Raw genomic sequence first — 64346 nt, forward strand, 5'->3', positions numbered from 1 at the left:
TCAGGTACAGGGTGTCTTCCTCCACACAGGACTGCTCTCCCTCAGGATGGTCTCTGTGTCCCTGCCACCACCCCAGGTCAAGGGCACCCAGGGTGGGGCTAGCTCTTCCCTCGCCCCCTAAACATGGTGAGAGGAATTGGTCCACCTCCCTAACTAAGGTTGCATCAGCTCTACTCAGAGGCTGATGGCTCCCCTTCTCCAACGGCCAATTGATATAGGCTCTCTCTGTCACCCTGGGCCAGCCAGGTGACAGACTCAGCAGACTCTAACTCTGGACTGAACTCTTAACTCTGACACACACTTCTACTAAATAGGAAGTGCACCACTGCTCTTTATGATATTGGCAGGCACTGCCCCTGTGTCTCTGCCTACCACACAGGGTCAGGTACCAATTTCAGGAATGTCCCGTTATTAGCGTAAACACAACAGAGTTCCATGGATCTAGCATTAAGACTGTAAGCTCTGCAGGCCAGGGATTTCCTTTCCTATTGTCTGATTTTGTTTGTTGCACTTATTGTACTATAATTCTCTGTACTGTATTGCCTCTCTTATAAAGCGCTATATAAATAAATATTTACATACATAATATATCTTAAAGCATCTTAAGACACCTTAGAGTTCCCTCTATAAGACACTTTATGGTCCACTCAAGTGAATAGTCTGTAAGTAGGGTGACCATTCGTCCCGGTTTTGCCGGGACAGTCCCGTTTTTTTCTGCCCTGTCCCGATTTTAGCTCCGTCCCGGTTATGTCCCGGTTTTTGTCCCTGGTCCCGGTATTGCGGGGCAGCGGCGGTGAGGGGAATGCGGCGGCCGGTAAGTATTTTCTATGTGTGTGTGTGAATGCTGCCGGGGAGACTGAATGAAGGAGAATGCCGGGGGCGGGACTTAGAATGCCGGCCGGCCCGCATGGGATTGGATGAATGATGATGCCGGGGGCGGGATTTAGAATGCCGGCCGGCCCGCAGGGGATTGGTTGCAGGCAGGTCAGAGGAAGCCGGGGGCGGGACTTCCGCTTTGTGCAGAGCACACGTGTCTTCCCGCTCCCGGCTCCTCTGTTCACGGTGAGTGTCCCCTTTCTGTCCCGGGTCCCAGCCTGGGGGGGTAATAGGAGGTGGTAGCGGGGGTGCGCCTACCTTTGTACCACCTTGTACCTTTGCCCCCCCGGCGCTCCCACCATTGCCCCATCGGCGCTCCCACCTTTGCCCCCCGGCGCTCCCACCTTTGCCCCCCGGCGCTCCCACCTTTGCCCCCCGTCGCTCCCACCTTTGCCCCATCGGCACTCCCACCTTTGCCCCCCCCGGCGCTCCCACCTTTGCCCCCCTGGCGCTCACAGCTTTGTCCCCCCGGCGCTCACAGCTTTGCCCCCCCGGCGCTCCCACCTTTGCCCCCCCGGCGCTCCCACCTTTGCCCCCCCCGGCGCTCACAGCTTTGTCCCCCGTCGCTCACAGCTTTGCCCCCCGGCGCTCACTTCCCCACATCCCCTTGGGGCGGGCAGTGGTTGCTGCGCGGTCGCAGGCGGTGCAGGGGGAGGCGGGGTGTATCTCTGTGTGTGTGTGTGTGTGTGTGTGTGTGTGTGTTTCAGTGTGTGTGTGTGTTTCAGTGTGTGTGTGTGTTTCAGTGTGTGTGTGTGTGTGTGTGTGTGAATCAGTGTGTGTGTGAATCAGTGTGTGTGTGTGTGTGTATCAGTGTGTGTGTGTGTGTGTGTGTGTGTGTGTGTGTGTGTGTGTGTGTATCAGTGTGTGTGTGTGTGTGTGTATCAGTGTGTGTGTGTATCAGTGTGTGTGTGTATCAGTGTGTGTGTGTGTGTGTGTATCAGTGTATGTGTGTATGTGTATCAGTGTGTGTGTATGTGTATCAGTGTGTGTGTGTGTATGTGTATCAGTGTGTGTGTGTGTATGTGTATCAGTGTGTGTGTGTGTATGTGTATCTGTGTGTGTATCTGTGTGTGTATCTGTGTGTGTATCTGTGTGTGTATCTGTGTGTGTGTGTGTGTGTGTATCTCTGTGTGTTTGTGTATCTGTGTGTGTATCTGTGTGTGTGTGTGTATCTCTGTGTGTTTGTGTATCTGTGTGTGTGTGTGTGTGTGTGTGTGTGTGTGTGTGTGTGTGTGTGTGTGTGTGTGTGTGTGTGTGTGTGTGTGTGTGTGTGTGTGTGTGTGTGTGTGTGTGTGTATCAGTGGGTGTGTGTGTGTATCAGTGTGTCTGTATCTGTGTGTGTGTGTATCAGTGTGGCTTTTTTGGCGATAAGCTGGTGATAAGTGGCTTATCGCTGCTTACTGCATGAGGGCCATAGGGAGGATTTGTTCCTTTAAAGTAGACCTAGTTTGGCATAGGATTTGGATGTCAGGGTATCAATGTGCAACCCAAATGTTAAATGGGAGTTGAATGCCCAGATATTTCAAACAAGTAACAGGGGCTAGGATGGTTTTAGAGCTGGTTTTTATCTGAAGCTCTGTCATTGGTAGCTTTAGCAATTTAGCTCTGGTCCCAAATACCATTGTTACAGTCTTGTCAGTGTTTAAAATCAGTTTGTTTTGGGAAATCCAGTTTCAAGTCTCAAAAAATCAGATTGAAGTATGTGTTCAAGGTCAGAGAGGCGAGGGCTGCGTGCATATAGGATAAGATCTAAGGCCTCTCACAATAACCCGTTTGGATGGGAGCGGTCACGTGACCGCTTCTTCGCTTCCCCGAGCGGCAAATTTGAAACTTGCCTGTCTCGGCAAAGTTTCTGAGCCTCTGCACGCATGAGCACGCATGCGGAGGGGGAAACTATAGCCGCGCTGATGACAGATGCAGGGGGTTTGTGCATCTGCTCAGCGCGGCTCAGCCCACCTCAGCGAGCTTGAACTTACTAATAGGCCCAGGCCTATTAGGGGCACAAACCTCAGATCTAAGTGTGTGGGGTTCTCTGTGTCTGGAGAGACCCCTAAATGTTCTCTCTTTGTTTGGGGAGACCCCTAAATATTCCCCAGTGTAGCTCATTTCAAAATAACCCAGAAAAGTAGCCTTGAGCCCTCGGTGACCGGGCGCTATGACCAGAGGGACTAGGCTCTCCCTTACCTGTGAGTGTGGACTACGTCCCCCCTGGCCTTCCCCCCCCCCCCCTCTGGCAGTGACGTGACACAGCCGGGGGAAGGGCCAGGGAGGTTAGAATTAGACAGAGGCGCGGGGTCAGTCTACGCCCTGCCATGGGAGTCCCGCCCACCCTGCCCTTTATTGTGAATACTGGTAAATATGTTGGTTGTATGTGTTTAAAAGAAAAAAAAGAATAAATAAACAATGAAAATGAATAACAGAAATAAAATAAAAGGTGGCTGGGAGTGGCGAGTGGGCGCGGCTCATTTACACGTGCGTTCCTGGGCCCATTCTCGCCAGACAGGCGGGGCCCGGCTAGGGGGGAGTTACGGGCCATTGGATCGGGTACCTTTGGCCTTTACCCAATGAGCGAGCACTCTGGCAGGGGGTTGGCACTAATTAGGTTAATTGAAGTTTTACTAAAAGCAGCGGCCGCCAGACCTCGTGTTTGTGGTTATTTGTGTATTGGTTATGGTGGGGTTTGGGAAGCCAAGGGAAGGGGGGGAAGGAGAGGGGGTCTCACAGTCTCCGAGGTCAAGTTTCTATTTTTCAAAAATACATTGAGTTACCTCTGGTTTCCAGGCATGTCCTGGGGGAGTTATCACAGAGACACAGAAACGTCGCTGAGTTTGGTGAGTAACTCCCTTAACCTCTCAGCAGTTGAATTCCCCCTTGGCGCTAACACGTTTAAAACAAGCGTTGCTATTTCTCTGCATGAAGTTGCAGGTAATTGGAAGAGTTACACAGTGACGGCTATTTCATCACTCGAAACGGTCTTTTCGGTATTGTTCTCGGTCTTATTTCCAGCTTCACATCGGGTATCCATATCCATTCTTCGCCTCTGATCTGTATGCAGGACAATGCTTTAAAGCTGCAGTTCAGTCAATATCCTGCATGTGTGTTTTTTTTAATAAATCAGTTCTGTAGTAAGAAAAAATACTTTTAGCATTTTCTGTTTTTAAAAAAACAACTTTGAAAGACCAATTTTCTTGTATTCTATTTTAACAGCCATTTGCTAAGGCACTGCCCCTTCATGTCCTGTCACAAGCCCTGGCACACCCCTTTGTCAGCCCTGCCCTCCCTCTAGCACATGTCAATGCAGGAGTGCTCATGAATATTCATGAGCTTCCACTGAGAGACAGAAGCAGAAGAAAAACAGATCCCTTCACTAATTATGTCACCAAATTTTGCCTATCAATACATGGAGAACGAATTGACCTGCAGCTATACAGTTCTTTAGGTAATTAGAGATTGCACACATGAAACTATTGAAGTAAAAAAATAAAAATAAAATAAAAGACTGAACTGCAGCTTTAATAGGGCCTCTTTGGACTTGAATATTTTGGTTATTGAGGAGGTGGGGGAACAACTTAGCCACACAAGGAAGGATATACTCAAAGTGGAAATCCTCATTGAACAGTCTAGCCCTGGTACGGACGTTGTACAATCATTGGATAGTCTAAAGACCAAGCTGGAAAAAAATTAAAAGTGATCTTATTCACTTTAAGAAGTTGAAATTCAAAAAAGTTGTTAATGACTATAAAGATGGAAGAGTATACCCGTGGCTGAAGCAAGACCCCAAACAACGCAAGAACCAAAGAGGGAGTGCACCCCAGAGAGTCCAAGAAGTCCACACCAGTGACTCTGAAGCCCATTCCTCAACAGAACGTCAGAGAGGCCAAAGTCCGGCCCCTTTTTTAGGCCAATCCAAGGACAAGGAGAAAGGAAAAGGAAAATTAGACGCGGGGGCCAGGGGAAAAAGAAGATCACCCTATCCCCTACGTACAACGGAGCAGAAATGAGTATGGACACCTTGGTTGTTAATCTGTCTGATTACACTCTTAATCAATGTGAAATGTCTGTCTTAGCTAGGGGGCCCTCATATGTACCTACTACATTGTTTAATGATTTTGATTTGGAGGTTGACCTATTTAAATTCGAACGTGTATTAAACCTTAACAATTTTTTTCTAACAGGTCTACAGAATCGGTGCATTCCAATATCCAACCAGGGACAGGTAATCCTCCTATGAACAACAAGGGACAGTTAATTTGGCCACTGACCAGCAAGGGACAAATAATTCGGCTTCTTATCATGGTACCAAAATGTGCAAGCTCAAATCCACTTTTGTCCCGCCATTTAAAAATCAATCAGTCAGCACATATATACGACTGGTTAAGGGGGACATTGCAAGGTACAAAAAAACCAAACATAGGGCTACATACAATATGTCTGTTCAGGAAAAGGAAGCATTAAAAATGTTGACTAATAATAATGAGATTATTATTAAGCGTGCGGACAAGGGGGGTGCCCTAGTAGTGCAGAATTACTCAGATTATAAGGCTGAAACCATCAGACAACTGAGTGACATTAACTGCTACATTAAATTGGATAGGGACCCTACCTTTAACTATGCGAGAGAAATTAAGGAAATTATCCAAATGGGGGTTAATAACCGGTGGATAACAGAGCCTGAATCTGAGTTTCTAACTATGTTGTATCCTAAATGCCCTATTTTCTATACCTTGCCCAAAATACACAAGAATTTAAACAATCCCCCGGGGCGGCCTATTATAGCTGCTATTAATTCATTAAATCAACCCCTTGCAAAATTTGTAGACACATTTCTACAACCTATAGCACAGACAGCCAACTCATACATCAAAGACACGTTTGATTTCCTTGACAAATTAAAAAACTCACCTGGTGATGGGACTAATCATATTCTGGTTAGTTTAGATGTGTCTAGCCTTTATACAATAATCCCCCATGTTGAAGGTCTTGAGATAATCAAGGCCACCCTCATTCGCCATTATAGTGATACTGTTCCAATTGAATACATTATGCTCATTTTACATTTCATTCTCTATAAAAATTATTTTAGATTTGAGAGTGATTTCTTCCTGCAGATTAAGGGGACAGCAATGGGCAGTAATATGGCCCCTGCTTACGCCAACATATACATGACACATTTCGAAGAGCAGTACATCTACAAATCAGACTTTTTAGTGCATATTAAAAGCTATTACAGATATATTGATGATGTTTTTCATCTGGACAGGTACGGAGGATCAGCTGTTATCTTTTTTGAGTATCTTAATGGTCTCCATTCACCGGTCCTCCTCACTAATACATGGAGTACACAGCAACTCTCTTTTTTAGATGTCCTCATTACACAGACTAATGGGGAGTTACATACTGATCTTTTTTAGAAAGGATACAGACAGAAATGCAATTTTAAGGGCAGATAGCCATCATCCTCCTTCTCTTATTGATGCATTACCTTTTTCACAGAAAGTCCAGGTCTGCAAAATCACGAGCAGGAAGGATCATATTGAACCAGCTATTGGAGAACTACGTGGTAGATTCCTGGCTAGGGGATATCTTCCTGCGTATATCTTCCTGCTGTGTTAGACCGGGCACTGGATAAAGAGGTAACTGCTACCAAAAATAAGAAGGAGGACGGGCTTGTATTTACCACTATATACAGTCAAGCTGGTGGTTTTATTAAATCTACCATTCTTAAACACTGGCATATTCTGCAAAATGATGATATATTATCTGAAAGTTGCTGTGTACCACCAATGGTGGCATTCAAAAGAGGGAGAAATCTGGCGGATAGCCTGATACATGCAGATAATGAGGGTAACTACAGAACTCCTCATTTTCTGGAGGGTGGCAGACCGGGTAACTTTAGATGCATGAGCTGCTCGGTCTGTAACAGTCTGACTACCGGTAGTCAATTCAGTCACCCCCAAAGCGGGAGGATCATAAAAATCAAAAATAGAATCACATGTAGATCTGAATATGTAGTGTACGTAATAAAGTGTCCATGTGGTCTTCTTTATGTGGGTAAGACCATAAGAATGTTAAAAACAAGGTTCATTGAACATAAAAGTGTAATTCGGAAAGGTACGGATCCCTCTATTCTTGTGCAACACTGTGTGGAACACAATCATAATGTTGCCTCTTTACGCATCATGGGTATTGAGACAGTAGCACCTAGACAAGGCACTCCAGATAGGGAGACTTTCTTATTGAGACGTGAAGCATTCTGGATACATGCTTTAAATACCAGCAACGGTATGGGTCTTAATGAGCAACAGAATTTAAAATGCTTCCTTAATAGAAGGTAATTTTTTGTCTTTCTACAGGCATATTTGATCTTGCACCATCCATGGACTCTGCACTTACCAATTGGGAAGATTATCCTTTTTGTGTGTTTTTTTTCCCTTCTTTTTTTCCCCTCCCTCCCTCCCTCTTCCCCTCCCTCCCTCCCCCTTCCCCTCCCTCTCTCCCCTTCCCCATCCTCCCTTCCCCCCCCCCCTGGTTGTGTGTACCCATTTCTGACCTAGGTATACACACTAGTATATTCTAAATACTGATGTACTGCATATTCTTATGTGGAATTTCACTGTAACTTTGCAGGATTATACTGATGTCATCAGCAGTATAAAGTCACATGGTTTTAATAGAATATTGCTGTATTCGTTTTGTGCACATATGCTTTATTAATATTTTGGTGTGTGGTTTATTTACACTTTCAGGGTGATTTATAGGAGTGTCTCACTCCTCCCTGCTCTGACTCTGATCCCATGGCGAAGGATACATCTTTGTCCAGCCCTGTGAGTACAGTCTTGATTGGTGCACGCCCGCCCCCCCTTACCCCCCCCCCTGACTGCCGGGTCACGCTGACATCATCATGGGGGAGTGTTCAGTCTGGGGAGAGGTGTGGCTGTGGCTGCAGTCCTCCAAGACAGCTCTATGCTGTATTGCCAGGGATTTAGACCTAGACGTCTGATGTCACTAGGGGGCGCCATATGGTAGCTCTGACGTCATCAGGTGGGCGTCAACATCCTGGTTATGTGGCAGAGCGGGGAGGGGTGAGTATCAGGGGGGTGGTATATATTGTGACTGTTTCTTGTGTTTGTAGCCTTCACCTTGACTGCCGAAACGTTGGACTTTATGGCATATTAAACCTCCTTTGAGTAAGACCGTGTGCCTGCTTCTTCTTCTTTGTCCGGCTACAGGAAGGGTCAGGAGACAGGGAGGACAGAGGCAGGAGAACCCCATCTGGCTCCGGCCTTGCCTGTCCCTACAAATACAAACATACAACCCCTCACTGAATAACATAGCCCTAATCCCATGTAATAATCCTGGGTGTAAACAAAATAATGGTTTTATGAATATTGTAATGGTTTATTAGGGACCTAGGAGGTGGCCAGTGGGGCTGTTATGTGTATTTTTGTTTATTGTGGGTAGCGGGAGTGGGTGAACGGGGTATTGTCCCCAAGGATGGGTGTTTAGGCCTACCGGGTGGGGGGGTAGCGGGAGGGATTAACCCCTTCATTACCTTAGCGGTATTAACCGCTAAGTTAAAGAAGACGTTAAGTCATCCCGCAACCCCCTGGCAAGGCCTAAACACCCACCAGGGCCAAATACCACCTTCACCCACCCCCGCTACCCGCAATAAGCCTGGCACGGGTATATAACCCCTTCATTGTCTTGGCGGTAATGAAGTTGCCTGTAAATGCATTTTTTATGCATCGGATTCATGCCGGGGGTCTCTGGTGCTGATATTAATGGATATCAGCTCTGGGACACATGCATTTTATTTTCATCGCAGCTTCACCCCACCTTCTTGCCAACTTTTGTGGCTGGACAATTTGGAGAAGAAACAGCAATTTTAAAGTGGCGATCAGCCGCAATAAGCTGATCAGGGCTTATAGAATTGAGCGTGTTTGAAAAACTGGCGACCAGTGCCGAAAAGTGGCTTATCACCGCGCGTCTGCCGATTTTATTTATTTATTTTCCGGCAAAAAAACCCGGTTATTTTTGCTCTAATCGCCAGTTTCTCTGGGCTTACTGAATCGCTGTAGGCGATTACTGCATGAGGGCCTTAGGGAGGATTTGTTCCTGTAAAGTACACCTAGTTTGGCATAGGATTTGGATGTCAGGGTATCAATGTGCAACCCAAATGTTAAATGGGAGTTGAACTATATGCCCAGATATTTCAAACCAGTAACAGGGGCTAGGATGGTATTAGAGCTGGTTTTTATCTGAAGCTCTGTCATTGGCAGCTTTAGCAATTTAGCTCTGGTCCCAAATACCATTGTTACAGTCTTGTCAGTGTTTAAAATCAGTTTGTTTTAAGAAATCCAGTTTCAAGTCTCAAAAATCAGATTGAAGTATGTGTTCAAGGTCAGAGAGGCGAAGGCTGCGTGCATATAGGATAAGATCTAAGGCCTCTCACAATAACCCGTTAGGAATATTAATTCCTCATCTATCCGACATAAGTATAAAATATACTCTACCAAGACCCCTAATACAGAGTTACCCACCTTATACGGGAGCAGCTGCCAGACGAGTATAGTAAATGTATCTTATTTCTTTTGCCACTGGAGGGCAGCGTGGAGTTACATGGAGTGGCGCCCGTAAGGACGACGTGCCAGTTAGACGGAAGGAGAAGCGCACACACTTTTATGTGAAACGGATATATTTGGGGAGGGATTTAGTAGTCTGAGTAAGAAAATTAACCATTTAAATATGCACAGATTTAATCCCACTTTTGGAAATTAGGGATGTTGCCTAAAAGTTTGAGAATGCATAAAGTGCCACCCCTGGGCTTTAATGAAGCAGCATTTGTGGGCTAAAGGGAACAGCATTCTGTATAAAGGTATTTTGGACTCGATATAAATAATTGATGCCAAAAACTAATATTAAGTAAATTGAGAATGTAAAAATCTTCAACACAAACGTACAGAATGTGATATTCTGAGAGATCTTACAGATGTTATCAAATCCCACAATGAATATATAGAAAATGTTTGTATAGAACGAGTCAAACAAGAATATGCCAATAAAACGTTTAATTGGGAGATACAGGGGCCACAATTCAGGTCATTTAGCTGAAAGAAGGGAAGCCGGTCAGCCGGTAGAGCAGGTCAGCCGGTAGAGCAGGTCAGCCAGTAGAGCAGGTCAGCCGGTAGAGCAGGTCAGCAGGTCGGCCGGTACAGCAGGTCGGCCGATACAGCGGGTCAGCTCTGAGATCAGCATTACTTATATCTCCTAAACGTTGTCCCCTGCATGTAATGCGCAGAACAGCCTACACTGCATATACTGTACATGAGATACTTAACCCTTTCTTTTCGCTCGACTCTAATCTGAATGATTTGCAAATTGGTTTGTAATTAGAGAGAGATTTGTAGCAGAATCCCATGTATGTTCTTTTTACCTTTTTAGATACCGTTTTGTGTAATAAAAGATATGAGATCAGAGGGGCTTCCTGTTTGCACTTGTGTTTTGGCAGAAGTGTATATGTGACCCTATAAACCTTCTTCACACCCGGTTTGGCAGCGTGACACTAGTGCAGCGACCTGGGGAAGAATCACTGTGCTGTTAGCAATAGATACAACGGATAAAAAAGACACTACACATAGGTTGGATTAAAGAGAGTATTTTATTTAAATAATTAATCTCTTTGCTGGGAGGGGCCTGCAGCACATTGCAGAGCGATATAGTAACACGCAGAGCAATGCATTGCAGGCCCCTCCGGCAGCAAAGGGGTGAAGACCAATGCAGGGTGTATAAAGATCTCACTGATAATTCATGCACAAAGGGCAGTTTGTTGCTGTGATCCAGAGGAAGGCGAAACATAACCCCTGCTGTGCAATGGGGAAAAAAAATTCCTTCCTGACCCCATTAAATGGCGATCGGGTGGTCCCTGGATCACTGCGCAGTGAGATCAGATGGAGCAGCACAGATCAGCGTTGTTATACACAGGGGCACACTCAGTATATAGAGATGCGGGTGATGGGGCCCTTGTGCCCCTGTGTATAACTCACCTGCTCCCCCATCCCCCTGCATATCTATCCCATTCACCCCTTTTCCTCCCGCATACCTCGCAGGGCCGGCCGTCCATTAGGCGGTCGCCTAGCGCACAGAGCTCCTACGGGCGCATTAATAATCATTATTATTTTTTCCTCTTATTATTTTATTTATTTATCTTTTTTTTTAAATTATTATTCTTTTTTTTATCCAGTATTTTGGCGCCCTTTTATTTTTATTTTGCGTCGCACTGGGGTGCGGTCGCACCCCCTGCAGCCCCGATAGCTACGCCACTGTTTATTTTATTATTTTATTTATCTTATTATTTTTTATACAACTGGGGCACAAATTTTAAGTTTCGCCTCGGGCGCATGAAACCCGTGCTCCGGCCCTGCTCCTTGTTCTCTCTCACCCTCTCACGCCCAATATCCCTATCTCCCTCTAGTACCTGCCCCTCCCGCAGCCTTCCTGATCTTATCTGCCTCTCCTGCGGTCAAACCAACTTCTCAGGGCCCCTAGAATACCCCTGTATCTACGCCCTGGCTCCTCTGCTACCTGCTCCTGGCTTCTTCTCCGCCTAAAAAAGGTGAAGCAGCAGATCTGTCCGCACCTCTCGTATTCTCCTACCTGCTCCCGGGGTCTTCTCCTCCGCCTAAAAAAGGTGAAGCAGCAGATCCGGCCACACCTGTCGTATGCACCTTGGTCATCGTACACCACGTCTGCGTCATCGGCCGCCTTGTAGCCCACCTCATTGTTCCACTTGATGCCCGCTTTGTCGTATGCCTCATCGTCCGCCTCGTAGCCCGCCTCGTCGTCTGGTGGCACAAAGGGCACCACCTTCGTGCGTGTCCTGATCTGCAGGAGACATGAAGTGTTTGTAACCAGGGACAGTGATACTCTGTATCGCAAGAGCTCCTGTGCCACTTATACCCCATCCCCAATACCACGTTATACCGCCCTCCACAGGGCAAATACCCGTTATACCCACCTCCCCAGGCCCAGTACCCAGTTATACAACCCTCCCAAGGCCCAGTACCCTGTTATACGCCCCTCCCCAGGCCCAGTACTCGTTATACCCACCTCACCAGGCCCAGTACCCGTTATACCCACCTCACCAGGCCCAGTACCCATTATATACCCCTCCCCAGAAGGTCATGTTTCTATTTATCAAAAATACATTGAGTTACCTCTGGTTTTCAGGCATGTCCTGGGGGAGTTATCACAGAGACACAGAAACGTCGCTGAGTTTGGGTTAGTAACTCCCTTAACCTCTCAGCAGTTGAATTCCCCATTAGGCGCTTAGCACGTTAAAAACAAGCGTTGCTATTTCTCTGCATGAAGTTGCAGGTAATTGGAAGAGTTACACAGTGACGGCTATTTCATCACTCACCTTCTTCCCCCGAAATGGTCTTTTCTGTCTTATTTCCGGCTTCACATCGGATATCCATATCCATTCTTGGCCTCTGATCTGTATGCAGGACAATGCTTTAAGACAGGGTTGCACAACCTTTTCCCCTGCTCCCCCCTCCACCTTCCCCACCTTGTCTCCGACGTTCTGATGTAACGATGTCATGTGATATCACGTTGCTATGGCAATGCCACATCATGTGACGCCACGTTGCTGTTGCCAGAAGCCGCCGGAGACAAGGAAAGGGAACTTACAGAGTCCTTGCGCGCGATCTCCGGCATTTAATTTAAATGCTGTGGGGAAGAGCGAGGGGCCTCTGTAAGCGCCGACCCCTCCTCCCAATAAAATGTCGTGCCCCTCGATTTGCGCACCCCTGCTTTAAGAGATATTCTGGGACCTTCCAACTCCTCCATCGGACCCTTCCTCATATTGACTGACCTTACAGTGCTCTGCACTGACTTGCACTGACCTGCTATGGTGCCTCTCAAAATACCATGCTAACTCATTCTGAACATACATGTGTCCTTTCTACATGTTACTCAGCTTGTATGGGCCACAGACAGCTTTCCCGGGGTCCAGGACTAGTTTCCACCGGAGACACTCACCCATGGGTCGGCGACTTTGCGAGAACCCACCCCCCCCAACCTGTTTTCTCTTGCACTGCCATAGATAACAACATTTCGGCCTGCTGGTCTTTCTCAGGTAAAGTGGCTAAACCCACTAAATCCAGCAAAGAAAGGCCAGCAGCCGAAACATTGTAGTCTGTGGCACAATAAATTATCTTTTTTTATTCAAATCCGTGTGCCCTTTCCCATCAATCATATTGTATCCATTGGACGAAATGCCGGTCTTCCCTGAGACTAAGGGGCACCGGTAAAAGTATCACTACTTATTGTTTTTTTTTGGTGTGCAGCAAATCCCCATCATTTTTGCGTTCTCTTGCTCTGCCCCAATCTGACACACCACCTTGCTCTCTCACCCCCTTCTTAGACTCCCCCGTCACCCTTTCCTTCCTCAAAGGTTGTCCTTTAATCAGATCTTACCCAAATTGTCTCCATCTCCCTTGGAAATGTTCTGTCTTTAAGCTGTGCGGCTCCTCTTGATCCGAACTTTCTTAGCTGACCCCTTTAGGTTTCGGCTCCGAGGGTCTAAAAAATAAGCGACTCCGAAAAGATGTGAAATATGCGCACGGGTCCTAATGGGGCACTGAGGGGGAGACTTAAATACTAGTAAATATAATCTACTGTGCTAACAAATATAATCTATTAACTAACAAATATAACTTATTAAACTAAGAAATATAATTTATTAAACTAAGCAATATAACTTATTAAACTAAGAAATATAATTTATTAAACTAAGAAATATAACTTATTAAACTAAGAAATATAATTTATTAAACTTAGAAATATAATCTATTAAACTAAATAAATATCTATTAAACTAAATAAATATCTATTCAACTAAATAAATATAATCTATTTTAAAACAATACAATAAAAAGCTGGAGAAATGATACGTCAACCAAGCCACAGATGTGATGCCAATGAGCGTTGAACTCCTTGCAGATCCACCGTCAGCTGGTTGTGGCAGAAAGTGGTGACATACAGTAGAACAGAGTGGTTGAGCTGTAACCACGGCAGTCAGGTCAGAAATCAACACAATATTTTTTGAAATTTAGAATGAGAATGTTCAGTATGTCACATACTGGGCTCAGACTCTGAGCCCTGTCACATGTTAGCAGCTTGTGATAATAGAAAGTATCCATATACTGGGATGTGATAAGAAACATGAAGGTCATTTTATACTGGGTCCCATAACCTGCTTTATATGAAGTATCATTTTACACTAATTAGTAGAGATGTTACATTTTGAAAAATAGCACTTCTGGCGGCATTGTTCATTTTCTCTACAAATGATAAATGAAAAAGTTGGATAAAACGTTATATGTGTGTGTGTGCGCGCAATATATATATATAGAGGTATCAGTACCGTGTTAGCCGAGCTTCAATAATCAAAAAATAAATAGATGATACCGTTCTGTGGCTAACGAAATGCTTTTATTTGTGCGAGCTTTCGAGATACACTGATCTCTTCTTCCGGCGATGTTATAATGAATGAAGCAAGCAAAAGGTATACTTAAAAACAGTGTCTCTTGGAATGTTATCTGTGCTGGTCCTTCCCCCGGTGTGGATGTGTTTTATGCCTAGAGGTGTCAAAAGCTTCCTGAAAGCAAGTTATGAAAGAGTGTGTATGTGTATCAGTGTGAATGAAAATGAATGGAGAGCCCACAGTATATACAGTGCTTTACAAAAGGTGTGTGTGGAGTGGGAGTGGATATAAATGGTGTGGGTGGGTGTGGAAATGTGAGAGTTTGTAGCACAACTAAAAGTGTGTGTGGATACTTTGTGGTCCCTATTGATGTATAGGGATGAAAAAACAGTATTTGTATGTGTAAGAGACAGCTGTGTGTGCATACATATAGCACAGTATGTTAAATTACGCCGCGGGGTCATGTGACGTCACCCTCGTCAAATGCCGCTGCAGGTCACGTGACGCCGCATCAAGGTAAGGGGGGGGGGGCGCGAGCACCATCAGAGGGAAGGCAGGGGGGCGAGCTGCAAAAGTTTGTGCTCCCCTGGTATAACCAATAAATAATATAGCTGATATAGCAATTTGGTTGTGGCTAGAGAGAGATTATAATGGCAGTGAGAATTAGTGGTCAGAATTAATAACAGTGCAATTACTAAAATGTAGCTGTAATAAAATAATAATAAACACTATGCCTAAACACAATAAAAGTCCAGAAACCTAGCTCTAATAGCTATGTTATAACTCAATCATAAAAGGATCCAATTCGGGCGTCCTCTGGAGCCCTGGCAGCTCTCTTCGGGGAAACAACCACCTCCTCGATAGATATCTAAACAAAAAAAAGAAGAGAAAGCGCCCGCTCCATGTGTAAATTCGGTTTAACAATTTCATTTCCTGGCCAAGATAAAAATAGCAAACTCACAAACGCCCGTTTGGTAAAAGCATTGTGTGAGACAGGCTCGGGCTCCATGGTAATCCGGTGGTCAATCCGCAGATCCAGACTTTGGACGATGACCGGGAAACTCGATAGGCTGCGCCCCTCGCAGTGTGGTCCTCCAGCAATCTGTGGTATGTTGTGGTTCCACTCTGTAAATCCGGTGTCTCGTCTTGGTCGCGTACCAACTTCCCTTCCGGCGTCAGGACGTATAGTGTGGCAATAGCAACGAGAAGAAAGTACTGAGGTGGGGTTGGATCCCCCTCGGTTATTTCTTGTTTTATTAATAAATAATTTACTATATTTTAATCTCTGGTGCGCATTGTGTGCATTTTTCTTCTTGTCTGCACAGTGCTTCAGATGCTGCATCTGAAAAAATGCCGGTGGATCGGGATGTGAGGTAGGGAAGTGACGTCCGCGCCGGAACGTTATTGCCACGCCTCCAAATATTTGCCACGCCCCCAATCGCACCCGCTGCATACCCTGCAAAGCCATAAAAAAGCTCAGGCTTCAGCAAGTGTATTGCAGCGTGTGTGCCTTCCCTCCGTCTGAAATACTATAGACGCAGCCTTATCGACGCTTACTAAATAGGCCCGTGTCTCTCTCTCTCTCTCTCTGTGTCTCTGTCTCTCTCTCTGTGTCTCTGTCTCCCTCTCTGTATCTCTGTCTCTCTCTGTGTCTCTGTGTGTGTCTCTGTGTCTCTCAAATCAAATCAGCTTTATTGGCATGTCAAAAGAACATTTCAGTATTGCCAAAGCGTGAGTAATAGGGGGTGTGGGACAATGATTACACGAATACTAGGGGGTACGGTATAATGGTTATACAGTACATTACTTTTGTCTCTCTCTCTCTCTCTCTCTCTCTCTCTCTCTCTGTGTCTGTCTCTCTCTCTCTGTGTCTCTCTCTCCCTATGTCCCTCTCTCTGTCTCTCTCTCATTCTCTGTCTCTCTCTCTCTGTATCTCTCTCTCATTCTCTGTCTCTCTCTCATTCTCTGTCTCTCTCTCTCTGTATCTCTCTCTCATTCTCTCTCTCTCATTCTCTGTCTGTCTCTCATTCTCTGTCTCTCTCTCATTCTCTGTCTCTCTCTCTCATCCCTGTATGATAGGTATGTTCCAACTCTATTTTTTGCTGTTCTTTTCCGTTTGAGAGGAGGGAGTCCCTCACCTCTTCAGCCACACACCAGGAACGCTGGATTGCTTTCAGACGCTCGGAGAGGCAGATACAGTCGTCGATTGCAGGCACTGATTTATCTGGTAAGTACCGCAAACATGCTTGAACAAGGGCCGTAGACATTTTATTTGATGGTTTAGATTATCATTGTCTGTGGTTGTTAGTTATTGGTATTAGAGTTTTTTGATGTTGTTACGGATCAAATACATTTTGAAGTAGTAATCCCCTCCGAACTGGGCATTCCTGGCCAATAATGCCCTGGCTGTAAGAGTTGAAGGGCCCAAGCAAAGCCCCCACCTCTATACACACTAACACTGCAGGGGCATCAGAGTGTCTTGTTGTCATGGCAACGGGGGGTGTCACGTGATGTAATTTGTTTAATAAATTATTTTTTAAGGTGTCCCGGTTTTTCATTTTCGAAATCTGGTCACCCTATTCATCAAGCAGAAAAAGTGAAGAAACAATTGTAGTTTTGCTAATGGACGTCATTTTGGCATATCATTAGCTTTGAGGATACCCATTAATATGAAGAAAAATAACATCGATTCCCAATGTAGCCCCACTTCCCTGGGCCAATCGCTGATCGGGCCCCCCTCCTCTGTACTAGGGTCTGGCTACGTGTCTGAGTGTGGTGCATACCTGCTGGCAACAGGGGGGCCTGAGTCTCCCGCGATGGTATGGGGGGTGACAGGATCAGGTTTCTGGGATGAGTGCCTCCGTCTCATCAGAGCAGGATGAAATTTCTCTTCAGAAGTACTTGGAGAGACTGGAAACGTGGGCAGGTAAATGGCAAATGAGGTTTAATACAGATAAATGTAAGGTTATGCATTTGGGATGCAAGAACAAAATGGCGACTTACAAATAAAATGGAGATATATTGGGGGAATCCTTGATTGAGAAGGATTTAGGAGTGCTTGTAGACAGCAGGCTTAGCAATAGTGCCCAATGTCATGCAGTAGCTGCAAAGGCAAACAAGATCTTATCTTGCATCAAACGGGCAATGGATGGAAGGGAAGTAGACATAATTATGCCCCTTTACAAAGCATTAGTAAGACCACACCTTGAATATGGAGTACAATTTTGGGCACCAATCCTAAGAAAAGACATTATGGAACTAGAGAGAGTGCAGAGAAGAGCCACCAAATTAATAAAGGGGATGGACATTCTAACTTATGAGGAGAGGCTAGCTATATTGGATTTATTTACATTAGAAAAGAGGCGTCTAAGAGGGGATATGATAACTATATACAAATATATTCAGGGACAATACAAGGAGCTTTCAAAAGAACTATTCATCCCACGGGCAGTACAAAGGACTCGGGGCCATCCCTTAAGGTTGGAGGAAAGGAAATTTCACCAGCAACAAAGGAAAGGGTTCTTTACAGTAAGGGCAGTTAAAATGTGGAATTCATTACCCATGGAGACTGTGATGGCAGATACAATAGATTTGTTCAAAAAAAGGTTGGACATCTTTTTAGATGGGAAAGGTATACAGGGATATACCAAATAAGTATATATGGGAAGGATGTTGATCCAGGGATTAATCCGATTGCCAATTCTTGGAGTCAAAAAGGAATTAATTTTTCCCCTTAATGGGGTTTTTTGTTTGCCTTCCTCTGGATCAATAAGTAAGTATAGATATAGAATAAAGTATCTGTTGTCTGAATTTAGCATAGGTTGAACTTGATGGACGTACGTCTTTTTTCAACCTCATCTACTATGTAACTATGTAACTATGTATGTAATGGTGCAGCGCCTCCATCTCTGAGCCCCAGGAATACGGGTGGAATCCTTCCAGAGAGTCCCCCCCCCTCGGGGATGAGAGATTCCAGTCTCACACTGTATATCTTTAAAAGCAGCCGCAGCTCTTTATTCACAGCAGCAGAATAGCAGCAACAAGACTGTCAATCAGGTACAGGGTGTCTTCCTCCACACAGGACTGCTCTCCCTCAGGATGGTCTCTGTGTCCCTGCCACCACCCCAGGTCAAGGGCACCCAGGGTGGGGCTAGCTCTTCCCTCGCCCCCTAAACAGGGTGAGAGGAATTGGTCCACCTCCCTAACTAAGGTTGCATCAGCTCTACTCAGAGGCTGATGGCTCCCCTTCTCCAACGGCCAATTGATATAGGCTCTCTCTGCCACCCTGGGCCAGCCAGGTGACAGACTCAGCAGACTCTAACTCTGGACTGAACTCTTAACTCTGACACACACTTCTACTAAATAGGAAGTGCACTGCTCTTTATGATATTGGCAGGCACTGCCCCTGTGTCTCTGCCTACCACACAGGGTCAGGTACCAATTTCAGGAATGTCCCGTTATTAGCGTAAACACAACAGAGTTCCATGGATCTAGCATTAAGACTGTAAGCTCTGCAGGCCAGGGATTTCCTTTCCTATTGTCTGATTTTGTTTGTTGCACTTATTGTACTATAATTCTCTGTACTGTATTGCCTCTCTTATAAAGCGCTATATAAATAAATATTTACATACATAATATATCTTAAAGCATCTTAAGACACCTTAGAGTTCCCTCTATAAGACACTTTATGGTCCACTCAAGTGAATAGTCTGTAAGTAGGGTGACCATTCGTCCCGGTTTTGCCGGGACAGTCCCGTTTTTTTCTGCCCTGTCCCGATTTTAGCTCCGTCCCGGTTATGTCCCGGTTTTTGTCCCTGGTCCCGGTATTGCGGGGCAGCGGCGGTGAGGAGAATGCGGCGGCCGGTAAGTATTTTCTATGTGTGTGTGTGAATGCTGCCGGGGAGACTGAATGAAGGAGAATGCCGGGGGCGGGACTTAGAATGCCGGCCGGCCCGCATGGGATTGGATGAATGATGATGCCGGGGGCGGGACTTAGAATGCCGGCCGGCCCGCAGGGGATTGGTTGCAGGCAGGTCAGAGGAAGCCGGGGGCGGGACTTCCGCTTTGTGCAGAGCACACGTGTCTTCCCGCTCCCGGCTCCTCTGTTCACGGTGAGTGTCCCATTTCTGTCCCGGGTCCCAGCCAGGGGGGGTAATAGGAGGTGGTAGCGGGGGTGCGCCTACCTTTGTACCACCTTGTACCTTTGCCCCCCTGACGCTCCCACCATTGCCCCCCCGGTGCTCCCACCATTGCCCCATCGGCGCTCCCACCTTTGCCCCCCGGCGCTCCCACCTTTGCCCCCCGGCGCTCCCACCTTTGCCCCATCGGTACTCCCACCTTTGCCCCCCTGGCGCTCCCACCTTTGCCCCCCCGGCGCTCCCACCTTTGCCCCCCCGGCGCTCCCACCTTTGCCCCCCCGGCGCTCACAGCTTTGCCCCCCGGCGCTCACAGCTTTGCCCCCCCGGCGCTCCCACCTTTGCCCCCCCGGCGCTCACAGCTTTGTCCCCCGTCGCTCACAGCTTTGCCCCCCGTCGCTCACAGCTTTGCCCCCCGGCGCTCACTTTCCCCCGTCCCCTTGGTGTGGGAGATGGGCTCGGGGGCGGGCAGTGGTTGCTGCGCGGTCGCAGGCGGTGCAGGGGGAGGCGGGGTGTATCTCTGTGTGTGTGTGTGTATCAGTGTGTGTGTGTGTGTGTGTGTGTGTGTATCAGTGTGTGTGTGTGTGTGTGTGTGTGTGTGTGTGTGTGTGTTTCAGTGTGTGTGTTTTTCAGTGGGTGTGTGTGTGTGTGTATCAGTGGGTCTGTGTGTGTGTGTGTGTGTGTGTATCAGTGTGTGTGTGTGTGTGTGTGTGTATCAGTGTGTGTGTGTGTGTGTGTGTGTATCAGTGTGTGTGTGTGTGTGTGTGTGTGTATTTGTGTGTGTGTGTGTGTATCAGTTTGTGTGTATCAGTGTGTGTGTGTGTGAATCAGTGGGTGTGTGTGTGTGTGAATCAGTGTGTGTGTGTGTGTGTGTGTGAATCAGTGGGTGTGTGTGTATCAGTGGGTGTGTGTGTATCAGTGGGTGTGTGTGTATCAGTGGGTGTGTGTGTATCAGTGGGTGTGTGTGTGTATCAGTGGGTGTGTGTGTGTATCAGTGTGTGTGTGTGTGTGTGTGTGTGTGTGTATCAGTGGGTGTGTGTGTGTATCAGTGTGTCTGTATCTGTGTGTGTGTGTGTATCAGTGTGGCTTTTTTGGCGATAAGCTGGTGATATGTGGCTTATCGCTGCTTACTGCATGAGGGCCTTAGGGAGGATTTGTTCCTTTAAAGTACACCTAGTTTGGCATAGGATTTGGATGTCAGGGTATCAATGTGCAACCCAAATGTTAAATGGGAGTTGAATGCCCAGATATTTCAAACAAGTAACAGGGGCTAGGATAGTTTTAGAGCTGATTTTTATCTGAAGCTCTGTCATTGGCAGCTTTAGCAATTTAGCTCTGGTCCCAAATACCATTGTTACAGTCTTGTCAGTGTTTAAAATCAGTTTGTTTTGGGAAATCCAGTTTCAAGTCTCAAAAAATCAGATTGAAGTACGTGTTCAAGGTCAGAGAGGCGAGGGCTGCGTGCATATAGGATAAGATCTAAGGCCTCTCACAATAACCCGTTAGGAATATTAATTCCTCATCTATCCGACATAAGTATAAATATACTCTACCAAGACCCCTAATACAGAGTTACCCACCTTATACGGGAGCAGCTGCCAGACGAGTATAGTAAATGTATCTTATTTCTTTTGCCACTGGAGGGCAGCGTGGAGTTGCAAGGAGTGGCGCCCGTAAGGACGACGTGCCAGTTAGGCGGAAGGAGAAGCGCACACACTTTTATGTGAAACGGATATATTTGGGGAGGGATTTAGGAGTCTGAGTGAGAAAATTTATATTTTGTCACAATGGAAAAATGGAAAAATTAACCATTTAAATATGCACAGATTTTATCCCACTTTTGGAAATTAGGGATGTTGCCTAAAACTTTGAGAATGCATCAAGTGCCACCCCTGGGCTTTAATGAAGCAGCATTTGTGGGCTAAGGGGAACAGCATTCTGTATAAAGGTATTTTGAACTCGATATAAATAATTGAAGCCAAAAACTAATATTAAGTAAATTGAGCATGGAAAAAACTTCAGCACAAACGTACAGAATGTGATATTCTGAGAGATCTTACAGATGTTATCAAATCACACAATGAATATATAGAAAATGTCTGTATAGAACGAGTCAAACAAGAATACGCCAATAAAACGTTTAAAGCTGCAGTTCAGTCTTTTTTTTAAATTTTATTTATTTTTTTACTTTAATAGTTTCATGTGGGTAATCTGTAATTACCTAAAGAACTGTATAGCTGCAGGTCAATTCGTTCTCCATGTATTGATAGGCAAAATTTGGTGACATAATTAGTGAAGGGATCTGTTTTTCTTCTGCTTCTGTCACTCAGTGGAAGCTCATGAATATTCATGAGCACTCCTGCACTGACATGTGCTAGAGGGAGGGCAGGGCTGACAAAGGGGTGTGCCAGGGCTTGTGACAGGACATGAAGGGGCAGTGCCTTAGCAAATGGCTGTTAAAATAGAATACAAGAAAATTGGTCTTTCAAAGTTGTTTTTTTAAAAACAGAAAATGCTAAAAGTATTTTTTCTTAATACAGAACTGATTTATTAAAAAAAACCACACATGCAGGATATTGCCTGAACTGCAGCTTTAATTGGGAGATACAGGGGCCACAATTCAGGTCATTTAGCTGAAAGAAGGGAAGCCAGTCAGCCGGTAGAGTAGGTCAGCCGGTCAGCCAGTAGAGCAGGTCAGCCGGTCGAGCAGATCAGCCGGTCAGCCAGTAGAGCAGGTCAGCTGGTCAGCCGGTAGAGCAGGTCAGCCGGTCAGCCAGTAGAGCAGGTCAGCCGGTCAGCTCTGAGATCAGCATTACTTATATCTCCTACCCTTTGCCCCCTGCATGTAATGCTGCAGAACAGCCTACACTGCATATACTTTACATGAGATACTTAACCCTTTCTTTCGCTTGACTCTAATCTGAATGATTTGCAAATTGGTTTGTAATTAAAGAGAGATTTGAAGCAGAATCCCATGTATGTTATTTTTCCTTTTTAGATACCGTTTTGTGTAATAAAAGATATGACAGATCTTGCACTCGTGTTTTGGCAGAAGTGTATATGTGACCCTATAAATCTCCCTCACACCCGGGCTTGGCAGCGTGACACTAGTGCAGCATCCTGGGGAAGAATCACTGAGCTGTTAGCAATAGATACAACGGATAGAAAAGACACTACACATAGGTTGGATTAAAGAGGGTATTTTATTGAAATAATTAATCTCTTTGCTGGGAGGGGCCTGCAGCACATTGCAGAGCGATATAGTAACACGCAGAGCAGTGCATTGCAGGCCCCTCCGGCAGCAAAGGGGTGAAGACCAATGCAGGGTGTATAAAGATCTCACTGATAATTCATGCACAAAGGGCAGTTTGTTGCTGTGATCCAGAGGAAGGCGAAACATAACCCCTGCTGTGCAATGGGGGAAAAAAATTCCTTCCTGACCCCATTAAATGGCGATCGGATGGTCCCTGGATCACTGCACAGTGAGATCAGATGGAGCAGCACAGATCAGCGTTGTTATACACAGGGGCACACTCAGTATATAGAGATGCGGGTGATGGGGCCCTTGTGCCCCTGTATATAACTCACCTGCTCCCCCATCCCCCTGCATATCTATCCCATTCACCCCTTTTCCTCCCGCATACTTCGCAGGGCCGGCCGGCCATTAGGCGGTCGCCTAGCGCGCAGAGGTCCTAGGGGCGCATTAATAATCATTATTATTTTTTCCTCTTATTATTTTATTTATTTATCTTTTTTTTAAAATTATTATTCTTTTTTTTATCCAGTATTTTGGCGCCCTTTTATTTTTATTTTGCGTCGCGCTGGGGTGCGGTCGCACCCCCCTGCAGCCCCGATAGCTACGCCACTGTTTATTTTATTATTTTATTTATCTTATTATTTTTTATACAACTGGGGCACAAATTTTAAGTTTCGCCTCGGGCGCATGAAACCCGTGCTCCGGCCCTGCTCCTTGTTCTCTCTCACCCTCTCACGCCCAATATCCCTATCTCCCTCTAGTACCTGCCCCTCCCGCAGCCTTCCTGATCTTATCTGCCTCTCCTGCGGTCAAACCAACTTCTCAGGGCCCCTAGAATACCCCTGTATCTATGCCCTGGCTCCTCTGCTACCTGCTCCTGGCTTCTTCTCCGCCTAAAAAAGGTGAAGCAGCAGATCTGTCCGCACCTCTCGTATTCTCCTACCTGCTCCCGAGGTCTTCTCCTCCGCCTAAAAAAGGTGAAGAAGCAGATACGGCCACACCTGTCGTATGCTCCTTGGTCATCGTACACCACGTCTGCGTCATCGGCCGCCTTGTAGCCCACCTCTTCGCACCACTTGACGCCAGCTTTGTTGTCTGCCTCGTCGTCCGCCTCGTAGCCCGCCTCGTCGTCTGGTGGCACAAAGGGCACCACCTTCGTGCGTGTCCTGATCTGCAGGAGACATGAAGTGTTTGTAACCAGGGACAGTGATACTCTGTATCGCAAGATCTCCTGTGCCACTTATACCCCATCCCCAATACCACGTTATACCGCCCTCCACAGGGCAAATACCCGTTATACCCACCTCCCCAGGCCCAGTACCCAGTTATACAACCCTCCCAAGGCCCAGTACCCTGTTATACGCCCCTCCCCAGGCCCAGTACTCGTTATACCCACCTCACTAGGCCCAGTACCCGTTATACCCACCTCACCAGGCCCAGTACCCATTATATACCCCACCCCAGAAGGTCATGTTTCTATTTATCAAAAATACATTGAGTTACCTCTGGTTTTCAGGCATGTCCTGGGGGAGTTATCACAGAGACACAGAAACGTCGCTGAGTTTGGGTTAGTAACTCCCTTAACCTCTCAGCAGTTGAATTCCCCATTAGGCGCTTAGCACGTTAAAAACAAGCGTTGCTATTTCTCTGCATGAAGTTGCAGGTAATTGGAAGAGTTACACAGTGACGGCTATTTCATCACTCACCTTCTTCCCCCGAAACGGTCTTTTCTGTCTTATTTCCGGCTTCACATCGGATATCCATATCCATTCTTGGCCTCTGATCTGTATGCAAGACAATGCTTTAAGACAGGGTTGCACAACCTTTTCCCCCTGCTCCCCCCTCCACCTTCCCCACCTTGTCTCCGACGTTCTGATGTAACAACGTCATGTGATATCACGTTGCTATGGCAATGCCACATCATGTGACGCCACGTTGCTGTCGCCAGAAGCCGCCGGAGACAAGGAAAGGGAACTTACAGAGGCCTTGCGCGCGATCTCCGGCATTTAATTTAAATGCTGTGGGGAAGAGCGAGGGGCCTCTGTAATCGCCGAGCCCCTCCTCCGAAGAAAATGTCTTGCCCCTCGATTTGCGCACCCCTGCTTTAAGAGATATTCTGGGACCCTCCAACTCCTCCATCGGACCCTTCCTCATATTGACTGACCCTGCAGTGCTCTGCACTGACTTGCACTGACCTGCTATGGTGCCTCTCAAAATACCATGCTAACTCATTCTGAACATACGTGTCCTTTCTAGATGTTACTCAGCTTGTATGGGCCACAGACAGCTTTCCCGGGGTCCAGGACTAGTTTCCACCGGAGACACTCACCCATGGGTCGGCGACTTTGCGAGAACCCACCCCCCCAACCTGTTTTCTCTTGCACTGCCATAGACAACAACATTTCGGCCTGCTGGTCTTTCTCAGGTAAACTGGCTAAACCCACTAAATCCAGCAAAGAAAGGCCAGCAGCCGAAACATTGTAGTCTGTGGCACAATAAATTATCTTTTTTTATTCAAATCCATGTGCCCTTTCCCATCAATCATATTGTATCCATTGGACGAAATGCCGGTCTTCCCTGAGACTAAGGGGCACCGGTAAAAGTATCACTACTTATTGTTTTTTTTTGGTGTGCAGCAAATCCCCATCATTTTTGCGTTCTCTTGCTCTGCCCCAATCTGACACACCACCTTGCTCTCTCACCCCCTTCTTAGACTCCCCCGTCACCCTTTCCTTCCTCAAAGGTTGTCCTTTAATCAGATCTTACCCAAATTGTCTCCATCTCCCTTGGAAATGTTCTGTCTTTAAGCTGTGCGGCTCCTCTTGATCCGAACTTTCTTAGCTGACCCCTTTAGGTTTCGGCTCCGAGGGTCTAAAAAATAAGCGACTCCGAAAAGATGTGAAATATGCGCACGGGTCCTAATGGGGCACTGAGGGGAAGACTTAAATACTAGTAAATATAATCTACTGTGCTAACAAATATAATCTATTAACTAACAAATATAACTTATTAAACTAAGAAATATAATTTATTAAACTAACAAATATAACTTATTAAACTAAGAAATATAATTTATTAAACTAAGAAATATAACTTATTAAACTAAGAAATATAATTTATTAAACTAAATAAACATCTATTAAACTAAATAAATATCTATTCAACTAAATAAATATAATCTATTTAAAAACAATACAATAAAAAGCTGGAGAAATGATACGTCAACCAAGCCACAGATGTGATGCCAATGAGCGTTGAACTCCTTGCAGATCCACCGTCAGCTGGTTGTGGCAGAAAGTGGTGACATACAGTAGAACAGAGTGGTTGAGCTGTAACCACGGCAGTCAGGTCAGAAATCAACACAATATTTTTTGAAATTTAGAATGAGAATGTTCTGTATGTCACATTCTGGGCTCAGACTCTGAGCCCTGTCACATGTTAGCAGCTTGTGATAATAGAAAGTATCCATATACTGGGATGTGATAAGAAACATGAAGGTCATTTTATACTGGGTCCCATAACCTGCTTTATATGAAGTATCATTTTACACTAATTAGTAGAGATGTTACATTTTGAAAAATAGCACTTCTGGCGGCATTGTTCATTTTCTCTACAAATGATAAATGAAAAAGTTGGATAAAACGTTATATGTGTGTGTGCGCACGCAATATATATATATATATATATATATATATATATATATATATATATATATATATATATATATATATATATATAGAGGTATCAGTACCGTGTTAGCCGAGCTTCAATAATCAAAAAATAAATAGATGATACCGTTCTGTGGCTAACGAAATGCTTTTATTTGTGCGAGCTTTCGAGATACACTGATCTCTTCTTCCGGCGATGTTACAATGAATGAAGCAAGCAAAAGGTACTGTATACTTAAAAACAGTGTCTCTTGGAATGTTATCTGTGCTGGTCCTTCCCCCGGTGTGGATGTGTTTTATGCCTAGAGGTGTCAAAAGGTTCCTGAAAGCAAGTTATGAAAGAGTGTGTATGTGTATCAGTGTGAATGAAAATGAATGGAGAGCCCACAGTATATTCAGTGCTTTACAAAAGGTGTGTGTGGAGTGGGAGTGGATATAAATGGTGTGGGTGGGTGTGGAAATGTGAGAGTTTGTAGCACTACTAAAAGTGTGTGTGGATACTTTGTGGTCCCTATTGATGTATAGGGATGGAAAAACCGTATTTGTATGTGTAAGAGACAGCTGTGTGTGCATACATATAGCACAGTATGTAAAATTACGCCGCGGGGTCATGTGCTGTCACCCTCGTCAAATGCCGCTGCAGGTCACATGACGCCGCATCAAGGTAGGGGGGGGGGGGCGCGAGCACCGGCAGGGGGGCGAGCTGCAAAAGTTTGTGCTCCCCTGGTATAACCAATAAATAATATAGCTGATATAGCAATTTGGTTGTGGCTAGAGAGAGATTATAATGGCAGTGAGAATTAGTGGTCAGAATTAATAACAGTGCAATTACTAAAAAGTAGCTGTAATAAAATAATAATAAACACTATGCCTAAACACAATAAAAGTCCAGAAACCTAGCTCTAATAGCTATGTTATAACTCAATCATAAAAGGATCCAATTCGGGCGTCCTCTGGAGCCCTGGCAGCTCTCTTCGGGGAAACAACCACCTCCTCGATAGATATCTAAACAAAAAAAAGAAGAGAAAGCGCCCGCTCCATGTGTAAATTCGGTTTAACAATTTCATTTCCTGGCCAAGATAAAAATAGCAAACTCACAAACGCCCGTTTGGTAAAAGCATTGTGTGAGACAAGCTCGGGCTCCGTGGTAATCCGGTGGTCAATCCGCAGATCCAGACTTTGGACGATGACCGGGAAACTCGATAGGCTGCGCCCCTCGCAGTGTGGTCCTCCAGCAATCTGTGGTATGTTGTGGTTCCACTGTAAATCCGGCGTCTCGTCTTGGTCGCGTACCAACTTCCCTTCCGGCGTCAGGACGTATAGTGTGGCAATAGCAACGAGAAGAAAGTACTGAGGTGGGGTTGGATCCCCCTCGGTTATTTCTTGTTTTATTAATAAATAATTTACTATATTTTAATCTCTGGTGCGCATTGTGTGCATTTTTCTTCTTGTCTGCACAGTGCTTCAGATGCTGCATCTGAAAAAATGCCGGTGGATCGGGATGTGAGGTAGGGAAGTGACGTCCGCGCCGGAACGTTATTGCCACGCCTCCAAATATTTATTGCCACGCCCCCAATCGCAACCGCTGCATACCCTGCAAAGCCATAAAAAAGCTCAGGCTTCAGCAAGTGTATTGCAGCGTGTGTGCCTTCCCTCCGTCTGAAATACTATAGACGCAGCCTTATCGACGCTTACTAAATAGGCCCGTGTCTCTCTCTCTCTCTCTCTCTCTCTCTCTCTCTCTGTGTCTCTGTCTCTCTCTGTGTGTCTCTGTCTCTCTCTGTGTGTCTCTGTCTCTCTCTGTGTGTCTCTCTGTGTCTCTGTCTCTCTCTGTGTGTCTCTGTTTCTCTCTCTGTGTCTCTGTCTCTCTCTGTGTGTCTCTCTGTGTCTCTGTCTCTCTCTCTGTGTCTCTGTCTCTCTCTCTGTGTCTCTGACTCTCTCTCTGTGTCTCTGTCTCTCTCTGTGTGTCTCTGTTTCTCTCTGTGTGTCTCTGTCAAAAGAACATTTCAGTATTGCCAAAGCGTGAGTAATAGGGGGTGTGGGACAATGATTACACGAATACTAGGGGGTACGGTATAATGGTTATACAGTACTTTACTTTTGTCTCTTTCTCTCTCTCTCTCTCTCTCTCTCTGTGTCTCTCTCTCTGTGTCTGTCTCTCTCTCTCTGTGTCTCTCTCTCCCTATGTCCCTCTCTCTGTATCTCTTTCTCAATCTCTGTCTCTCTCTCATTCTCTGTCTCTCTCTCATTCTCTGTCTCTCTCTCATTCTCTCTCTCTCTCTCATTCTCTGTCTCTCTCTCATTCTCTGTCTGTCTCTCTCATTCTCTGTCTCTCTCTCATTCTCTGTCTCTCTCTCATTCTCTGTCTCTCTCTCTCATCCCTGTATGATACAGTAGGTATGTTCCAACTTTTTGCTCTTCTTTTCCGTTTGAGAGGAGGGAGTCCCTCACCTCTTCAGCCACACACCAGGAACGCTGGATTGCTTACAGACGCTCGGAGAGGCGGATACAGTCGTGGATTGCAGGCACTGATTTATCTGGTAAGTACCGCAAACATGCTTGAACAAGGGCCGTAGACATTTTATTTGATGGTTTAGATTATCATTGTCTGTGGTTGTTAGTTATTGGTATTAGAGTTTTTTGATGTTGTTACGAATCAAATACATTTTGAAGTAGTAATCCCCTCCGAACTGGGCATTCCTGGCCAATAATGCCCTGGCTGTAAGAGTTGAAGGGCCCAAGCAAAGCCCCCACCTCTATACACACTAACACTGCAGGGGCATCAGAGTGTCTTGTTGTCATGGCAATGGGGGGTGTCACGTGATGTAATTTGTTTAATAAATAATTTTTTAAGGTGTCCCGATTTTTCATTTTCGAAATCTGGTCACCCTATTCATCAAGCAGAAAAAGTGAAGAAACAATTGTAGTTTTGCTAATGGACGTCATTTTGGCATATCATTAGCTTTGAGGATACCCATTAATATGAAGAAAAATAACATCGATTCCCAATGTAGCCCCCCTTCCCTGGGCCAATCGCAGATCGGGCCCCCTCCTCTGTACTAGGGTCTTGCTACGTGTCTGAGTGTGGTGCATACCTGCTGGCAACAGGGGGGCCTGAGTCTCCCGCGATGGTATGGGGGATGACAGGACCAGGTTTCTGGGGTGAATGCCTCCGTCTCATCAGAGCAGGATGAAATTTCTCTTCAGAAGGACTTGGAGAGACTGGAAACGTGGGCAGGTAAATGGCAAATGAGGTTTAATACAGATAAATGTAAGGTTATGCATTTGGGATGCAAGAATAAAAAGGCGACTTACAAATTAAATGGAGATATATTGGGGGAATCCTTGATGGAGAAGGATTTAGGAGTGCTTGTAGACAGCAGGCTTAGCAATAGTGCCCAATGTCATGCAGTAGCTGCAAAGGCAAACAAGATCTTATCTTGCATCAAACGGGCAATGGATGGAAGGGAAGTAGACATAATTATGCCCCTTTACAAAGCATTAGTAAGAGCACACCTTGAATATGGAGTACAATTTTGGGCACCAATCCTAAGAAAAGACATTATGGAACTAGAGAGAGTGCAGAGAAGAGCCACCAAATTAATAAAGGGGATGGACATTCTAACTTATGAGGAGAGGCTAGCTATATTGGATTTATTTACATTAGAAAAGAGGCGTCTAAGAGGGGATATGATAACTATATACAAATATATTCAGGGACAATACAAGGAGCTTTCAAAAGAACTATTCATCCCACGGGCAGTGCAAAGGACTCGGGGCCATCCCTTAAGGTTGGAGGAAAGGAAATTTCACCAGCAACAAAGGAAAGGGTTCTTTACAGTAAGGGCAGTTAAAATGTGGAATTCATTACCCATGGAGACTGTGATGGCAGATACAATAGATTTGTTCAAAAAAAGGTTGGACATCTTTTTAGATGGGAAAGGTATACATGGATATACCAAATAAGTATATATGGGAAGGATGTTGATCCAGGGATTAATCCGATTGCCAATTCTTGGAGTCAGGAAGGAATTAATTTTTCCCCTTAATGGGGTTTTTTGTTTGCCTTCCTCTGGATCAATAAGTAAGTATAGATATAGAATAAAGTATCTGTTGTCTGAATTTAGCATAGGTTGAACTTGATGGACGTACGTCTTTTTTCAACCTCATCTACTATGTAACTATGTAACTATGTATGTAATGGTGCAGCGCCTCCATCTCTGAGCCCCAGGAATACGGGTGGAATCCTTCCAGAGAGTCCCCCCCCCTCGGGGATGAGAGATTCCAGTCTCACACTGTATATCTTTAAAAGCAGCCGCAGCTCTTTATTCACAGCAGCAGAATAGCAGCAACAAGACTGTCAATCAGGTACAGGGTGTCTTCCTCCACACAGGACTGCTCTCCCTCAGGATGGTCTCTGTGTCCCTGCCACCACCCCAGGTCAAGGGCACGCAGGGTGGGGCTAGCTCTTCCCTCGCCCCCTAAACAGGGTGAGAGGAATTGGTCCACCTCCCTAACTAAGGTTGCATCAGCTCTACTCAGAGGCTGATGGCTCCCCTTCTCCAACGGCCAATTGATATAGGCTCTCTCTGTCACCCTGGGCCAGCCAGGTGACAGACTCAGCAGACTCTAACTCTGGACTGAACTCTTAACTCTGACACACACTTCTACTAAATAGGAAGTGCACTGCTCTTTATGATATTGGCAGGCACTGCCCCTGTGTCTCTGCCTACCACACAGGGTCAGGTACCAATTTCAGGAATGTCCCGTTATTAGCGTAAACACAAGAGAGTTCCATGGATCTAGCATTAAGACTGTAAGCTCTCCAGGCCAGGGATTTCCTTTCCTATTGTCTGATTTTGTTTGTTGCACTTATTGTACTATAATTCTCTGTACTGTATTGCCTCTCTTATAAAGCGCTATATAAATAAATATTTACATACATAATATATCTTAATGCATCTTAAGACACCTTAGAGTTCCCTCTATAAGACACTTTATGGTCCACTCAAGTGAATAGTCTAAGTAGGGTGGCCATTCGTCCCGGTTTTGCCGGGACAGTCCCGTTTTTTTCTGCCCTGTCCCGATTTTAGCTCCGTCCCGGTTTTTGTCCCTGGTCCCGGTATTGCGGGGCAGCGGCGGTGAGGGAATGCGGCGGCCAGTAAGTATTTTCTACTGCACCGACACACTTTATTCGAGCAAATACCCGGTATGTACCTGGCAGATACCTGGAATGCGCCGCTCCTCACCTCTGACAAGCCCCGTTGCATTTGCCTTCCCAGCCTGGGTTCATGCCTGGCTGATGGGCGGCTGATCTGTTAATTGATAATGATTGGGATTTAATAGGCTGCAATGCTTCGCGTGTCTACCAGATGGCATAAATTCATGAATTGTAATGCAGTATATATATATGTACTGTGCAGTATTGCAGCCAGCGGGAATAAAATGCTTCAATCCCGGCCGGAAAATAACTCAATGCACTCGGGCAGAAAACAGTCACAAACCTCAATACACCCGGGTATACCCGAATTCGTGGGACTAGCCGAGCTCGAATAAAGTGTGTCGCCAGTGTATGTGTGTGTGTGTGAATGCTGCCGGGGAGACTGAATGAAGGAGAATGCCGGGGGCGGGACTTAGAATGCCGGCCGGCCCGCATGGGATTGGATGAATGATTATGCCGGGGGCGGGATTTAGAATGCCGGCCGGCCCGCAGGGGATTGGTTGCAGGCAGGTCAGAGGAAGCCGGGGGCGGGACTTCCGCTTTGTGCAGAGCACACGTGTCTTCCGGCTCCTCTGTTCGCGGTGAGTGTCCCCTTTCTGTCCCGGGTCCCAGCCTGGGGGGGTAATAGGAGGTGGTAGCGGGGGTGCGCCTACCTTTGTACCACCTTGTACCTTTGCCCCCCCGGCGCTCCCACCATTGCCCCATCGGCGCTCCCACCTTTGCCCCATCGGCGCTCCCACCTTTGCCCCCCGGCGCTCCCACCTTTGCCCCATCGGCACTCCCACCTTTGCCCCCCCCGGCGCTCACAGCTTTGCCCCCCCGGCGCTCCCACCTTTGCCCCCCTGGCGCTCACAGCTTTGTCCCCCCGGCGCTCACAGAGAACTATTCATCCCACGGGCAGTACAAAGGACTCGGGGCCATCCCTTAAGGTTGGAGGAAAGGAAATTTCACCAGCAACAAAGGAAAGGGTTCTTTACAGTAAGTGCAGTTAAAATGTGGAACTCATTACCCATAGAGACTGTGATGGCAGATACAATAGATTTGTTCAAAAAAAGGTTGGACATCTTTTTAGATGGGAAAGGTATACAGGGATATACCAAATAAGTATATATGGGAAGGATGTTGATCCAGGGATTAATCCGATTGCCAATTCTTGGAGTCAGGAAGGAATTAATTTTTCCCCTTAATGGGGTTTTTTGTTTGCCTTCCTCTGGATCAATAAGTAAGTATAGATATAGAATAAAGTATCTGTTGTCTGAATTTAGCATAGGTTGAACTTGATGGACGTACGTCTTTTTTCAACATCATCTACTATGTAACTATGTAACTATGTATGTAATGGTGCAGCGCCTCCATCTCTGAGCCCCAGGAATACGGGTGGAATCCTTCCAGAGAGTCCCCCCCCCCCCTCGGGGATGAGAGATTCCAGTCTCACACTGTATATCTTTAAAAGCAGCCGCAGCGAGGCGCATGCGCGAAGGACACGGAGATGGCAGCCTAAGTCTCTAGCTCCGTGCCGCGCATAACAGAATAACTTGAAAACACCCCAAAAAAAATAAAGTTTCGCAAACCAAAAGCAGCAGGCACCCCCTCTGAATACCCCAGGATGGCCCCGAAAAAACCCGTCACACAGAAAAAGCCAAAAAGCCAAAATCGGCGGACGTTCGGGCATATTTTGGCGGAGCAAGCACAAGCGGGGGCCTGGAAGAAATGGCGCCATCTTCAAACCCGGACACTGACACGGAGTTAGAAGGTGAGGAAGAGGGCCCCAGCAATCAAGCCTTGTTGCCTGTTAGGAGATGTACAACGACCTCAAGTCACTCCTACAGGCCGAAATTAAAGAAGTTAAAAGAGACGTAGTAAAGCTGGGCACGAGAACAGACGACCTGGAGAGAAAGGTGGACCAGACAATAAAGGTGGTCAAAAAGACTGACAAAAAAACGGGGGACCTGCAGCGACAGATAGATGAGTTGCGGGAACGGCAGGAAGATGCAGAGAACCGGGATAGAAGGAATAATCTGCGGATCCGGGGGGTCACAGAGGAGGTGGGAGACTGCAATGAATACATCACCAGATGGATGGAAACCCTCCTCCACGACCTCAACAGGGACGCACTGGCCCTAGATAGATGCCACAGGGCCCTCCGGGCGCGCCCGGTACAAAACGAGCAACCGCGGGACATAATTACCCGGCTGCACTTCTTCACGAAGGAGGCCATATTGCGACAAACTCGGCCCCTGGCATCAGTGGACTTTGAGGGCAACAAGATGCTTGTGTTTCAAGACCTGTCCCCAGCCACACTACTCAGACGCCGTGGTCTGTTCCCCTTCACAAAGGTCCTCCGCGACCAAAACGTGAGGTACAGGTGGACCTTTCCGTTCGGGTTACAAATAACAAGGAACGGGAGGGCATTCACTATGAAAGACCCCGCAGAGGGCCCGGAGTTCCTGGCAAAGCTGGGCCTAAGAGATGCCCCTGCGCAAGTGGTGGATGAGGCGGTGGCGCTAGAACCGGAGTGGAGTGGAGGGAATGGTTCACCAAAAGCAAAAGGGAAAAAGCGCTGAGAAGCAGCGGTGGTAGCCCCACAAAAGCGCACGGTTGCGCTCATTCAAAGTTCCAAAGTTGTGGCCAAAGTTATAAGGTCTGGTTGTTAACCCCCGAAACTGCCCGCCTAAGTGGACATTATGCCCGCCTGTCCAGAACCTACACTGGCGACACACTTTATTTGAGCTCGGCTAGTCCCACGAATTCGGGTATACCCGGGTGTATTGAGGTTTGTGACTGTTTTCTGCCCGAGTGCATTGAGGTATTTCCAGGCAGGGATTGAAGCATTTTATTCCCGCTGGCTGCAATACTGCACAGTATATATATATATACTGCATTACAATTCATGAATTTATGCCATCTGGTACACACGCGAAGCATTGCAGCCTATTAAATCCTAATCATTATCATTTAACAGATCAGCCGCCCGTCAGCCAGGCATGAACCCAGGCTGGGAAGGCAAACGCAACGGGGCTTGTCAGAGGTGAGGAGCGGCGCATTCCAGGTATCTGCCAGGTACATACTGGGTATTTGCTCGAATAAAGTGTGTCGGTGCAGTACGGTGTCCCAGCCCTGCGTCAGAGTCAGCATGGCCCGCCTCAAGATCCTTGGTGAGACAAGTGCCGGCGGTGGGCTCCAGGACAGTTACAGACAGTACGGCAATCACCGACGGGGGGGGGGGGGGGGAAATGCACCGCGAGACAGACAAAAGCAGAACCCCTACAGAATAAATTGCTGGGAACTTACCTGCAAGTGGCGAAAGATGGCGGCGGAGCTAAAGCATGGTGAGTGCCAGAGTGAGACGCAGATGGCGGAAGATCTCCAAAGGCGGGAAGAGAGAGCACGCACCACCTCCGCCTCGTGGCAGGGCATCTCCCAAAATGGCGACCGGAAGCAGGAAACCGGAAACTCAACCCTGCCGGAACCTCGTAGAGCGACGCCATCTTGGAGGAGGCAGCAGACACAGAACCCGATGACGTCATCTTCTGGAGCCTCAACGCGCCGGAACTCCCGCAGGACCCAGGGACGCTGTAACGGAGGGTCATACGGAGCCAGCCGCCGCAGAGTAGTAGCAGGGAAATAAGGAAGGCGAGGATGATAGAGAGTGGGAGGAAAGGGAGACGGAGTAGAAAAGCAGGGGGAAGTAGGGAAAGAGGAAGGGGGAAGATAAACTGAAGGACGAGCAGAAGCAGGCTATAGGGGTAGAAAGCGAGTTGAGGAGGTAGAGTCAGAACTAAGAGGAAGCAAGTTACAGAATAGGAGGGGAAAGGACAGTAAGTAGAGAGAGAGAAGGGATCAGGGAGCAGCGGAGAAAAGATTGGGAGGGGAAGAGAGTAGGGAGAAGGACGTAGAGAGTACAAGGAAGTTAGAAGATGGCAGGGGGAAGTAAGGGCGGAACTATCAATTAGTTATTAGAGAATTATAAAAGAGGGGAGGACTAAGCTCAGAGAAGGGCGAGGCAGGGTTAGGCAAGACAAGACAGAGAGCATGCGCAGGTTGACAACACGTGGACCTGGTTACGGCGGGCAGCCGGACAAAAAAGCAGGTGGACATGCCTGGCGAGACATGTAAGGGGGGAAACCCCAGTTTTCAGGGTGTAAAAGGGAGCGCGGACACGGGGTGGGTGTCGGATGGTCTACCCCGGAGTCGGCATGAGCCTCAATGGGGTCGGAAAGGGGGAGGGACCCCCAGATCCGACTAAAGTCCTTGGGGAAGAGGGGAGGGGGCGAGGTCTGGGACCCGCTAATACCTCTACCCGAAAGGCATTGGGATGGGCTGTGGGACAGGGAAGTCCCGGAGCCGATACCATAGTTTTATATGTTTACATGTATTTGTGTTGTGGTCTTTCTGTTGTAACCCTTGATGTGCTTTCCCTCTGTGTCACTTCCCCCCCCACGTACCCCATCCCCCTAGCAGGGCGCAGAAGAGAAGCTGCAGAGGACAGAAAGAGACAAAGTGCGGGAACTCCCCATCGTCCAGAAGACCCAGAATGGCCCAGGACTACTCCGGCGGAAAAAGGTCACAAATAAAATATTATGAATAACGAGGTCAGATGTATCTCTCACAACGTTAAAGGCTTTAACGGTCCAGCGAAGCGCAAGCTAGCCCTCAGAGATTACAAGAGACTTAAAGCCGATTTCCTCTTTCTCCAAGAGACACACTTCTCCAGAGACAGTTACCCTAAATTCTTAGACAAAGAATTCCGTGTAGTGCACTTAGCATCAGCTCAAGTGAAAAAGAGAGGGGTAGCAATAGCCATACACAACAGGATAGACTTCACAATCGAGAAGAAGGTGGCAGATAGGGAGGGCAGATTCTTAATCCTGGTGGGTTCAGTCCAGGGGAAACCACTCACGTTAGCATCAGTTTATGCACCCTGTGAAGTCTCAGCGGATTTCTTTTCCCTTTTCTTCCGTAAGCTACAAAAGGAGGCAAAGGGAAACATGATAATAGCGGGTGATCTCAACAGGACACTGAATCCCAAGTTAGACCGGTGCACGGCCGCTAGTCTCCCCCCTAAGTTAGATATTCAGCAAATCACGCAGGGATTGAAGGATTGCCAATTGGTAGATATATGGCGTGAACAGCATCCCCAAAGTAGAGATTATACCTTCTTCTCCCACCCCCATAACAGATACAGTAGGCTGGACTACTTCCTAGTATCAAACAGACTGGTCCCAGTGGTCTCCCACACGGGGATCCACGATATTTCGTGGTCCGACCACGCACCTATCGAGCTGCGGTGCACTCTAAACTTACTAGACAGACCTGGAGCAAACTGGAGGCTAAACGAGCTGTTATTAAAAATCCCAAATTTGCAGAGAGAAATTGGTGAGAGGATTAAGGATTTCTTCAAAATAAAATTCCTAATTATCATGTACAAACTATCCGCACACAAGGGGGTGAGCTTACTTCTAATTCTCAGAGGATCGTGGCAGAGTTCAAAAGCTACTACGAGACGCTGTACGATGGGGGTAAGGTCATACACAATCAAAAGACGAGGGATAATCTTGGGGAATTCTTAAAAGAAGCCAAATTACCGACCTTGAGCAGGGTGGAGAAGGAAGCGTTACAGACGGACTTCTCTTTAGAAGAGTTAACGGTAGTTGTAAAGTCACTTAAGCCTGCCAAAGCGCCCGGCCCAGATGGTTTCTCCAACTTATACTATAAAAAATACCTGAAAATTTTAGCCCCACATCTATTGAAGCTATTTAACTCTATTTTACACGGGGCCTCGTTCCCAGCTCAGATGCTTCAGGCGTCAATCTCCCTGATCCATAAACCTGGTAAGGACCCGGCAGACTGTAAGAGCTACCGGCCCATCTCGCTGATTAATACGGATGTAAAATTTTTCTCCAAATTACTAGCTAATAGAGTGGGTATCGTCCTTCCCAGGTTAGTCCATCCAGATCAGGTGGGGTTCATCGGAGGAAGGCAAGCGGCGGACAACACCAGACGGATAATAGATTTGGTGGATTTGGCACAGAAACAGAATATCCCGTCAATGGTACTAAGTCTGGACGCTGAGAAAGCCTTCGATAGAATCGATTGGCCCTACTTGAGAGGGACGCTTGAGGCATTTGGCTTTGAGGGACGCCTCTTGGAGGCCATCATGGCCCTATACGAGGGGCCAACGGCAAGGGTGAGACACCAGGGATTCCCATCAGAGCAATTTCAAATTAAGAGTGGCACACGCCAGGGATGCCCGCTGTCCCCTTTGTTGTTCGCCCTCTGCGTAGAACCCTTGGCGGCACATATCAGAAACAACCCGGATATTACGGGCATAGCTGTAAAAGAGCAATCACACAAAGTGGCGCTCTACGCAGATGATGTGATCCTGACATTATCACAGCCTCTCACCTCCCTGCCCAATGTCTTCTCAATTTTGGGGACCTTTAAACAAATTTCTGGGTTCAAAATTAATCAGGCCAAATCGGAAGCCCTCAATATAAATTTACCCAAACCAGTAGAAAAACTAATTGGACTCAATTTTAATTTTAAATGGCAACCCTCTATGATTAAGTATTTAGGGGTATATATCACAAAAGAATATAAGGCTTTATATAAAGCAAATTATCCCAGGTTGTTTCGGACTCTCCGTGAGGATCTCCGGAGATGGGCGGAGTACAGTATCTCGTGGATAGGCCGTATTCATAGTGTGAGGATGAATCTCCTGCCACGAGTGCTGTACCTTTTCCAGGCCCTCCCGATCCCCCTGATAAAAGAAGATATCCTCTCGCTTCAGTCCTTAATAACAAAGTTTATCTGGAATAAGAAAAACCCACGAATTAACAAAGCGATCTTAAGGAGGCCGACCTTGAGAGGAGGGTTGGGGGTGCCATGCTTGTTCGCCTACTGGTGGGTAGCGCTAGAAAAAACATGTTGCACACCAATAGATATTAGGAATCTAATTTGGTTGCCCAAAAAAAGTCGGGCCGTCATGCGGACTCCTCTGCAGACCATGGTCAACTCCTTGAAAGTCTGGGACGCGGTAAAGATCAAGTGCCACCTCACATCCCTGAACTCTCTGATGACTCCCATTTGGGGGAACCCAAACTTTGCTCCAGGTATGGATAGCTCTATTTTCTCAAAATGGATTCAAGCTGGGTATCTCCGCCTAAAAGATCTGGAGGGCAGGCAACGTGTAAAAACATTTGATCACATTAAAGAGGAGAACAATTTACCAAACACTGAATTCTTTAGATACCTCCAGATCAGGGCCTTCTACAATGAAGCCCCAATTCGGCCCCGGAGAACAAATTTTGAGCAGCTCTGTTCAAGAGATACGGACACAAGGGGACTAACATCTAGAATGTACAGGGAAGTAGTGTGCCCAAAGACGGACGACCAACCCAAACTGGCCTACATGAGACAGTGGGAAGCAGATATGGGGGAGACATTAGAAGACGAAGACTGGGATAAGATCCTGCAGATGGCGGCCAAAAGCTCCATCTGCACCACATTAAAGGAGAACGCATATAAAGTCCTGATGAGGTGGTATTACACGCCCGCTAAATTATCTAAATTTGTCAAAGGCTACTCTCCGCTCTGCCCCAAGCAGTGCGGAGAGAGAGCGGACTTATTCCATATGCTGTGGTCTTGTACGAAGGTAAACCCGCTTTGGGAGGAGATTAAAGATTGGCTTCAGAGACTACTAGAAGTGGACATCCCCTTAGACCCGTGGCTGTTCCTGTTGGGCAGACGAGTCAAGGGGCTATCTAACGCCACACATAAATTGATCGCACATCTGGCTACAGCCACCAGATGCGAGATCGCAGCAGTATGGAAACAACCAGAGATTCCGATTATCCCCAAGATTATAAATAGAATTTGGTTTGTATGCCGGATGGAACAGTTGACGAGTTTGGTCAACGACACCGGCTCAAATTTTCTAAAAGTCTGGGAGCCCTGGCTGGCACAGACAGACATCCCGGGAATAGATATCACCACAATCCTGCAATAATAGGTGGTAAATGCGTTCTCCGGTAATGAAAGGGATCCATGACAACATAGCGACAGAGAATCCGGAGGAGGAGCGGGACCCAGGGTAGAATAGGACCCTAGTGTAGGAGGCAGCCAAAGAGGTAACAGCAGGTGAGCGTGGGCCAAGGTTCTCGGAGAAAGTGGTTACTCTAAAATACATGCACGGCGCCCGAACGGCTGAGGATAGGCGGAACACCCCTTCGAGCCCTCTAACCCCCCCCTCCCTTCCCCCCCCCTCCCTTCTACATAGTCAGTGTGTCTTGTCCCCCGGTTCGTCTTGTAAGTCCAGTAAGTCAAGTTTTTGGTTCTTTATATAAAAAGAAAGTACTAAATGTGGTGTTGTCACTGTAGACAATGGATGGTGTTACCATGTCAGATGTATTTCACCCAATAAAATCAAAGTTATAAAAAAAAAAAAAAAAAGCAGCCGCAGCTCTTTATTCACAGCAGCAGAATAGCAGCAACAAGACTGTCAATCAGGTACAGGGTGTCTTCCTCCACACAGGACTGCTCTCCCTCAGGAAGGTCTCTGTGTCCCTGCCACCACCCCAGGTCAAGGGCACCCAGGGTGGGGCTAGCTCTTCCCTCGCCCCCTAAACAGGGTGAGAGGAATTGGTCCACCTCCCTAACTAAGGTTGCATCAGCTCTACTCAGAGGCTGATGGCTCCCCTTCTCCAACGGCCAATTGATATAGGCTCTCTCTGTCACCCTGGGCCAGCCAGGTGACAGACTCAGCAGACTCTAACTCTGGACTGAACTCTTAACTCTGACACACACTTCTACTAAATAGGAAGTGCACTGCTCTTTATGATATTGGCAGGCACTGCCCCTGTGTCTCTGCCTACCACACAGGGTCAGGTACCGATTTCAGGAATGTCCCGTTATTAGCGTAAACACAACAGAGTTCCATGGATCTAGCATTAAGACTGTAAGCTCTGCAGGCCAGGGATTTCCTTTCCTATTGTCTGATTTTGTTTGTTGCACTTATTGTACTATAATTCTCTGTACTGTATTGCCTCTCTTATAAAGCGCTATATAAATAAATATTTACATACATAATATATCTTAATGCATCTTAAGACACCTTAGAGTTCCTTCTATAAGACACTTTATGGTCCACTCAAGTGAATAGTCTGTAAGTAGGGTGACCATTCATCCCGGTTTTGACGGGACAGTCCCGTTTTTTTCTGCCCTGTCCCGATTTTAGCTCCGTCCCGGTTATGTCCCGGTTTTTGTCCCTGGTCCCGGTATTGCGGGGCAGCGGCGGTGAGGAGAATGCGGCGGCCGGTAAGTATTTTCTATGTGTGTGTGTGAATGCTGCCGGGGAGACTGAATGAAGGAGAATGCCGGGGGCGGGACTTAGAATGCCGGCCGGCCCGCATGGGATTGGATGAATGATGATGCCGGGGGCGGGACTTACAATGCCGGCCGGCCCACAGGGGATTGGTTGCAGGCAGGTCAGAGGAAGCCGGGGGCGGGACTTCCGCTTTGTGCAGAGCACACGTGTCTTCCCGCTCCCGGCTCCTCTATTCGCGGTGAGTGTCCCCTTTCTGTCCCGGGTCCCAGCCAGGGGGGGTAATAGGAGGTGGTAGCGCGGGTGCGCCTACCTTTGTACCACCTTGTACCTTTGCCCCCCCGGCGCTCCCACCATTGCCCCCCCGGCGCTCCCACCATTGCCCCATCGGCGCTCCCACCTTTGCCCCCCGGCGCTCCCACCTTTGCCCCCCGGCGCTCCCACCTTTGCCCCATCGGCACTCCCACCTTTGCCCCCCGGCGCTCCCACCTTTGCCCCCCCCCGGCGCTCACAGCTTTGCCCCCCCGGCGCTCCCACCTTTGCCCCCTTGGCACTCACAGCTTTGTCCCCCCGGCGCTCACAGCTTTGCCACCCCGGCGCTCCCACCTTTGCCCCCCCGGCGCTCACAGCTTTGTCCCCCGTCGCTCACAGCTTTGCCCCCCGGCGCTCACTTCCCCCCGTCCCCTTGGTGTGGGAGATGGGCTCGGGTGCGGGCAGTGGTTGCTGCGCGGTCGCAGGCGGTGCAGGGGGAGGCTGGGTGTATCTCTCTGTGTGTGTGTGTGTGTATCTGTGTGTGTGTGTGTGTGTGTGTGTGTGTGTTTCAGTGTGTGTGTGTGTGTGTGTGTGTATTAGTGGGTGTGTGTATTAGTGGGTGGGTGTGTGTGTATCAGTGGGTGGGTGTGTGTATCAGTGTGTGTGTGTGTGTGTGTGTGTGTGTGTGTGTTTCAGTGTGTGTATCTGTGTGTGTGTGTATGTGTATCAGTGTGTGTATCTGTGTGTGTGTGTATGTGTGTGTATGTGTGTGTATTTGTGTGTGTGTGTATTTGTGTGTGTGTGTATTTGTGTGTGTGTGTATGTGTATCTGTGTGTGTGTGTATCTGTGTGTGTGTGTGTGTGGGTGTGTGTGTGTGTGTATTAGTGGGTGTGTGTGTGTGTGTATCAGTGGGTGTGTGTGTGTATCAGTGGGTGTGTGTGTGTATCAGTGTGTCTGTATCTGTGTGTGTGTATCAGTGTGGCTTTTTTGGCGATAAGCTGGTGATAAGTGGCTTATCGCTGCTTACTGCATGAGGGCCATAGGGAGGATTTGTTCCTTTAAAGTACACCTAGTTTGGCATAGGATTTGGATGTCAGGGTATCAATGTGCAACCCAAATGTTAAATGGGAGTTGAATGCCCAGATATTTCAAACAAGTAACAGGGGCTAGGATGGTTTTAGAGCTGGTTTTTATCTGAAGCTCTGTCATTGGCAGCTTTAGCAATTTAGCTCTGGTCCCAAATACCATTGTTACAGTCTTGTCAGTGTTTAAAATCAGTTTGTTTTAGGAAATCCAGTTTCAAGTCTCAAAAAATCAGATTGAAGTATGTGTTCAAGGTCAGAGAGGCGAGGGCTGCGTGCATATAGGATAAGATCTAAGGCCTCTCACAATAACCCGTTTGGATGGGAGCGGTCACGTGACCGCTTCTTCGCTTCCCCGAGCGGCAAATTTGAAACTTGCCTGTCTCGGCAAAGTTTCTGAGCCTCTGCACGCATGAGCACGCATGCGGAGGGGGAAACTATAGCCGCGCTGATGACAGATGCAGGGGGTTTGTGCATCTGCTCAGCGCGGCTCAGCCCACCTCAGCGAGCTTGAACTTACTAATAGGCCCAGGCCTATTAGGGGCACAAACCTCAGATCTAAGTGTGTGGGGTTCTCTGTGTCTGGAGAGACCCCTAAATGTTCTCTCTTTGTTTGGGGAGACCCCTAAATATTCCCCAGTGTAGCTCATTTCAAAATAACCCAGAAAAGTAGCCTTGAGCCCTCGGTGACCGGGCGCTATGACCAGAGGGACTAGGCTCTCCCTTACCTGTGAGTGTGGACTACGTCCCCCCTGGCCTTCCCCCCCCCCCCTCTGGCAGTGACGTGACACAGCCGGGGGAAGGGCCAGGGAGGTTAGAATTAGACAGAGGCGCGGGGTCAGTCTACGCCCTGCCATGGGAGTCCCACCCACCCTGCCCTTTATTGTGAATACTGGTAAATATGTTGGTTGTATGTGTTTAAAAGAAAAAAAAGAATAAATAAACAATGAAAATGAATAACAGAAATAAAATAAAAGGTGGCTGGTAGTGGCGAGTGGGCGCGGCTCATTTACACGTGCGTTCCTGGGCCCATTCTCGCCAGACAGGCGGGGCCCGGCTAGGGGGGAGTTACGGGCCATTGGATCGGGTACCTTTGGCCTTTAGCCAATGAGCGAGCACTCTGGCAGGGGGTTGGCACTAATTACACTGGCGACACACTTTATTCGAGCTCGGCTAGTCCCACGAATTCGGGTATACCCGGGTGTATTGAGGTTTGTGACTGTTTTCTGCCCGAGTGCATTGAGGTATTTTCAGGCAGGGATTGAAGCATTTTATTCCCGCTGGCTGCAATACTGCACAGTATATATATATATACTGCATTACAATTCTTGAATTTATGCCATCTGGTAGACACGCGAAGCATTGCAGCCTATTAAATCCTAATCATTATTATTTAACAGATCAGCCGCCAGTCAGCCATGCATGAACCCAGGTTGGGAAGGCAAACGCAACGGGGCTTGTCAGAGGTGAGGAGCGGCGCATTCCAGGTATCTGCCAGGTACATACTGGGTATTTGCTCGAATAAAGTGTGTCGGTGCAGTAGGTGAATTGAAGTTTTACTAAAAAGCAGCGGCCGCCAGACCTCGTGTTTGTGGTTATTTATGTATTGGTTATGGTGGGGTTTGGGAAGCCAAGGGAAGGGGGGGAAGGAGAGGGGGTTTCACAGTCTCCGAGGTCAAGTTTCTATTTATCAAAAATACATTGAGTTACCTCTGGTTTCCAGGCATGTCCTGGGGGAGTTATCACAGAGACACAGAAGCGTCGCTGAGTTTGGGTGAGTAACTCCCTTAACCTCTCAGCAGTTGAATTCCCCCTTGGCGCTAACACGTTAAAAACAAGCGTTGCTATTTCTTTGCATGAAGTTGCAGGTAATTGGAAGAGTTACACAGTGACGGCTATTTCATCACTCGAAACGGTCTTTTCGGTATTGTTCTCGGTCTTATTTCCAGCTTCACATCGGGTATCCATATCCATTCTTCGCCTCTGATCTGTATGCAGGACAATGCTTTAAAGCTGCAGTTCAGTCAATATCCTGCATGTGTGTTTTTTTTAATAAATCAGTTCTGTAGTAAGAAAAAATACTTTTAGCATTTTCTGTTTTTAAAAAAACAACTTTGAAAGACCAATTTTCTTGTATTCTATTTTAACAGCCATTTGCTAAGGCACTGCCCCTTCATGTCCTGTCACAAGTCCTGGCACACCCCTTTGTCAGCCCTGCCCTCCCTCTAGCACATGTCAATGCAGGAGTGCTCATGAATATTCATGAGCTTCCACTGAGTGACAGAAGCAGAAGAAAAACAGATCCCTTCACTAATTATGTCACCAAATTTCGCCTATCAATACATGGAGAACGAATTGACCTGCAGCTATACAGTTCTTTAGGTAATTAGAGATTGCCCACATGAAACTATTGAAGTAAAAAAATAAATTAAAAAAAAAAAAGACTGAACTGCAGCTTTAATAGGGCCTCTTTGGACTTGAATATTTTGGTTATTGAGGAGGTGGGGGAACAACTTAGCCACACAAGGAAGGATATACTCAAAGTGGAAATCCTCATTGAACAGTCTAGCCCTGGTACGGACGTTGTACAATCATTGGACAGTCTTAAGACCAAGCTGGAAAAAAATTAAAAGTGATCTTATTCACTTTAAGAAGTTGAAATTCAAAAAAGTTGTTAATGACTATAAAGATGGAAGAGTATACCCGTGGCTGAAGCAAGACCCCAAACAACGCAAGAACCAAAGAGGGAGAGCACCCCAGGGAGTCCAAGAAGTCCACACCAGTGACTCTGAAGCCCATTCCTCAACAGAACGTCAGAGAGGCCAAAGTCCGGCCCCTTTTTTAGGCCAATCCAAGGACAAGGAGAAAGGAAAAGGTAAATTAGACGCGGGGGAAAGGGAAGATCACCCTATCCCCTACGTACAACGGAGCAGAAATGAGTATGGACACCTTGGTTGTTAATCTGTCTGATTACACTCTTAATCAATGTGAAATGTCTGTTTTAGCTAGGGGGGCCTCATATGTACTTCTACATTGTTTAATGATTTTGATTTGGAGGTTGACCTATTTAAATTCGAACGTGTATTAAACCTTAAATCATTTTTTTCTAACAGGTCTACAGAATCGGTGCATTCCAACATCCAACCAGGGACAGGTAATCCTCCTATGAACAACAAGGGACAGTTAATTTGGCCACTGACCAGCAAGGGACAGATAATTCGGCTTCTTATCAAGGTACCAAAATGTGCAAGCTCAAATCCACTTTTGTCCCGCCATTTAAAAATCAATCAGTCAGCACATATATACGACTGGTTAAGGGGGACATTGCAAGGTACAAAAAAAACAAACATAGGGCTACATACAATATGTCTGTTCAGGAAAAGGAAGCATTAAAAATGTTGACTAATAATAATGAGATTATTATTAAGCGTGCGGACAAGGGGGGTGCCCTAGTAGTGCAGAATTACTCAGATTATAAGGCTGAAACCATCAGACAACTGAGTGACATTAACTGCTACATTAAATTGGATAGGGACCCTACCTTTAACTATGCGAGAGAAATTAAGGAAATTATCCAAATGGGGGTTAATAACCGGTGGATAACAGAGCCTGAATCTGAGTTTCTAACTATGTTGCATCCTAAATGCCCTATTTTCTATACCTTGCCCAAAATACACAAGAATTTAAACAATCCCCCGGGCGGCCTATTATAGCTGCTATTAATTCATTAAATCAACCCCTTGCAAAATTTGTAGACACATTTCTACAACCTATAGCACAGACAGCCAACTCATACATCAAAGACACGTTTGATTTCCTTGACAAATTTGAAAAAACTCACCTGGTGATGGGACTAATCATATTCTGGTTAGTTTAGATGTGTCTAGCCTTTATACAATAATCCCCCATGTTGAAGGTCTTGAGATAATCAAGGCCACCCTCATTCGCCATTATAGTGATACTGTTCCAATTGAATACATTATGCTCATTTTACATTTCATTCTCTATAAAAATTATTTTAGATTTGAGAGTGATTTCTTCCTGCAGATTAAGGGGACAGCAATGGGCAGTAATATGGCCCCTGCTTACGCCAACATATACATGACACATTTCGAAGAGCAGTACATCTACAAATCAGACTTTTTAGTGCATATTAAAAGCTATTACAGATATATTGATGATGTTTTTCATCTGGACAGGTACGGAGGATCAGCTGTTATCTTTTTTTGAGTATCTTAATGGTCTCCATTCACCGGTCCTCCTCACTAATACATGGAGTACACAGCAACTCTCTTTTTTAGATGTCCTCATTACACAGACTAATGGGGAGTTACATACTGATCTTTTTAGAAAGGATACAGACAGAAATGCAATTTTAAGGGCAGATAGCCATCATCCTCCTTCTCTTATTGATGCATTACCTTTTTCACAGAAAGTCCAGGTCTGCAAAATCACGAGCAGGAAGGATCATATTGAACCAGCTATTGGAGAACAATGTGGTAGATTCCTGGCTAGGGGATATCTTCCTGCGTATATCCTCCTGCTGTGTTAGACCGGGCACTGGATAAAGAGGTAAGTGCTACCAAAAATAAGAAGGAGGACGGGCTTGTATTTACCACTATATACAGTCAAGCTGGTGGTTTTATTAAATCTACCATTCTTAAACACTGGCATATTCTGCAAAATGATGATATATTATCTGAAAGTTGCTGTGTACCACCAATGGTGGCATTCAAAAGAGGGAGAAATCTGGCGGATAGCCTGATACATGCAGATAATGAGGGTAACTACAGAACTCCTCATTTTCTGGAGGGTGGCAGACCGGGTAACTTTAGATGCATGAGCTGCTCGGTCTGTAACAGTCTGACTACCGGTAGTCATTTCAGTCACCCCCAAAGCGGGAGGATCATAAAAATCAAAAATAGAATCACATGTAGATCTGAATATGTAGTGTACGTAATAAAGTGTCCATGTGGTCTTCTTTATGTGGGTAAGACCATAAGAATGTTAAAAACAAGGTTCATTGAACATAAGTGTAATTCGAAAAGGTACGGATCCCTCTATTCTTGTGCAACACTGTGTGGAACACAATCATAATGTTGCCTCTTTACGCATCATGGGTATTGAGACAGTAGCACCTAGACAAGGCACTCCAGATAGGGAGACTTTCTTATTGAGACGTGAAGCATTCTGGATACATGCTTTAAATACCAGCAACGGTATGGGTCTTAATGAGCAACAGAATTTAAAATGCTTCCTTAATAGAAGGTCATTTTTTGTCTTTCTACAGGCATATTTGATCTTGCACCATCCATGGACTCTGCACTTAACAATTGGGAAGATTATCCTTTTTGTGTGTTTTTTTTCCCTTCTTTTTTTCCCCTCCCTCCCTCCCCCTTCCCCTCCCTCCCTCCCCCTTTCCCTCCCTCCCTCCCCCTTCCCCTCCCTCCCTCCCCCTTCCCCATCCTCCCTTCCCCTTCCCCCCCCCCCCTGGTTGTGTGTACCCATTTCTGACCTAGGTATACACACTAGTATATTCTAAATACTGATGTACTGCATATTCTTATGTGGAATTTCACTGTAACTTTGCAGGATTATACTGATGTCATCAACAGTATACAGTCACATGGTTTTAATAGTATATTGCTGTATTCGTTTTGTGCACATTTGCTTTATTAATATTTTGGTGTGTGGTTTATTTACACTTTCAGGGTGATTTATAGGAGTGTCTCACTCCTCCCTGCTCTGATCTGATCCCATGGTGACGGATACATCTTTGTCCAGCCCTGTGAGTACAGTCTTGATTGGTGCACGCCCGCCCCCCCTTACCCCCCCCCCCCGACTGCCGGGTCACGCTGACGTCATCATGGGGGAGTGTTCAGTCTGGGGAGAGGTGTGGCTGTGGCTGCAGTCCTCCAAGACAGCTCTATGCTGTATTGCCAGGGATTTAGACCTAGACATCTGACGTCACTAGGGGGCGCCATATGGTAGCTCTGACGTCATCAGGTGGGCGTCAACATCCTGGTTATGTGGCAGAGCGGGGAGGGGTGAGTATCAGGGGGGTGGTATATATTGTGACTGTTTCTTGTGTTTGTAGCCTTCACCTTGACTGCCGAAACGTTGGACTTTATGGCATATTAAACCTCCTTTGAGTAAGACCGTGTGCCTGCTTCTTCTTCTTTGTCCGGCTACAGGAAGGGTCAGGAAACAGGGAGGACAGAGGCAGGAGAACCCCATCTGGCTCCGGCCTTGCCTGTCCCTACGAATACAAACATACAACCCCTCACTGAATAACATAGCCCTAATCCCATGTAATAATCCTGGGTGTAAACAAAATAATGGTTTTATGAATATTGTAATGGTTTATTAGGGACCTAGGAGGTGGCCAGTGGGGCTGTTATGTGTATTTTTGTTTATTGTGGGTAGCGGGGGTGGGTGAACGGGGTATTGTCCCAAAGGATGGGTGTTTAGGCCTACCGGGTGGGGGGTAGCGGGAGGGATTAACCCCTTCATTACCTTAGCGGTATTAACCGCTAAGTTAAAGAAGAGGTTAAGTCATCCCGCAACCCCCTGGCAAGGCCTAAACACCCACCAGGGCCAAATACCACCTTCACCCACCCCCGCTACCCGCAATAAGCCTGGCACGGGTATATAACCCCTTCATTGCCTTGGCGGTAATGAAGTTGCCTGTAAATGCATTTTTTATGCATGGGATTCATGCCGGGGGTCTCTGGTGCTGATATTAATGGATATCAGCTCTGGGACACATGCATTTTATTTTCATCGCAGCTTCACCCCACCTTCTTGCCAACTTTTGTGGCTGGACAATTTGGAGAAGAAACAGCAATTTTAAAGTGGCGATCAGCCACAATAAGCTGATCAGGGCTTATAGAATTGAGCGTGTTTGAAAAACTGGCGATCAGTGCCGAAAAGTGGCTTATCACCGCGCTTCTGCCGATTTTATTTATTTATTTATTTTCCGGCAAAAAAAAAAAACGGTTATTTTTGCTCTAATCGCCAGTTTCTCTGGGCTTACTGAATCGCTGCAGGCGATTACTGCATGAGGGCCTTAGGGAGGATTTGTTCCTGTAAAGTACACCTAGTTTGGCATAGGATTTGGATGTCAGGGTATCAATGTGCAACCCAAATGTTAAATGGGAGTTGAATGCCCAGATATTTCAAACCAGTAACAGGGGCTAGGATGGTATTAGAGCTGGTTGTTATCTGAAGCTCTGTCATTGGCAGCTTTAGCAAATTAGCTCTGGTCCCAAATACCATTGTTACAGTCTTGTCAGTGTTTAAAATCAGTTTGTTTTAAGAAATCCAGTTTCAAGTCTCAAAAAATCAGATTGAAGTATGTGTTCAAGGTCAGAGAGGCGAGGGCTGCGTGCATATAGGATAAGGTCTAAGGCCTCTCACAATAACCCGTTAGGAATATTAATTCCTCATCTATCCGACATAAGTATAAAATATACTCTACCAAGACCTCTAATACAGAGTTACGCCCATAAGGACGACGTGCCAGTTAGGCGGAAGGAGAAGCGCACACACTTTTATGTGAAACGGATATATTTGGGGAGGGATTTAGTAGTCTGAGTGAGAAAATTAACCATTTAAATATGCACAGATTTAATCCCACTTTTGGAAATTAGGGCTGTTGCCTAAAAGTTTGAGAATGCACAAAGTGCCACCCATGGGCTTTAATGAAGCAGCATTTGTGGGCTAAAGGGAACAGCATTCTGTATAAAGGTATTTTGGACTCGATATAAATAATTGATGCCAAAAACTAATATTAAGTAAATTGAGAATGGAAAAATCTTCAACACAAACGTACAGAATGTGATATTCTGAGAGATCTTACAGATGTTATCAAATCCCACAATGAATATATAGAAAATGTCTGTATAGAACGAGTCAAACAAGAATATGCCAATAAAACGTTTAATTGGGAGATACAGGGGCCACAATTCAGGTCATTTAGCTGAAAGAAGGGAAGCCGGTCAGCCGGTAGAGCAGGTCAGCCGGTAGAGCAGGTCAGCCGGTAGAGCAGGTCAGCCGGTCAGCTCTGAGATCAGCATTACTTATATCTCCTAACCTTTGCCCCCTGCATGTAATGCGCAGAACAGCCTACACTGCATATACTGTACATTAGATACTTAACCCTTTCTTTTCGCTTGACTCTAATCTGAATGATTTGCAAATTGGTTTGTAATTAGAGAGATATTTGTAGCAGAATCCCATGTATGTTCTTTTTTCCTTTTTAGATACCGTTTTGTGTAATAAAAGATATGAGATCAGAGGGGCTTCCTGTTTGCACTTGTGTTTTGGCAGAAGTGTATATGTGACTCTATAAACCTTCTTCACACCCGGGCTTGGCAGCGTGACACTAGTGCAGCGATCTGGGGAAGAATCACTGAGCTGTTAGCAATAGATACAACGGATAGAAAAGACACTACACATACAGTAGGTTGGATTAAAGAGAGTATTTTATTGAAATAATTAATCTCTTTGCTGGGAGGGGCCTGCAGCACATTGCAGAGCGATATAGTAACACGCAGAGCAATGCATTGCAGGCCCCTCGGGCAGCAAAGGGGTGAAGACCCCTGCAGGGTGTATAAAGATCTCACGGATAATTCCTGCACAAAGGGCAGTTTGTTGCTGTGATCCAGAGGAAGGCGAAACATAACCCCTGCTGTGCAATGGGGGAAAAAAATTCCTTCCTGACCCCATTGGTGGGAGGCGCATGCGCGAGGCTGGAGCGGATGGTAGCATAAAGTCAGAGCTCCATCCCCCACCTCCCTAAACACTAAAAAAACGGCAATAATCACCGAGGAAAATCGGGGAAAAAAAGAGTAATAGGGCAGTGGATACTCCCGTGATGGCACCCCTAACAGCCAAAAAGAAGAGAGGGTGATTTACGAAGATACCTGGGTCGCTCTACCCCACGAGGCGCTACCGCAACAAGGCCGCCAGAATCTGCAGCGGGATCCGATTCGGAGAGGGACGAGGACCCCCCGCATGAGCCCACCCAGATGCCGGTCAGAATATGTGACTTTGATAGGTTATATCAAGACATGAAGACCATGATTTACGTGGGGCTCGAAGATATGAAGAAGGAGGTCCAGGGGCTGGGAGAGAGAACAGGGGCCCTAGAAGAAAAGATGGCGGCCGCATCCAAACAAATTAAAAAGACAGAAAAAAAAACCACACACATGCAAGCCCAGATTGCAGAGATATTAGACAGGCAAGAAGATGCCGACAACAGAGACCGAAGAAACAACATCAGGGTACGTGGGGTCCCAGAGTCGGTCACGGATGCTGAAGAATATATAACCAGGTGGCTAGAAACACTGCTGCCTGACATCCCTGCCACAGAAAGGGCCATGGACCGCTGCCATAGAGCCCTAAGAAGCCGCCCAGCCGCGATGGAACAACCGCGAGATATTATAGCTAGGCTGCATTATTTCAAAACCCGAGAAGCTATCTTCAAATGCACAAGAGCTGAAGGGGCATGCCGGTTCGAGGGAACCACAATACAACTATTCCAGGACTTATCACCGATCACCCTCGCACGAAGAACGCTACACCCGGTTACTAAAGTGCTGAGGGACAGGGCAGTGCGATACCGGTGGACCTTTCCGTTTGGCCTGATGGTCCTACGGAACGGAAAGGCCATAACAATCAAGGACCCAGGGGAAAGCGAGGAATACTTAAACAAACTGGGGCTGAAGGAGGGCCCGATGCAAAGTCCTAGGCGAGAGGTGCGAGAGGATCCAGAATGGAGCACCGTAAGGCCTCCAAAATCACCGGAGGCCCGATGAATCCCGCAATACCCTGAGGAAAATACCTAATTAAAGTTGAACATAGTTCCAGTTTAATAATGGGGGTTACGGTTTGCCCACCAGTTTATCTGCCAAAGAGCTAGCCACAAGACCTGCTCATCACCCTGCTGTAAATACCAGTAAAAGGACTATCCTGGCCACCTGAAAAAGTAAAATCAAACTCCTACCTGTAGCTGAAAATGGCGATCCGAGGTGGAACGCAAGCCGCCAAGAATGGTGTCGCAGCAAGCGTCTCACCGCATGGCTTCGTTGCGGAAGTGGAGGAGTTCCGGACGCGGGAGCAGGTGAGGAGACGTCCTTCTTCGCGGGCTGGCCGAGGGAAAATGGCGGCCGCCGGAAACACGTTGCCGGAAATGGTCCAGACGCCATCTTGGAGGAGGCAAACAGAACAGAGGGACAGAGAGCGTCACCACTCGGCGCCGGAAGGGAACAACCGGCGGAAGGCGACCGGCGCACACAGCCCCACTAAAAAGAACATGGCGGAAGGCGCAATAAACCGCAAACAGAGCGGATAGCAACTAAGCTGGCCAGGCGAAAGTTAAGACATGAGAGGGGAGACCCACCCGGACACTCAGCGGGCAACAGGAGAGAGGGGGGAGGCTGGGACTTATCTCTACGAGCTAGATAGAGGCAGGCAATCAGCAGGGCGACTCCAGACAAGGCAAGAGGGTTCGCTCAGGGCCCACAAATAGAGTACCAGAGAGTTTCAGCATAACAACAACCCTTTAGACACTGAGTCAGACAGGTAATACACAAGAGAGTCTAGCGAGCAGGGGCAAGAAGTTATTTCCTACAAGTTATTCCCTACACTACATTACATTACTCTTATAAAAAAAAAAAAAAATAATAATTAAGAGTTCGGAGTTGATCTTATAGTTATCAACTTAAGTTACACAGCATTGCCGTTACAATATTCCGCTGCACAAGCAAGGGAGGGGGGGAGGGATGCTGTCCCCCGCAAAGGCTTTGTGAATGAGTCTCCACATGGGCATGGGTGAGAAGACCCAGGAGGGGCCCATGAAAGTCCCATTTAGGCCAGCCACGAAGGACGGGAGAGGGGGAAGGAGGGCCATCCCGAACTCCGTCCAGGCTGTACGCCTGAAGAGGGCAACGATGGAGAATGGGGGGGCTAGTTCCCGCCCATTCCCCGGACAGTTATTATGTGTTGAAATAAATGTTGAAATATGTTTGTTTATGTTTCCCCAGTGTGCTCCCCTCTGTATTCCCATCCCAAGGCTCCAGCACGCTGCCAGACGGACCCAACCACAGGATCACCCGGCATCCTCATCACGGACACCAGAGGCTCAGATGGTCGCTAACATAGGAGTGAAGGTTTGGAACCGCAATCATGAATAAAGGGATTACTATCATATCACATAATGTCAAAGGCTTTAACAACCCAGGGAAACGCAGACTAGCTATGACGGACTATAAAAAATCAGACCCTGACATCATCCTCCTGCAGGAAACTCACTTTTCTAAATCTAGTTCACCAAAATTTATAGATTATAGGTTTAAGAATTGGTTCTCAGCCTCAGCCACACAAAAAAAGAGAGGGGTAGCCATCCTGGTGCATGACCGTTTGCCCTTGACGATTAAGACCATTAAAAGAGACTACAACGGCCGATTTCTCATTGTAAGCGGCGAAATAAGAGGTCAACCAATCACGCTGGCAAACGTCTATGCTCCGAGCGAAGGCACGGAAGCTTTTCTTGAGAGATTCTTCGCCATACTTCAGAGGTTAGCACAGGGCTGTGTAATACTGGGGGGCGACTTCAACCAAACACTAGATCCTATACTGGATAGATGCACCCCAAGCGGAAAAAATAGCTCCAAGATAAGACAAGCGTGGAATAGAGGGCTGCGCACCAATAATCTACTTGACATTTGGCGAGAACAACATAGACAAGAGAAAGGGTTTACATTCTACTCCCACCCCCATGACCGCTACAGTCGGATAGACTACCTGTTTGTGTCCAGTAGAATGGTTCCACAGATCTCCCACTCGGGCATCCACGATATTTCGTGGTCAGATCATGCACCGATTGAGCTGCGGTGCACTGATTTTATTCTGGACAGACCAGGAGCGAACTGGAAGCTCAACGAAGTATTGCTAAAAATCCCCGCAATTGCACAAAACGTAGGGGATAAAATCAGGGAATATTTTCAGGAGAACTTAGGAAGTGTGACATCGCAGGCTACCTTATGGGAGGCCCATAAGGCGACTCTGAGAGGAGAGCTCATGAGGATTGCAAGCAGGCGAAAGAGGGAGAAGGACAAAAAAATCAATCAGTTGCAAGCAGAATTGGCAGTCCTCTCGACTCGACATAAAAAGAATAAAGACGCAATGACCCTTAAGGAGTTGCTAGACACTAAAACCAAACTGAATATTTTGTTAACCTCCCGTGCTGAGAAAGAGCTGACATGGACTAAGCGGAAATATTTTGAGAAAGCAAACAGGCCAGATACCCTACTTGCCAACAAACTAAGAGACAAAAACCAAATCTCCCAAATTCAGACAATTCGAACAGAACAAGGGGATCTGACCTCTGACCCCAAAAAAATAGTCAATGAATTTAAAAAATATTATGAGACCCTATACGATGGGGCGAAGGTGGCACACACGCCAACCACAAAAGCACGGCTAAAGACGTTCTTGGCCGAGGCACAACTGCCTACAGTAACCAGAGAGGAGAGGGACGCACTACAGGCTGATTTTACTATCGAGGAACTCATGGAGGTAATTAAGTCATTGAAAGCAGCCAAAGCCCCAGGCCCAGACGGCTTTTCCAATCTCTATTATAAAAAATTCCGTAAAATATTAGCTCCTCATTTACTAAAACTTTGTAATTCCTTCTTGGATGGTGCCCCTATCCCGGGCTCGATGCTCCAGGCGTCTATCTCAGTAATCCACAAACAGGGAAAAGACCCAGCGGACTGTAAAAGCTACAGACCCATCTCGTTAATAAACTCTGACACAAAAATCTTCTCGAAACTGTTAGCTAATCGCCTTAACCAGGTGTTGTCCAAGTTGGTCCATCCCGATCAAGTGGGGTTCATATGTGGTCGACAAGCAGCTGATAACACCAGACGGATTATTGACTTAATTGATCTGGCACAGAAAAAACGTATCCCGTCTATGGTGCTTAGTTTAGATGCTGAAAAAGCGTTTGACAGAATTGACTGGCCCTACTTGAGGGAGACGCTTGGGGCGTTCGGGCTGGGAGGGAGAATGATAGAGGCAATTCTCGCTCTGTATCAGGGACCGACGGCGAAGGTCAGACACCAGGGCTTCCCCTCGGAAGAATTCCAGATAAAGAGCGGCACCAGACAGGGCTGTCCTCTGTCACCCCTCCTTTTTGCGCTCTGTATTGAACCCCTAGCGGCGCACATCCGTCTCAGTCCAAATATAACAGGCATCCAAATCAGTGACCAGCTACATAAGGTGGCCCTGTATGCTGATGACGTGATACTCACACTATCACAGCCCCTCACCTCTCTGCCGAACGTTTTCCAAATTTTAAGGGAATTCAACACGATATCGGGGTTTAAAATTAATCAGGCAAAATCAGAAGCCCTAAATATCAATTTACCTAAAGCCACTGAGAAATTGATCACGGTAAATTTTGAATTCAAATGGCAAACCTCCTGCATAAAGTATCTAGGAATAAATATCACAAACCAATCAGACACCCTTTATAAAGCAAATTACCCCAGACTAATTCGGACGCTGAAGGACGATCTCCGGAAATGGGCAGGGTACAACATATCCTGGATTGGTAGAATCCAATCTCTAAAAATGAATCTCCTTCCCAGAATTCTGTACCTATTTCAGACTCTTCCGGTCCCTATAATCAGGGAAGAGATCCTTCGGTTACAGTCCGCAATGGTGAAATTTATCTGGGGTAATAAAACCCCTCGCATCAAAACTAGCATACTAATTAGACCCACTACAAAAGGAGGGCTAGCGGTACCTTGCCTGTTGTCGTACTATAGAGCGGCCCAATTAACTCAAATCATCCAGTGGCACACCCATCCCATACGAAGGCGATGGGTGGAACTGGAGGCGGCCTGCTGTGCCCCGGTGGTACTGCGGGACCTGATCTGGCTCCCAAATTCAGTCCGCAGAGACTTCATAAATTAGCTCCCCGCAGTTGTCAGCTCTTTGGCAGTATGGGACAAAAGCAAATATAAGCATGGTTTGATGAGAAAACACTCCTTGATGACCCCAATTTTGGGAAACCCTGATTTCGCTCCGGGCCTGCAGAGGAAAGATTTTATTATATGGACACAGAAGGGCTACACTCGCCTTCGACACCTGGAGGGTAGGATATCTATCAAACCGTTTGAACAAATTAAGTCGGAAAAATCGATGCCAAATTCAGAATTCTTTAGATACCTCCAGCTAAGAGCTTTCTATGATAAATTCCCAAACCGCGCTAAACGCACCAATTTTGAACAGCTCTGTTCTACTGGAACAGGAACCCAGGGACTTATCTCTACAATGTATAAAGCGGTAGTCTGTCCGACTCCTGACGCTGACGTGACGTTAAAATATAGGAACAGATGGGAGAGAGACCTAGGAGACATATTAGAGGACACAGACTGGGATCAAATCAGCCTGGCGGCAGCTAAGAGCTCAATTTGCACGACATTAAAGGAGAACGCGTATAAAGTCCTGATGAGGTGGTATCTGACCCCAACACGATTGTCAAAGTTTGTTAAAGGTTACCCCCCATTGTGCCCTAAACAATGTGGGGAGCAGGCAAACTTGCTACACATGCTGTGGGGCTGCACCAAAGTACTCCCAATCTGGGAGGAACTCAGAAATTGGCTTCAGAGAATTCTCGACTGCACGATCCCTTTGGACCCCTGGTTGTTTCTGCTGGCCAGAGACACTCCGGGGCTAAACAGGTCGAAGCACAAATTAATTGCACATTTTGCAACTGCCCTGAGGTGCGAACTCGCAGCATTGTGGAAGCAACTGGATCTACCAAATATCCCAAAAATCAGAAACCGAATTTGGCACGTTTGCCGGATGGAACAGTTAACGAGTCTAGTTAACGACACCGGCACAAATTTTCTCAAAGTATGGTCACCATGGCTAGACCTGAACGATATCCCAGGGGTCAGCGCCTCCAACATATTGCTTTAATAGATGCGGACGCGTTCTCCTTGGATGAAGTGTAGTGAACAGAAGGCCTTAGATTCTTGACAAGATTAGGGGTTCACTAGACTAGGCAAAAGAAAAGATAAGCATAGGTCAAAACACAACAGAAGAGATCAGAAGCCTATATTATGACTACTGTTACTGCGAGCCCTTTGGGACCAAAAGCCTATTAAACCCAAGAAATCCAGACCTCAACGAGAACCATAGCCTCTATGATAAGTCCAGAGGAGTCGAAATCGTGCTGTGGCAGCCTCCTCCCCCCTCCCCCCCTTCCCCCCCCTCCCTACCTCCTCCCAGGTGTAGTCTGTCTGTAGGTCTTGTTGGTCTGTTTGTAACCCCAGTCTGTCTTTTGTGAATTTACTTATAAAAAGAGTTGTTATGGATACCTTTGTATACGATAATGGGTTGGAAGACAATGTGATTATTGTACCATGCACTCAATAAAAAATTTTGGTTGGAAAAAAAAAGATCTCACTGATAATTCATGCACAAAGGGCAGTTTGTTGCTGTGATCCAGAGGAAGGCGAAACATAACCCCTGCTGTGCAATGGGGGAAAAAATTCCTTCCGGACCCCATTAAATGGCGATCGGATGGTCCCTGGATCACTGCGCAGTGAGATCAGATGGAGCAGCCCAGATCAGCGTTGTTATACACAGGGGCACACTCAGTATATAGAGATGCGGGTGATGGGGCCCTTGTGCCCCTGTGTATAACTGACCTACTCCCCCATCCCCCTGCATATCTATCCCATTCACCCCTTTTCCTCCCGCATACCTCGCAGGGCCGGCCGGCCCTTAGGCGGTCGCCTAGCGCGCAGAGGTCCTAGGGGCGCATTAATAATCATTATTATTTTTTCCTCTTATTATTTTATTTATTTATCTTTTTTTTAAAATTATTATTCTTTTTTTTATCCAGTATTTTGGCGCCCTTTTATTTTTATTTTGCGTCGTGCTGGGGTGCGGTCGCACCTCCTGCAGCCCCGATAGCTACGCCACTGTTTATTTTATTATTTTATTTATCTTATTATTTTTTATACAACTGGGGCACAAATTTTAAGTTTCGCCTCGGGCGCATGAAACCCGTGCTCCGGCCCTGCTCCTTGTTCTCTCTCACCCTCTCACGCCCAATATCCCTATCTCCCTCTAGTACCTGCCCCTCCCGCAGCCTTCCTGATCTTATCTGCCTCTCCTGCGGTCAAACCAACTTCTCAGGGCCCCTAGAATACCCCTGTATCTACGCCCTGGCTCCTCTCCTACCTGCTCCCGGGGTCTTCTTCTCCGCCTAAAAAAGGTGAAGCAGCAGATCTGTCCGCACCTCTCGTATTCTCCTACCTGCTCCCGGGGTCTTCTCCTCCGCCTAAAAAAGGTGAAGCAGCAGATCCGGCCACACCTGTCGTATGCACCTTGGTCATCGTACACTACGTCTGCGTCATCGGCCGCCTTGTTGCCCACCTCATTGTTCCACTTGACGCCCGCTTTGTCGTATGCCTCGTCGTCCGCCTCGTCGTCCGCCTCGTAGCCCGCCTCGTCGTCTGGTGGCACAAAGGGCACCACCTTCGTGCGTGTCCTGATCTGCAGGAGACATGAAGTGTTTGTAACCAGGGACAGTGATACTCTGTTATACCCACCTCACCAGGCCCAGTACCCATTATATACCCCTCCCCAGAAGGTCATGTTTCTATTTATCAAAAATACATTGAGTTACCTCTGGTTTTCAGGCATGTCCTGGGGGAGTTATCACTATTAGTAACTCCCTTAACCTCTCAGCAGTTGAATTCCCCATTAGGCGCTTAGCACGTTAAAAACAAGCGTTGCTATTTCTCTGCATGAAGTTGCAGGTAATTGGAAGAGTTACACAGTGACGGCTATTTCATCACTCACCTTCTTCCCCCGAAACGGTCTTTTCTGTCTTATTTCCGGCTTCACATCGGATATCCATATCCATTCTTGGCCTCTGATCTGTATGCAGGACAATGCTTTAAGACAGGGTTGCGCAACCTTTTTCCCCTGCTCCCCCCTCCACCTTCCCCACCTTGTCTCCGACGTTCTGATGTAACGATGTCATGTGATATCACGTTGCTATGGCAATGCCACATCATGTGACGCCACGTTGCTGTCGCCAGAAGCCGCCGGAGACAAGGAAAGGGAACTTACAGAGGCCTTGCGCGCGATCTCCGGCATTTAATTTAAATGTTGTGGGGAAGAGCGAGGGGCCTCTGTAAGCGCCGATCCCCTCCTCCCAAGAAAATGTCGTGCCCCTCGATTTGCGCACCCCTGCTTTAAGAGATATTCTGGGACCCTCCAACTCCTCCATCGGACCCTTCCTCATATTGACTGACCTTGCAGTGCTCTGCACTGACTTGCACTGACCTGCTATGGTGCCTCTCAAAATACCATGCTAACTCATTCTGAACATACATGTGTCCTTTCTACATGTTACTCAGCTTGTATGGGCCACAGACAGCTTTCCCGGGGTCCAGGACTAGTTTCCACCGGGGACACTAACCCATGGGTCGGCGACTTTGCGAGAACCCACCCCCCCCAACCTGTTTTCTCTTGCACTGCCATAGACCGCAACATTTCGGCCTGCTGGTCTTTCTCAGGTAAACTGGCTAAACCCACTAAATCCAGCAAAGAAAGGCCAGCAGCCGAAACATTGTAGTCTGTGGCACAATAAATTATCTTTTTTTATTCAAATCCGTGTGCCCTTTCCCATCAATCATATTGTATCCATTGGACGAAATGCCGGTCTTCCCTGAGACTAAGGGGCACCGGTAAAAGTATCACTACTTATTGTTTTTTTTTGGTGTGCAGCAAATCCCCATCATTTTTGCGTTCTCTTGCTCTGCCCCAATCTGACACACCACCTTGCTCTCTCACCCCCCTCTTAGACTCCCCCGTCACCCTTTCCTTCCTCAAAGGTTGTCCTTTAATCAGATCTTACCCAAATTGTCTCCATCTCCCTTGGAAATGTTCTGTCTTTAAGCTGTGCGGCTCCTCTTGATCCGAACTTTCTTAGCTGACCCCTTTAGGTTTCGGCTCCGAGGGTCTAAAAAATAAGCGACTCCGAAAAGATGTGAAATATGCGCACGGGTCCTAATGGGGCACTGAGGGGGAGACTTAAATACTAGTAAATATAATCTACTGTGCTAACAAATATAATCTATTAACTAACAAATATAACTTATTAAACTAAGAAATTTAATTTATTAAACTAACAAATATAACTTATTAAACTAAGAAATATAACTTATTAAACTAAGAAATATAATTTATTAAACTAAGAAATATAACTTATTAAACTAAGAAATATAATTTATTAAACTAAGAAATATAACTTATTAAATTTAGAAATATAATCTATTAAACTAAATAAATATCTATTCAACTAAATAAATATCTATTCAACTAAATAAATATAATCTATTTAAAAACAATACAATAAAAAGCTGGAGAAATGATACGTCAACCAAGCCACAGATTTGATGCCAATGAGCGTTGAACTCCTTGCAGATCCACCGTCAGCTGGTTGTGGCAGAAAGTGGTGACATACAGTAGAACAGAGTGGTTGAGCTGTAACCACGGCAGTCAGGTCAGAAATCAACACAATATTTTTTTAAATTTAGAATGAGAATGTTCAGTATGTCACATTCTGGGCTCAGACTCTGAGCCCTGTCACATGTTAGCAGCTTGTGATAATAGAAAGTATCCATACTGTATACTGGGATGTGATAAGAAACATGAAGGTCATTTTATACTGGGTCCCATAACCTGCTTTATATGAAGTATCATTTTACACTAATTAGTAGAGATGTTACATTTTGAAAAATAGCACTTCTGGCGGCATTGTTCATTTTCTCTACAAATGATAAATCAAGAAGTTGGATAAAATGTTATATGTGTGTGTGCGCGCGCAATATATATATATATATATAGAGGTATCAGTACCGTGTTAGCCGAGCTTCAATAATCAAAAAATAAATAGATGATACCGTTCTGTGGCTAACGAAATGCTTTTATTTGTGCGAGCTTTCGAAATACACTGATCTCTTCTTCCGGCGATGTTATAATGAATGAAGCAAGCAAAAGGTATACTTAAAAACAGTGTCTCTTGGAATGTTATCTGTGCTGGTCCTTCCCCCGGTGTGGATGTGTTTTATGCCTAGAGGTGTCAAAAGCTTCCTGAAAGCAAGTGATGAAAGAGTGTGTATGTGTATCAGTGTGAATGAAAATGAATGGAGAGCCCACAGTATATATAGTGCTTTACAAAAGGTGTGTGTGGAGTGGGAGTGGATATAAATGGTGTGGGTGTGGAAATGTGAGAGTTTGTAGCACAACTAAAAGTGTGTGTGGATACTTTGTGGTCCCTATTGATGTATAGGGATGAAAAAACAGTATTTGTATGTGTAAGAGACAGCTGTGTGTGCATACATATAGCACAGTATGTTAAATTACGCTGCGGGGTCATGTGACGTCACCCTCGTCAAATGCCGCTGCAGGTCACGTGACGCCGCATCAAGGTAAGGGGGGGGGGGGCGCGAGCACCAGCAGAGGGAAGGCAGGAGGGCGAGCTGCAAAAGTTTGTGCTCCCCTGGTATAACCAATAAATAATATAGCTGATATAGCAATTTGGTTGTGGCTAGAGAGAGATTATAATGGCAGTGAGAATTAGTGGTCAGAATTAATAACAGTGCAATTGCTAAAAAGTAGCTGTAATAAAATAATAATAAACACTATGCCTAAACACAATAAAGTCCAGAAACTTAGCTCTAATAGCTATGTTATAACTCAATCATAAAAGGATCCAATTCGGGCGTCCTCTGGAGCCCTGGCAGCTCTCTTCAGGGAAACAACCACCTCCTCGATAGATATCTAAACAAAAAAAAGAAGAGAAAGCGCCCGCTCCATGTGTAAATTCGGTTTAACAATTTCATTTCCTGGACAAGATAAAAATAGCAAACTCACAAACGCCCGTTTGGTAAAAGCATTGTGTGAGACAGGCTCGGGCTCCGTGGTAATCCGGAAGTCACTCCGCAGCTCCAGACTTTGGACGATGACCGGGAAACTCGATAGGCTGCGCCCCTCGCAGTGTGGTCCTCCAGCAATCTGTGGTATGTTGTGGTTCCACTGTATATCCGGTGTCTCGTCTTGGTCGCGTACCAACTTCCCTTCCGGCGTCAGGACGTATAGTGTGGCAATAGCAACGAGAAGAAAGTACTGCGGTGGGGTTGGATCCCCCTTGGTTATTTCCTGTTTTATTAATAAATAATTTACTATATTTTAATCTCTGGTGCGCATTGTGTGCATTTTTCTTCTTGTCTGCACAGTGCTTCAGATGCTGCATCTGAAAAAATGCCGGTAGATCGGGATGTGAGGTAGGGAAGTGACGTCCGCGCCGGAACGTTATTGCCACGCCTCCAAATATTTATTGCCACGCCCCCAATCGCAACCGCTGCATACCCTGCAAAGCCATAAAAAAGCTCAGGCTTCAGCAAGTGTATTGCAGCGTGTGTGCCTTCCCTCCGTCTGAAATACTATAGATGCAGCCTTATCGACGCTTACTAAATAGGCCCGTGTCTCTCTCTCTCTCTGTGTCTCTGTCTCTCTCTGTGTGTCTCTGTCTCTCTCTGTGTGTCTCTCTGTGTCTCTGTCTCCCTCTCTGTGTCTCTGTCTCTCTCTGTGTGTCTCTGTCTCTCTCTGTGTGTCTCTCTGTGTCTCTGTCTCCCTCTCTGTGTCTCTGTTTCTCTCTGTGTGTCTATTTGTGTGTCTCTGCATCTCTGTCTCTCTCTGTGTCTCTCAAATCAAATCAGCTTTATTGGCATGTCAAAAGAACATTTCAGTATTGCCAAAGCGTGAGTAATAGGGGGTGTGGGACAATGATTACACGAATACTAGGGGGTACGGTATAATGGTTATACAGTACATTACTTTTGTCTCTCTCTCTCTGTGTCTGTCTCTCTCTGTGTCTCTCTCTCCCTATGTCCCTCTCTCTGTCTCTCTCTCATTCTCTGTGTCTCTCTCTCATTCTCTGTCTCTCTCATTCTCTGTCTCTCTCTCATTCTCTGTCTCTCTCTCATTCTCTGTCTCTCTCTCATTCTCTGTCTCTCTCTCATTCTCTGTCTCTCTCTCTCATCCCTGTATGATAGGTATGTTCCAACTCTATTTTTTGCTCTTCTTTTCCGTTTGAGAGGAGGGAGTCCCTCACCTCTTCAGCCACACACCAGGAACGCTGGATTGCTTTCAGACGCTCGGAGAGGCGGATACAGTCGTGGATTGCAGGCACTGATTTATCTGGTAAGTACCGCAAACATGCTTGAACAAGGGCCGTAGACATTTTATTTGATGGTTTAGATTATCATTGTCTGTGGTTGTTAGTTATTGGTATTAGAGTTTTTTGATGTTGTTACGAATCAAATACATTTTGAAGTAGTAATCCCCTCCGAACTGGGCATTCCTGGCCAATAATGATCTGGCTGTAAGAGTTGAAGGGCCCAAGCAAAGCCCCCACCTCTATACACACTAACACTGCAGGGGCATCAGAGTGTCTTGTTGTCATGGCAACGGGGGGTGTCACGTGATGTAATTTGTTTAATAAATAATTTTTTAAGGTGTCCCGGTTTTTCCTTTTCGAAATCTGGTCACCCTATTCATCAAGCAGAAAAAGTGAAGAAACAATTGTAGTTTTGCTAATGGACGTCATTTTGGCATATCATTAGCTTTGAGGATACCCATTAATATGAAGAAAAATAACATCGATTCCCAATGTAGCCCCCCTTCCCTGGGCCAATCGCAGATCGGGCCCCCCTCCTCTGTACTAGGGTCTGGCTACGTGTCTGAGTGTGGTGCATACCTGCTGGCAACAGGGGGGCCTGAGTCTCCCGCGATGTTATGGGGGTGACAGGATGAGGTTTCTGGGGTGAATGCCTCCGACTCATCAGAGCAGGATGAAATTTCTCTTCAGAAGTACTTGGAGAGACTGGAAACGTGGGCAGGTAAATGGCAAATGGGGTTTAATACAGATAAATGTAAGGTTAT

General features: G+C 46.5%; 2 long non-coding RNA genes across 2 annotated transcripts; both read right to left on the reverse strand.

Annotated features, from left to right (window-relative positions):
* Nucleotides 1-23847: 23847 nt before the first annotated feature.
* On the reverse strand, nucleotides 23848-25672 carry LOC142484036 (uncharacterized). Its single transcript, XR_012797541.1, has 3 exons — nucleotides 25520-25672; nucleotides 24460-24537; nucleotides 23848-23924 (listed from the first exon to the last, which is right to left on the reverse strand). It is a non-coding gene; the product is annotated as an uncharacterized LOC142484036 (long non-coding RNA).
* A 33133-nt stretch (nucleotides 25673-58805) lies between these two features.
* On the reverse strand, nucleotides 58806-60469 carry LOC142484034 (uncharacterized). The gene is made up of 3 exons (XR_012797540.1): nucleotides 60256-60469; nucleotides 59193-59270; nucleotides 58806-58883 (listed from the first exon to the last, which is right to left on the reverse strand). It is a non-coding gene; the product is annotated as an uncharacterized LOC142484034 (long non-coding RNA).
* Nucleotides 60470-64346: the final 3877 nt, after the last annotated feature.

Source organism: Ascaphus truei, unplaced genomic scaffold (assembly GCF_040206685.1).
Source record: "Ascaphus truei isolate aAscTru1 unplaced genomic scaffold, aAscTru1.hap1 HAP1_SCAFFOLD_434, whole genome shotgun sequence".
Taxonomy (NCBI): Eukaryota; Metazoa; Chordata; class Amphibia; order Anura; family Ascaphidae; genus Ascaphus; species Ascaphus truei.